The following is a 68,994-nucleotide window of genomic DNA, read 5'->3' on the forward strand; positions in this document are numbered from 1 at the left end:
AGTTACATGATAAAATAGTTACAATAAAGATTTTGATGTCATCAACTCCCTTTTCTATTTTGTGACAAGAAAATTGATTTATGTAGTTACATGATAAAATAGTTACAATAAAGATTTTGATGTCCCCAACTCCCTTTTCTATTTTAAAATGTTTGAGCTAAATCATATACAACCATTCAATTGCAGATGGATTATGACCTGATTACAATGATGGAGCATGGCAATCATGCTTCAGCCAATCTAGTTTTGATATGAAAGAGTGCTCTATTACACTCTTTTGTACACTTTTTGTTCTTATTTCCCATTTATTGTGCTGCTGGATGGTTGAGTTGGTCAAGCTTTTAATACTTATGAGTGATTCATATAAGTGACTCAAATAGAGCTGATTGGAAGTCAACAATCCATCTAGTCAATCCCACTTATTTGGGATAGGGCTTGTTGTGCTTCTTGTTGATGATGATGATGAGAAATTAGTTTGAGTATTGAAGTCTAGTTTGTGTGTTAGAATCTAGTTTGTTTTGTTTTTCTTTATATAATTGAACCTACCCAACGTTGGAAATGAGGCTTTGAATTACAAAGTAATTTTGGGTTACTGACTTGAGTGTGTGCTTCATGATTTTGTCCCTCTCCTGCAATTCCAATGCTCTATCTCAAAGTTTCCTCTCTTCTTTATCCAGTCCTCCATGGTAATGTAGTAATCATTATGATGTTCCTCATTGATCTTATTCTTGTCCCTGCATAATATCCTGAGGGCTGACTGTGGTAGCTTATGTCATAACATAATCACCTAAGCTTTAATTTTGTTTCTGATTTATGCTAAGTGTTTGGTTATGTTGTCAATATAATCTACAAAGAGTTGAAGCATTTTTAAATTGAAAGGGCTGGGGAATGCTATGGTTGAAGTGGGGGTGCGGACATGATAGGTGGGGTGGGGATTATATGTAACTTACTTGGGAGGGTGAGATGAGACTGGACCATGCACTGGAATGCCCTTGGTTATGAATTTGGAATGGTTGTTATTTCTTATTTAGGATTTTCAAGTTTAGAACCAACATGAATAGTAGTAATATACATGGGACACAGTTTGTTGCTATTTCTTTGTTGTTTCATCTTGCTATTGTTTGTCCACCAATTTTTTCGTGTTTAAACCTTCTACTACCAAGTAGCAGGATATTTAATAAGTATTCCCTCAAATGTTAGCCGGGTATCTCTGTCCAATTTGATTATAGCATGTGTTTGTTTTTTATCAAGTGAAGAAATCATTTGGCTGTTTTCAATGAATATTAAATTATATTCTAAATGCTACTCCTTACTATGTAGATGGTGAGCCCATGGACTCGCGCTCCTGTGTTAAGTCTTGGTACTGAAGAGAAAGAGTGGTTGCTTAGCCTTGCAGAGAGAGTGAAGACAAGAGTGGTTGGACAAGATCTAAGCTGTTGTGTTGTTGCAGATGCGATATTGAGATCTAGGGTGGGTTTATTCATTTTTGTGTCATTTTTCTTCTTCTTCTCTTATTGGTGTTTAGATTAACATGTAACATCATGTTGACTTGATTAATATGTATTGTATTTATTTTTCTTAAATTGTGTTCTTTGAACATTTAGCTTTTTTGAAATTTCTTTGCATTCATGTATTTGTATCGTCTTTAGGAATAAATGTAATATAATAGCAAATATACGGGTTTCTTTTAAAAAAAAAAAATAATCTAATTGGTGGCGGTAAACAAAAAACCGCCACTAAGTAGAGGAAAGCACAAACTCATCTAAACGCATTCTGTGGCGGTTTAATAGAAAATCGACACTAAAATGACATATACAGTGGCGATTTTGTGGTAGTCGACACTAAATTTGAATCATTTAGTGGCGGTTTTTGAGTATACCACTAGTAAAAATGACACAATTGGTGGTGGTTTTGATTTTACTGCCACTAAAAATGACACAATTTGTGGCGGTTTTTCTCTTACCGCCACTAAATAGACTTAATTCCATTATGCAAAACACAAGTAGTGGCGTTTTTATCCGCCACCGTATATATAATTAGTGGTGGTTTTATTTAAATGATACTATTTGCATGTTACACGCACGGTGCTAAAAACCGCCACCAATTAAATGGTGGTGGTTTTGGGCACTTTTAGTGGCTGAAAAAACCGCCACTAAAACTGATTTTTTTTTTGGTAATGATGAATGGACAATAAAATCTGTATACCTTAGACCTTTTTGCATAGCCAACAAAATACCTACTAATGGTCCTTGGGTTGAGTTTATTCTTTTGTGGGTTGTAGATTTTTACCTCAGACGGGCATCCCCAAACGCTTATGTGTCGTAAACTTCGGTTTCTAACCCTTGAACAAATCAAATGGTGTTTATGGGACAACCTTAGTTGGAACCCAGTTCAATATATACACTGCCGTCTTAAGTGCTTCAATCCACACAAACCTAGGAAACTTTGAACTACTAAGCATATTTTGCATCATGTCCATTAAGGTCCAATTCTTCTCTCTGCTACACCATTATGGTCTGGAGAATTAGACATGATATATTGGGCAACTATCCCATGCTCTTCAAGAAACTTTGCAAATGGATCAGGTGCTTGTCCATTTTCAGTGTATCCACCATAATATTCTCCATCTCTATCTGATCTCACGATTTTAATGTGCTTTCCACATTATTTCTTATTTCAAATTTAAATACTTTAAATGCATCTAATGTCTTATACTTATTATGAAGCATATAGAGATACATGTATCGTGTAATCATCTATAAAGGAGATTAAGTCAAACAATGTCTGTGTGTATGATTTCTAATAGTTTTGTACTCCTCTTGACACTCTTCTTTGACTTGTTGGGCCCCCCCAGACGAAACAAGCTATCCGCCACAGCCTTTCGGGGGCTAATAGGCCCACTGGGTCCACTCCCGTGCCGCTTCATGACAGCTGCTGATTTGGTATTCGCAATTAATGAAAAATAAATAAAACGGACGGTACTATTCCCAACAATTTCAGATTTATATGATAAAATGAAAATGAATTTGAAATAATGGAATGTTGCAAAGGTAAAAGTGCTGAAACATAAATCAAGTTTCTTGAAAAATTTGGAACATAAAAGGTCTTTTCTAAAATTAAGACAAAACTACTACTAAGAACTAATCTGTAGGTTGCAATAGTTTTCACAAACGATTGTATCTTGTTTCTTGAATAGATGCATTGTTCACTTCCTACTGGCTTTCTATGGTTGAAAAAACTTTGCAAGGAATTCAAAATATGAATTTTAATCCCAGAATCAATCTATCATGTGTTATGACTTACATCTATCATATTAAATTCATAATAGACATAAGAGATATAAATATTTTTCTTTTCTAGCCAGGCCTTAAACTTAGCTTAGTCATTTTTAGAAGAAGCATTTGGATTCCTTCTTAATGTCGATTGGGGTGGCATTTTACCATTTTCCTTCTATTTGCCTTGCCTTTTGATTTTTCCATGTGTGGCCAAATGAGCATTTTTCCTTAACTCCATAATCAATCGGCTTTCCTCTTGAACACACATGGTCATGAGTTCATTGATTGACCATTTTTCCTTATGTATGTTATAAGAAATTTTAAAGGGTTCATATGGCGGTGGAAGAGTGTTTAGAATAATGTACATAAAAAAGGACTAAGATATATCAACCTCTAAATTTTTGAGTTGAGCGACAATTGTCCCTCATCCTCATGACGTGTTCACGCACATCTTTTATACTAGTGAGTTGTAGGGATGTTAACTACATAATTAGGGTCATGGCATGTGCTTTTTCAGAAGACTCAAATTGTTCATCAATAGCCTTTAACAATTTTTTAGCTTTGGTATCTCTCTTGACAAAATCACGAATGCTAGGAGAAAGTTTGGTTTTTATGTACATAACATTATGGCGGTTGGACCGCTCCCAACGATCATAAAGATCATTTTCTTCCTTAGTGCTAGTATTAGTAACTGTAGGTAGTTCTTTTTTTCGGATGATATAGTCAATGTCCATCCACCATAATTGAAGGAGAATCAACTCCTTCCAAACCTTATAGTTAACACCCTTTAGTTCGGACATCACAATTAATATCAGACATATTCATAGGTAATGGAATCGCATAAATTAATTGTACACACTTATATCAATGACTTGAAGCAAATAAATATTAATTATAATTTATCAATGTAAATTAAGGAAGAACATGAATCAAACAATTTACCCAAAAAATCACATATGGGCCAAGTTTTCTAAAACAAATTCATGTCAATTTAATGATGAAACCAGCAAATTATGTTTATTTTCTCAATTCATGTGGGTAGATTAAGAAATATAATTTGTTGTATCATCTTAATTAATCAAATTAATAAAATAGAAGTTCCTGTAGGACAATTCTATTATATTATTATATTAATCACAATGAATATCATATACTTTATGTGATTTAGAGATTCTTAATATATAATTTAAATAATCAAAGATGTTGTGGTTAATTTTTAATTAGTCAAATTGTATTAATCAAAATCACATGACATTTTATTTTTTGTATGACTATATATATAAAAATTGTATGCATCAATAGAATCATATACTGAAATTGTAAACGATTAGATAATTATGCATAAATAATAAATGTCATAATTCTATCATGTATAAATGACATATATTGGTTCTAGTATGCAAATATCAGAAATATTAGATCCAAAATAAAAGTAAATTAAATTAAGTATTATTTGACATGCGTCTAATGGATATTATTACAGCCTATTTATCTGGCTCATTCGAGTGTGAAATATATATGAAAATCCCTGAAGGATTCAAAATGACTGAAGCATATAAAAATTCCTAGGAAATTTGTTCAATAAGGCTTCAAAGATTATCAAGGCATATATGGTAATCTCCTTAGTGGATATTTACTAAATGAAAAGCATAAAAATGATCCAATTTATTATTGTGCCTTTATTAAAGGATATGGATCTAATTTTAGTAAGTATATATGATGATGATTTAAATATCATCGAAACTCCTGAAGAGTTTCCAAAAGCAGTAGATTATTTTAAGAAAGTTGAAATGAAAATCTTGAAAAGACAATGTTTTGTCTTGATTTGTAAATTGAGCATTTGACGAATGAAATATTCGTTCATCAATCAACTTATATAGAGAATATTTTGAAGAAATTTTATCTAGATAAAATACATCCATTGAGTACTCCAATGGGTTTGAGATCGCTCAATATAAAGAAAGATTCACGACCCCAAGAAAATAGTGAAAAATTTCTTGATCATGAAGTACCATATCTTAGTGCAATTGGGGCATTAATGTATGATAATACACAATCGGATGTAGCATTCTATAAGTGTATTAACAAGATTTATATCTCCAATACGAAGACACCGAAATGTTATAAAACATATATTTCAGTATATTTGAGAAATTATTGACATGATATTATTTTATGAATGTGGATATCAACTACTAGTGAGATACAAGATATTTATTGATCACATAAAACTAGATCTCAAACATGCTATTTATTTCAAGTGAATGTTAGCTAATATTTGGTAAAATCAATGATACAAACATCATGAAGCATGCAATCCTACTAGAAGAAGGAATTCAACAATAATATGAAGATTATGCCATGCAAAGCTCAATTGAAGGGATGATACATCAAAGAAGAAGAACGAAGCATATTCACGAAATCCACTCTTGATCTCAATGAAATGGTGAAATATATGTTCAGAATCGTCAAGTGATAACGACAGGAAGAGGCGGCCTACCAAATGTGAGAAGTTGGTAATGATAATGGAATGTAGATCAAAGATACCAATGATGTACACGGGGGAGAAAAAGCGCACTCCCAACCAAGGTTGCCACGGGCGGAGGTTTAATAGGCAACAATACGATAAGATATGATACTCCCACTAAGATTCCCACAGGGGTTCAGAAGGTTAACGAGGTACATATCAGATGGACATCCAAGGGGAGTGTTATAAATAATATAATGGAGCATACCCCAAAGAGATGTACCAATGAAGATCCAATACCCGATCAAAGGAAACACAACACCATACACAAAGGAGCAAACATCAGCACCCTATCTGGGCGGCAACTATCTCAATATCAAGAATATCTTATGGGCAAGAATCATATATGTATTCCAATCGAGTAGATGTCTTACTATAAATTTGTAATGCACTCAAGAATGAATTAGTTCTGGTTGAACTCATCTTGTCTTTCTTCTTTGTATCTAATATATTTTCTCTTTATTTTATAACAAGTTCTTGTTTTTACTCATTATTGAAATAAGTGATAACAAGTAAATGATACAATCAGATTCCTAAAGGAGTATCATTAAGTGACAACTCATCAATACATATTAAACATATTTTAGAGGATTTCATTAACTAATAAAACAAATAAATGAATCACAACTATCTTCATTCATTTTTCTTTCATCATAATTCTCTTCTTAATTTAAGAATAAAAAGAGAGTGAATATGTTTTTTTTTTTTTTTTTGTCAAATATTTGAAGTTGTACTTAATCGGGTTTCAATAAATAAACAAAATAAATAATGAATGTACTTCTTCTTACCCATTTTTTTAAAATTTATTTTAATTTCTCTTCAACTGAATAGAAACTTTAATGATACAAAAAATATTTCTTTAATTTATAAATTGAAAACTTTAATGACATAAAAATCATATCATAAAAATAAAATATTTTAAATAAATTCCTTCTATAGAGAGGAAACTCCAATAAAAAATTGCAAAATCATGATCAATCAATTCCTATTAGGTAAGAATAATTAAAAGGAAAAAAATCATGATATAAAATTACGAATATATATATATATACACAGAAATTCATTGGAATATATTTAATAACCTTTATTTTCTAAAAATTTGCAAAAACCATCATAAGATACCCAAAAAAGCATGACTTTCTTGGATCAAAGTCGATATTAGAAAAAGGCTCTCATCAAATGTAAGAGATTAAACAAATAATAAGCATGAACAATCTAAATTAATGCAATAAAATAAATGCGGAAGCAAGTATTTTTTCATATACCTTATGTCATTGATCCCACTAGAGATTTTTTTGTAAAATATAACACAATGATATAAATGATTCTCCTAACCCTAGCAACCCTAGAATGATAGTGTGTGACTTAATGTATTTTCTAGGTTCAGGGACCTTTTATAATATATATTGGCTCACAATACGTTTTTTTATAAAAACCATTAATTGCCAATACAATTGAACACTTATTGAAAATTGAGTTTATGGTCATTTATGAGAAGTAACATTTTATAATAATCCATAACTAATGGTTATTTATTTATGACACTTAACTATGGTTCAGTTTCTAAACTATAATATTATCTCAATATTGGGATCATAACTTGTGAAATACGACAGAATTCGGATCAACTTATATTGAATAATTTTGTTTATCGGAAAATAACTATTTAATGCAAAGAAATGTATTTGTAGAAAAAAAAATTTATCTCGTAGTATTTAAAATAAGGCATTCTTCTAAAACTCCATACAAAGAATGGGGGAGGAGAACCATGCTAAGGGAGGCATGGCAGATATTTAAATGCAACTAAAATATTTAATGGGTACAGGTTTTGGTCAAGGCTGATATTAATATGTGTATCAGATCAAGAGTGATGATATCATTAAAAACTAATTTTGACCCCAAAAAAATACTAAAAACTAATAAATATTATATAAACAATAAACTTAATTTGAAAAGAAGAGGAAAGAAGTTAAGAGAGGGAGAAGGAACACTAATTTTTGCTTAGTTTTGCATGGCTTCGGATATAGATTGTATGAAATAATTATCATGTTCTAAGAAGAGTGAAATTTTTTAAAAATATAATAATCATCTCATACAGTCTAATGTCTAAGAATATGCATGTTGTCAGACGTGAGTCCCTCCGCGTAGAGGTAGAGTTGAGATAGAAACCACCTCCTATCGGCTTGTGGAAGATAAATTGTGACACTGTCTTTAATCGGAAATTGATTGATGCATCTAAAATCTGTTTAACCTTCTGATCCTTGATGATAAACCTGCAAAATGGGGTTAGACGTGGCCCGACCGCACGGTCGAGAGGCCACCACCAAAGGCTTAGTTAGCAATGGGACAGATCACAGAGTTCTTTTTAGTAGCAGAGCTTGAATTGAATATAGTAATGTGAGAAACAAACAATTCAGATACCTCAATTATGCGTGAACTATAGTATATATAGGGTTTACCTTTCATTCCCGACCGTTGGATTCGTTCACCTCTTTTCTTGGTGGCTGTTCGATCTATGGGTTTTTACCCTTTTTCCAGAGATGAAGGCAGATTACCTTTCTTAACACAATCATCCACTTCGTATAATGATAATTACGGTCTATAATTTGATCACGTATCCCGAATTTTTCAGGATCACGTTTATCCTCGTAACTGTAAAGTCCCTTTATCCTCGTGTTAGTTACTGATTTGAACTTTGGACTGACCCCAGCCGGATTTCTTGACCCGATTGTGGTCAAACCTGGCTCAGTGTATCTCATCCTTATCACTAATAATCGTAGCATCGGGGTGGTGGTTAGAGAGGTAGAGGGGAGGATTCAACTAGCCAAGTCCATCATGCATGACTTTGATCATAATGAAGCAAGGGAAACCATTGCCCTTAGATATGTGGTAGAAGAAGTGGCCTTGGTCAATGTACACTTGATAATACAATCAGATTGCTTACTAGTGGTGGACTTCATTAACAAAAGTGGTCCCCCTAAGTTTGCAGTCTGTAATTGATGACATTAGACACCTCATTTTATTGACTAATCTATCATATTTTTTGTTTTATTCCTAGAGTGGCTAATTCCTTAGGAAATGCTCTAGCAAGGATGGTTATGTCAGTGCAGTATTCGACCAAATGGTCGGCTTTCACTCCTTGGCTTGAAGAGTTTTGTGTTCCTGGAGATGAGTGAATGAATAGATTTCTTCTTCTTATCCCCCCTCAAAAAAAAAAAAAGAAAAAAAAAAAAAAAAGAGAAAGAGAGAGAGAGAGGAAAAGAAAAAAGAAATTAGTGATTGAAGGGGAAAATAGTGACTCTGGAACCCTTTTTATTTTGAGTGGAATCATGTAACTAATATTAAGAAGGAAAAATAGCATTAATTCTTTGGTCATATTTGCTTGGATAGTTGATTGAAAAGTTGATGGGATTCCTCAGAAGAGTTAACTTAATTCTGATACTTGTTTTGAAAACTCCATCACACTGTTTGGCTTTTTATGAACTCTGGCGGTCAAGGAAGGCTGCTCCTTTAGTGTCTTCATCCATCTTGTACGGATATATACAAGACATTGCTCACACTTTCTCTCTTGCTCTTGCTCTTCTCTTCCTCTCCCTCTTTGCTTTGCGTGTGTTTTTGAATGTGGTAGATTGATCTAAAGGAGAAGATCATGGCAGTTGGATTTGCAGTTACAAGCGAAGGCTCACATTATAATGGAAGGATGACCCTGTTTGTCATACTCTCCTGTATGGTTGCTGCTACGGGAGGACTCCTCTTTGGCTATGACATAGGAATTTCAGGTTCTTCTTACTCTAAAACTTCTCCATTTGTATGCTTAAAACTAGTTTTTCACTCTTCAACATCACTGATTAGTAGTTCTGAGAGATGGGTCGCAATCATTTTTTGTTTAAAAATGAAAATTTCAAACAGACTGGATTGACATTTGAAAGAAAATTTGAAGGTGGTGTTACATCTATGGATCCATTTCTGAGGAAGTTCTTCCCAAAGGTCTACACTAGGATGAAAGAAGACACAAGAATAAGCAACTACTGCAAATATGACAGTCAACTCTTAACCTCTTTCACATCTTCACTCTACATTGCGGGGCTTCTTGCTTCCTTGTTTGCCTCATCAGTCACAAGAGCCTTTGGGCGAAAGCCATCAATTCTGGCTGGCGGTGCTGCTTTCCTTGCCGGTTCAGCCCTTGGTGCTGCTGCTGTCAATATTTACATGCTTATTTTAGGGCGTCTGTTGCTTGGAATTGGAGTTGGTTTTTCAAACCAGGTGGGTAATTCCATTTTCAAAAATCAAACCCTACAAATAAGGCAAAATAGAGAATGACAAATCTTGATTAGAAGTAGTAAGTAGGGGTAGAGTCTCATCCATTACTTCATTTGGTTTCTGCAGTCAGTCCCTCTATATCTCTCAGAAATGGCTCCATCACAAAACAGAGGAGCATTCAATATTGGCTTCCAAGTCTGTGTTGGGATTGGAGTATTCTCAGCAACACTCATCAACTATGGAACTGAAAAGGTCAAAGGTGGATGGGGCTGGCGGCTCTCCCTTGCCATGGCTGCAATTCCTGCTTCAATCCTAGCTCTTGGAGCCCTTATCCTCCCTGAGACACCCAACAGCCTGATTCAACGCAACAATGATCACCCAAAAGCCAAGGCAATACTGCAACGAGTCCGAGGTACAATCGATGTTCAAAGAGAGCTAGATGACCTCATCAAAGCTGGTGAAATCTCCAGAACCATGGAGGAACACCCATTCAGAAAGGTCTTACAGGCTAAATACAGGCCGCAACTAGTTATGGCAATTGCAATTCCATTCTTCCAGCAGGTAACTGGAATAAATGTGATTTCTTTCTATGCACCATTGTTGTTCAGAACAATGGGGTTTGGAGAGAGTGCATCACTCATGTCTGCAGTTGTAATCTGTCTTGTGGGCACAAGTGCGACCTTCATATCGATGTTGGTAGTGGACAAGTTGGGTCGTCGGTTCTTGTTTATGGTTGGGGGAGTTCAAATGTTCATCTCACAAATGATCATCGGAGGTATAATGGCTGTTCAGCTAGGAGATCATGGTGGATTAAGCAAAGGATATGCTTATCTAGTATCACTCTTGATTTGTGTTTATGTTTCTGGTTTTGGTTGGTCATGGGGTCCCCTTGGTTGGTTAGTTCCAAGTGAGATTTTTCAACTGGAGATCAGATCAGTAGCGCAAAGCATTTTGGTGGCTGTGGGCTTTCTCTTCACATTCATCATTGCTCAAACCTTCCTTTCAATGCTCTGCCATTTCAAGTCTGGCATTTTCTTCTTCTTTGGAGGATGGGTGGCTGTGATGACTGGGTTTGTATATTTCTTACTTCCAGAAACCAAGAATTTGCCCCTTGAATTGATGGATCAAATTTGGCGTGACCACTGGTTCTGGAAGAGGATTGTCACTGAGAAGAGAGGGGAGAATAAGATAAACAGAGCACGAGATTGTGATAAGACGGGCCTTGTTTGTCTACATTTATGATATTGAATTAGATATCAGGAACTCTTATGTATCAAATTTGAAAAAACTGACAAGACCCTCTTGCTCTTTTATGACTACTCTCCGTACCATCAATAGATGGAAACTCAGAAGTGAAAAATGGTGTGTGTGTGTAATGAATCAGTTTATATTCTTCATTGTATTACAACATGCCAAGAAGGAAAATTCCACAGGTTGCAAACTTGATGCATGGCCATACTATAGTGATGTGCTTAAAACTTATGGGGAACTGCTATATTCGAATGAAAATCCCAACTTATGAACCACAGATATTCACATATAACAATGTACAAGGCTCCCTCCCATTTATTACAAAAGCACTTCTATTCCAAAATGAACCAGCGCATGGAAACTTTTATCCATATGGAATTAATCACATGATCAGTTATGAGTCCCAAGTTTTACTTATCCCTTTTTAACTGAACTAATCTCTATCATTTGAAATAGTGCAAAAAATTAATGATGAAAAACTTATAGATTACATATTTACATAGCAAAAATCAAGTGCAAAGTTCTTGATATTCCCATATGACTCACATGATCCATAAATACATAAGATGAAAGCCCTTTTGGGGAAGGGTTTACAGTCATTTCTTCACTATTCTTTGTTCTTTCGAATAGGAGTCTCCTCTTCAGTATTTGTTTTTTTATTACGAGTTGATGATCCAAAATATCTTTATTAACAACAAAATAGTTTTTCCTCTGTGTCTATACCAACTCACAGGCACATTTAATTGCAAAAATCAATATTTTCATAGAAGATCTGTGTCAGTTTTTCAACAAACAGAACAATCTTAAGATCTGTGACAAAATAATGTAACATGATGCCTAAGAGACAGCCCTAAACACATCACAACTTTTTATCCCACACGGATGCAGTATTAAGTTACTCAAAGCTCTTCGACGATGTTACTCCTTACAGCAAGCAAAATAGTACACCTTGAGTTAGCTTTCCTTATATCTGCACATTTTGAATAATCTGAATCTGAATTTTAGCAGAATTGTATGTCAGCATGTAGTCTTTGAAGCCTTCAAGACATATTAATGCTTCCTTCACTGCTTTCCTATGATGCATTGCAAGATTATTCTGAACTTTCCCAAAACTCCCCGTACAACCACTTGAGACCTGGGAAAATGCATATGGGGTATTCTGAATTTTTGTTCCTCTAAATCATCTGCCTGTTATGTTAACACTAAGTTTGTCATTGACGTAGAGAAGGTTTCCTGATGTTTCCTGGATCAGTTAGATCAGCAGAAATCTTCCAGTCACGTTGAAGAAGCTAATTTCCCAATTCGATCATAAGGATGGAGTTACAGAAGCCACAGAACCTTTTCAAAAGTGTTCCATTTAGCTAACATAATGGAGCCAAATTTGCATACTTAACGGGTTTAGAGAGCCATTTCTGCTACTGCTTCAACCACACCATCACCACCAAATTTTTGGGTATTTGCTGGCATCTTTTAAAATTCATTGAAGTTCCAAAAACAGAAACTATTGTGCATAACAAAGATGTTCTATTTATTTCTGCTTAGGTTATAGATTTTTACTCTGAGCTGCCAAACTCTCTGTGTGTGTTTTTTTTGGGCGTCAAGAAGTTTTGTCCATTGATGGAAATACAAAATATTATTTCTGAAATAGAAATATAGCCCAACAACATTAGTGTTATCACGAGGGCCTATGTTCCTCTAGGAGTCAATTTCAAATAAACAAAGCATTAACAGATTAGATCTGTTTCATGAACTTAAACAAGTCCTTTCAACAAGGAAATATAGAAAGACCAAAGAACTACTGAAAATTTCGGTAAAATTAGTTATTTTTATTAGAAACATATTTGCATTATATTTTAGATCAAGGATACACTTCATCAATTAAGCTTACGAATGCCAACCAGGGACAGAGTTTGAAACCAAACTGCAATCATACATCCAGGGGCAACACACTTGTAGGACAGTAGGTGATACCAGATTCAATGCCCATTGAGCATACCTCGAAGTCGCTGGCAGTAAATGTCTTAGCTTTAAATGTTACTTGTCTTCTTGTGTGTGCATATCCACAATATTCAACTTCATACACAGTTGTGTCCTCCATAAACGTAGAAACTGCGATGCCAACTCCTTCCCCTGCATTCCGGTATGAAATTCTTAAGTTGATTATGACCACTTAACTATGAATATTGTGGTTTAGTACACAAACAATATTAGGACACAGACATTGACATGTATAAGCAGATATACCCATGGAGGTTTCAGACTGAAAAAGAAGAGCTATTTGACTAACTGTAGCATCTATTTGCATATGAAGGCAAGAGAAGAATATGGAAATCCAGAATGGTACCATGTGTGACAAACAATAAGTTTTCGCAGGGATATTTATCTGCAAGCGCATGGATGACTTGTTTATATCGAGCCCTTGCATCCATCAAAGATTCTTCCCACTTCGGCAGCTACAAGTTCAGATGGACAACCTGAATGTCAGTAATATGCATATACACCAACCAGTCACATGGACGTATTCTATGTATGATTTTCTGTAGCTAGGGTACCATAAATAAAAAAATGAAGCAGCAAATTTAAGGGATTTGAGTCTCAGAACTTACATCTTGGTACAAATGTTCTACAGATTGGTCGACAGTCCCAGCTGGCAGCATTTCCTCAAGTTTTGAGATATCGAAACCCCAGTTACCATCTTTAGGAGTCAAATTAGAACTTATAGCTTCCTTACTTATTACCTCACATAAGCCGTACTCAACCGAGACCTAAACAGGGATCAAAGGGTTGAAAAACAAAACATATTATGTCAAAAAATGGCAGTTATTTGGAAGATCATCACCACACGACAAAGAATCAGAATTAGTCTTTGATTCAGCATATTTCATTACATGCCAAGGGGGCTCAAGAAGTTCAGTTAGTGATTGCAGAATGCATTAAATGAACTGTAATTGTCTAAACATCTGCCCCCTGGGAGATTTCTTTTCTACATCTTTCTAAATTCATTTTTTAACAACTGTAGTTAGACCAAGGGAACAAGCGTGGCTGCAAAAGCAAAGCCATTGGTAAAGCTCTGTATTTTCAATATTGGGTGCCTTGAAACTCAATATTGTAGTGAGGATCACTAAAGGACACTATTTTCATGGGAGTTGCTCAAGTTGGAGAAGTCTAACCAAATTATTGTGAATCAAGATGTACCATATGAAATTGCTAGTTTCAAGACCTGCAGTGTGATGCTGAATATTTGTTTCATTTCTCCCCACCAACCCTAGTGATACAAAACTGAATTGAATTTTACAGATCCAAAAGGTAAAATAAAAATGAAAGAAAATATTAGATGCTCTCAATGCACAGGCATGATCAGGTGGTCCCATGTGTTACGATCAGACAATCTGTCAGTTTCCATTATCACATCAATTACAGAGATCATTTAAGCAAAACTTAAGCTAAGTGAGACATCAAAACATGAAATTGTCCAGAAAAGATCAATTTTCTCTCCAATAACCAATGGTTTAAATCTGAAAACTCAAATAATTACCCCGCTACCGATTTGAAATCTCAAGAAACCCAAAATATTAACCTAAATTTACTAGATTACGTACTGCAAATTGCAAAAAGAACAATGAAATTTCTGATTAGATTCCATACTAATAAAGTTAATCTACCAGCAAACCTTGATTTTGGAGGGATCAATAGGAACATTTTCGCTGGTCATCTCGATATTGTCATCTTGAACAGCGCAAAGGGCAGAGGAAACTTCGAAAGCAGTCTGGATGCAACGGAGGAAAGGAGAGACAAACACTCTGTGGATAGGAAAGTCGAGACCCCTTAGTTTTCTTCCTGTACAAAAGGCTCTAATCCTACCGCTTTCAGTCAATGGAGGATCCCATGGACGCCGTGCCGTGATGATCCACATTGGCTCTGAACTATCCACCCGATCCCCATGTCTCATCACAATCACATGTTGATGAAATTGATTGTGTTCGTCCAACTGAAGCTCATTCTCTTTCTGCAACTCGTCTGGTCGCGTTTCTTGCATCGCCTGCATTTGTGTTTCAGAACAGAGAAGAAAATGTGTGTTATTGTGTGTGTGAAACATAGAAATGGGCAAATGGTCTTCGTTTTTTAAGGGTTGTGACGAAGAGGTCGCACGGAAGAGGAAGGGGAGTTGGCTTTTCAAATTCTGGTATCTGACGTGGCAATGGAGAGGTGCTGTCTATCACCGTGAAGCCAATAGCGAGGTCTAAATAAGTATCTAAAAGGGTGATTCGGTAATTGTAAGACAAAGGACACTTCATACCCGAACTGTCGATGACCCGATCAGCTAACAACCCAGCTAATCAGCGTCAGACCAACAACTGACAACGAAGCTAGCGAAGCCTTTCTATTTTCTATCGTGGTGAACAACGGCTACAACTTTCAAAAGCTGACTTGCATCGAACGATTTTTTTTTTTTTTAATTTGTTATCTCCCCCCCCCTTTAAAATGGTGTTTTTATGTATACTAGTAAAAACTGCTACGTGCAAATGCACGTGACGACTATACATGTAGGAAAAGAAGGGAAATGTCTTGAAAATTAACTTTTAGTTAAATTATATCTTCCTTACATTGGTACTTAGGTTTGCATACAGAGAGTCAAATTTTACTTCACTCCATAATAACTTCAGTTGAGATGTATCATTCTTTGCTCAATACTTGTCCATATGATCCTTTATATCTTCCAAGAAAGTTGCATCCTCTGACTTCAAGAAGTTATGGGTGGTGTAGTAGAAGCAGAAGGCTGCTGTGGTTCTCAAAGTTATATTAGTCATGTTCCTAGGAATGCAAAGAAAACAGACAAAGTATACCAAATTAGGAGTTCCAACAGTAATAGAGGAGAAACTCAACTGCAAGGTAGATGAAAAGAAAAAGAAAACAGTTGATTTGATTACACCTCCATAACCAACAGTCATCAAGAAAAGAATTTATCACATTTTACATATAGACCAAATTCAGCAAATAGGTGAGGCATCAATACATCATAAAGGTTTCAAATTCTAAGGGACCTCTGTTTTTTTGAGTAAAATGATACTGTGATAGGAGCACAAATAAACATAAACTTCTAAAAGAACTCAAGAAGGTTGCAGCAAATTGGTCGAGCCAAATCAATTACCAACAACAGCTTCATATTATTCCTAAAATCAACCAGCCAATGACAAGAAGAAATTTGGCAAGACTATCACAAGGCTTTCAAACTTCATATACAGGACTACAAGGTCAACATGGTGGTTTGTCGGAGGCACCGTGGTCTGCACGGTTTCTCATAGAAAGGTTTGGGAAAACACTTGTCGGCAGATGATGCTGCATACTCAACGACTCATATCTTGGATGACTTATAGTCTCCAAGACCATGTTAAGAAGCACACTGATGCAGCATTCCTCCTAAATACAAGATGATCAATCTTAAGGTAAACTCTCTAGACAACATCTCATACAGTACCATTCAACACTACTCTCCTATCTTTCATATAGCTCCAAACTCTCGTGTTGTCTGCATTAGAGAGTCTTGAATGGAGTTCAACTCCTCATTGAGTAATTAAATAGTGAGGTGAAAATGGAATGGAATAAGTTTCCTCCCCCATAGAGGAATGGGGACAATTCAAACGCCACCCTAGGGTTCACAAACCCTTGCTGTTGTGTTTTCAAATTACCCAAAATACTCTCAAAATACCCATTGCCGCCCTCTCACTTGCCATCCCACTCATGGAGTCAAACTTGGCCCAAATAGAACTATTTTGTTTTCCTTCAACCACCCCCTTCAAAGAGAGTCTGCAATAATTGATTGTTGCGTCTAGTGTGAAGCACAAGAAAATAACAATTGACCATCTTTAACAAGGTTGTGCCCCAAAAGATATACACACATCAACCAAATTGGCTTCTTCCTCTACTTTTCTCCTGCAAGTTAAATTCCCAGATAGTTACGAACGACATCTTATCGCCTTAACTTCTTTTCGCTCTCGTGATCGCCTTCACGGCTTCCCACTCTCTCACCCCAATCCCACTAAGTCCTGAATGAAATAATTCGGTGATTAAAGCTTTGGGGAGGGAAGGAGAGCAACATAATCTGACAATTTCAGGGGAACAAACACTAATCTGATAATTTCAATCATAACTTTCAGCCGAGACAAAGATTTTAAACAAGAAGTTAGTACAAGAAGATGATATGTATGAGTTCCAAACATCAAGCCAGTGTTGCAGGAAAAAAATTACCTGCTCTAGAAAAACCTGAGTAAGAAAAAGACTATGAAGTGGGGAGAAGCTTTATTTGATTAGCCTGCGATGCACTCATTTGTAACCTCGAAGCGAAAAAGCAGACATTGTGTTGCAGCAAAACAGTCTAAAGTTAATATAAGTATATAACTATGAAAAGACAAACCAACAAACTGAAGAGGAATCCTCACCTTGTTGCAGCAACAGATCATCTGCTCGACACCAAGGGTGAAAGCAAGCAGGCAGAGCATGCTCACGGGTCTGACCATCTTTGGAGATACCACTTCAAAGCCTCCGATGGTAGAATCGATGATAAGGACAAGATAGTCACTTTGTGAGAAGGCAAAGAACACAATATCATAATGATCGAATGATGGAAAGTTTTAGAGTTCCAAACGCACAAACCTTCATCTTCAACTTCCGCCAAGTGCAGCAGAGCAGCCAGGTATCAATTTCTCGCTCTGTGTTTAGCCCTTGATCTTGTGAAGCTAAATCTTCAAGTTCTCTTCAGACATTGTATCTTTAAGTTACCAGCGCTTTAGTCTGAATCTATTCCGGATATTCTAATGAACTAAGACTCTGATAGAACAGTAAAATCTTATGCTCGTAGAACTAACCAAGTAGAATCGTATGCTTCACCAGCCTTGTATTGTGTGGGATGTTTCCATTCTTTGGTTACAGAACATGTGTATTATAACCTCGATTTTGCCTGTTTCATAAATCAAGTTTATAACAAAAAAAAAAAAAAAAAAAAAAAACTTTCCCACTCCAAACATCCAAACAATATACACATTTAGCATTTATATGAAAAGTAAGAAAAAATTAATTTTTTAGAGAAATTTTCCACTCTCCTTTATTCCAACAAACAAATGCAGCCTAAGGAAGGGGGCAAAATTTATACTCTCTTTTCTTTTCTGCGCACGGATTTTTGTTTTTGTTTTTTGGTAACCTTTTCAGCATAAGCCCAAGTCTCCAGATTTCTGTTGGCGCAAAACGAGTCCTGATATATTTTACCACGTGCATAGAAAAACATATAATAATTATTGTTTTTTGGATAAAACATATAAAATTGTTGGATGATAAGAAAAAAGAAAAATCCATTTCTATTTTTTTTGGTAGGACTCCCTTCCTATTTTAAGTCATCATTATTTTCTATTTTTGTTTTTGGGTAGGAATCCGTTTCTATTTTAACTCATTATTATTATTAGCATTAGACATTTTATTTGATATCTCCTTTTTGGTCTCCTTTGGTGATCTCTGACGCTCTCATCGTCACTTCAGAGAAAGAAAACCAAACGGGAAGCGGAGTTATCGGGAACGTATACACTCTCTCCGTGAGCATTTCAGACAGAGTGTTAATTGCGAAAATCGATCAATAAGGGATTGCTGGGGAGGTTTTTCTGCTTGTGATTTCTAGTTCTTGCAATTCCAGTCAATTTGATCGAAGATGGAGGTAGTCGATAACCTGGCTCCGGAACGAAGGAAGGCTGAGTTCGATGTTGAAGCTATGAAGATCGTCTGGGCTGGTTCTGAGCAAGCACTTGAACTCTCTAACAGGATGTCTCGTCTAGTTGCTAGCGATCCCGTAAGAATTATTAGGAATATTTTGTTTTATATATACACATCATTATCTCTTCGATCTGTTTTCGTATTCATGTGAGGACTGATTGATCTTTGTTGTTTTCGATCTGTGTTGTTGCGTATCTCATATGCAGGTTTTCCGCAAGGATAACAGGCCTATGCTAAGTCGGAAAGAGTTATTTAAGAATACTCTGAGAAAGGGGGCATATGCGTGGAAGCGGATCATGGAGCTCCGTCTTACTGGTTTCATTCTCGCGCATTATATTTGCAGGCTAACATTATTTAAACTTCCAGTTTACAATTTTCAGTATTATTTTGAGTTGTTGAATGTTGCTTAAGAAAGATTGATTCTGATTATGTGGCAAAATCCTGTTGATTTGAATTTCTGAGCTTTATCTTTACAGAACAAGAGGCATCCAAATTGAGGTCTTGTATAGACGAACCTGGTTTCATGGACCTACACTGGGTCAGTAATCTGTGAATCCCAATATTTAATGTCAATTGAATTGTTTAGGTCTTTTTCCTTGCATTGAGCTGGATCTTTGAGTTGAATACTTCAATATCCTAATTTCCAGGAACCAATTCAATGTTTGAGGTGAATTTGAAGTTTAGGATAATAATTACTTCATGTCAATGTGCTATAGATTGCTGCATGTATCTCTGCATTACTTGGGAACTGTCACAAGAGTATATCTGGTCTAGCTTTGCTGTTTCTGCCTGGAGAATATGTTTGTAACTGTGCAGCAGTTTAGAAACCCAGAAACAGAGAATAGAGAAGAGAAGAATGAGAGAGACAATGGAGAGGAGAAAAGAATGAGGAGATGGGGGAAGAGAGATCTTGTGCAAGCAAGACTCCCCGTCTCCCACTTACTTTGTAGTATTTGGTCAAAGATCAATTTAGAAAGTGAATGTCGTCTACAAAAAGGACATTTTTTAAAAAGGAAAATATCCTAGATATGATCTTGCTTGCTAACCAAGCAAAAGGGAAAGGCACAAGCTAGTAATAGTAAATACAATAAGTACTTGAGATAGTAGGACTTTTAACATGTCTCCTCAAGCTAGAAAGTAAGAATCACCCTTGTGCAAGTTGCAAAACCTGTCCTTGAAGGTGGGTCCCAAGAAGGGCTTGGTAAAAATGTCGCCAAGCTGCTCTATGGTAGGTACAGACAGAGTGACAGTTTTCTTCTTGAGAACATCTCTAATAAAGTGGCAATCAACCTTGATGTGCTCAGTGTACAAATGGAAGATTGGGTTATAGGTCGTTGCTTGATTGTCACAAAACAACTGCATGGGTTAAGTAACTGGCAATCCTAATTTAAGGAATATCCACATAAATTCAGCAGTGGTTTGAGTCATAGCTTTGTATTCAGCTTCAACAGTGGACTGCTTTATGCTTTGCCAAGTGACAAGATTTGCACCTACAAAGGTGCAATATCCATAATAGACTATCGATCAGCATTGGCACTCTGCCCAATTAGCATCAGAAAAAGCAGTAATATCAGCATAGTGATGAGGGTGGTAGATGAGTTCCTTTCTAGGGGTTCCCCTTAAATATCTAAAAATGCAGCAAACCACCTCCCAATGTATTTCTTGGGAGAATTCATGAATTGGCTCACAACACCAACAAAAGATATGTTTGGTCTTGTCACGATAAGATAAATCAGCTTGCCTACAAGGTGCTTGTTGATGGAGATCATCAAAATCTTCATTTGTTGGTGGAGCCAAACTTTTGATGAGAATCCTTTGGAGTATCCATAGGTTTAGATGCAAGACCTTGTATCAATTAACAAATCAAGAGCATACTTTCTTTGGAACAAGTTAATCCCCTTCTTGGTTTGCAATACTTCAATTCCTATAAAGTTACTGAAGTAAGCCCAATGCCTTCATTTGAAAGTGATGGCGAAGATAAGTTTTAACTTCAACTATGCCAATCAAATCATTACTATATATGATAATATTATCTACATATACTAGAAGGACGACCACATTAGGACTCCGACGTTGAACAAAGACATAATGGTTAAGAGAAGCATTGTGAAAAACCATAGTAAAAATGGATTCTTGGTAGATTCTACGATGAAGATGTATTGCAACAACCAAGCTGCTACTTACATTGCTAGTAACCCTGTCTTTCATGAGCGCTCCAAGCACATGGAGGTGGATCGTCACCTTGTTAGAGATGTTGTGATGAAGAACCTGATCATCACCCCCTTTGCGTCCTCATTAGATTAGTGAGCAGATATGTTTGGGAAGGTCTATTTGCTTATAGCCTCCATTCCAATTGTACTAAGCTGAGCATGGGAGACTTGTATGCTCCAATTTGAGGGGGAGTGTTGAAGTCCAAAGGCATCACTGAGGGCAAAGTTGTCATTAGTGTCGTAGATTTATTTTCTATTTAGGTAGTTTCTTATAGTTTGTTCATGAAATAAAAAGTAACGGCAAGCGCTTGGTATAGTGTAGCTAACGGGTCGATCTCAGGAAAATATATCACTTTAGAATTTAATCTCTTAATGGTAACTCGAGAGTGCTTAAATTTTTAACTAACTAATTAAACTAAATTAGCAGATCTAAATAAGAGGTCCTAACACATACATCTAATGCGATCGAATTGAGACTAAAAATAAAATAGACATAACCTAACCATTCATCATCTAATAAATAAAAAAAACAAAAATAAAAAGCAGGAATAAAAGATACAAACAATAAATAAATAAACAAATAATAGGGAAGTGATCCGATTGTCAGCTCTGGATCGAGGGAAGGGGAGTATAACTAGGAGGACTTTGACCATGGACCCTTTGCCGTAACTTATAGTCCACCGATCGGGGAAACATTTATTAAAGAAAAAGAAAATGCAAAAAGTGAATAGCAAAACAAATAACAAAGCAATAAATGGAAAAAAAAAACCTTTAGCCAAAGAGAGGCACGACTATAGACATCTTTGACCAAGGACCCAGGGGATAGGAAAACAATAAATAAATACTGAAAAGTAAATCCTAATTTAAGAATATGGAGGAGTAGAAAAAAGCGGGAATGGAGGGGTGAGAGAAGATTACTGACGAAGGCTACTTACTTGCATCCTCAAATCTTGAATAATAAAAAAAACCTTGAACGATCGATTCGAATTTCAACCTACCCTAACAACCAGATTTGTAATGATCCAAATCTACAATCGCTAGACCCAGGGAAAAACAAATCCTCTTCGAAATTGAAGCTTGAAACTTGAAACTTGAAGCTTGAACTCAAAATCGAAATTGAAATTGCATTGATCGAAAGAAAGAAATTACACTTGTATAAAAGAAACTAAATAACTTGAATAATCATTGCATTACATAAAATATTTAACCTAAATATTAAATCTAAAAACTAGAACCCAACAAAGCAATCAAAGAACTAAAGAAAACTTAAATAAGCTAAAGAGAAAAGAAGTGTGGAAGACCTAAACAAACTAAAGAGAAAAAAGTGTAACCTAGGTCTAAGAGGAGAGAGGTTATGTATAAGGGATGGTGAATGAGGTAGAAATAAGGAAAGAAAAATAATAATAATGATAATTGAATAAATAGAGAAATAGGAGTTAAAAAGAATAAAGCAAAAAAAATTCGTTTGACAATGTAAGGGGGGACAGAGAGAGAATGAGTGGAAGAAAAGAAAAAAAAAGGTAATGTAGGAATGTGGAGAAGGAAGAGGGAGGAAAGAGAGGAAGAAAAAAAAGTTTTAACAAAAAAGAAGTGGGTTTATTAAGGAAATAATAAAGTAAAAGAAATAGAAAGGGGGTAGAGAGAAAAATAATTAGGGAAATAAATAAAATCTTATAAAATAAAATCTTCTAGAAAATCTATGGAAAAAAAAATAGAAAATCCTAATCTTTGACTATTTGTGGGTCCCATACATACACCAATATTTTTATCTTTTTTTTTTTAATAACAATAAAGTAAAATAAAATAAAAATCCTAATTAATCTCAGCCGTAGATCCAAATTGGCTTATTTATTTCTAAGATATTCTTGGAATTGACCCATAATCGCATCTCTAGCCCATCATGCTCCAAATCAGGCCCTTTTCGCACTTGAAAATTTTAATGGATCTCTTGATGTGTAAAATTGCATGTTTCATACCCAAAACTCCAAATATTTGTTCAAATCCTGAAAAGTCCTAAAATCTGCAAAAACAACATAAAACTTAATGTAGCTCCGCTCTAAGTGTGTAAAATGCATGCTTTATGCCCTAAGATTTCACACATAAATGTGCTCATCATAGTCCTTTATTCTTGTAAGTCTGCTGCAAAATATCTAGGGCGGTAGTGTCCTAGTTTGTGTTAAATTAGAATCCCTAGTTAAGTAAGTTTGTAATCTTTCTATTATAATAAGTTAGAGCCTGTGATTAGAAAAATAAGCCTAATTGCTGGAGTTCAATTTTCAAAAGTTTGCAACTCTCTTCTTCTTCTTCTTCTTTTTCTTCTCTCTTTGATTTCTTTTCTTCAATTAATTCCTGGATTCAATTAGGCAGACACAGGGATCAAACCTGTAGAATGACAGGGCCATAAAATCTTTTCAGTGTGCCTTGAGCTTCCATAATGAATTCTTTCAGGTTTTGAGGATATTGTGGATTATGATTCAGCTTTTTGCATAAATTAATGGCCATTTCCAATATATGTTTCAACTAATACGTATGAAAGTTGCATAAATTATTTTTTTGACAGAAATGATTTAGTGTTATCTCTCTTTATTGTAGGGAATGTTTATTCCTGCTATAAAAGGTCAGGGGACTGAGGAGCAGCAAAAGAAGTGGTTGCCATTGGCTTATAAGATGCAGATAATTGGCTGCTATGCACAAACAGAACTCGGTCATGGCTCCAACGTTCAAGGACTTGAAACCACTGCAACATTTGACCCCAAAACTGATGAGTTTATCATCCACAGTCCAACCTTAACTTCAAGCAAAGTAAGCTATAGTTGATGAGATATTCTGGTAGTTCTTTATGGATAATATCCATATAATAATTTAGGAATGCACTAAACAGAAAGTGTGTATGTTTGAAAATGGTGTGAGCGTATCATATATGTTTTGAGACCTTGTCTTGACAGGCTATTACATAAAGCAGCAGTTTGGCACTGTTGTTCATTGTTCGTATTTGAAATGGTGTGCTTTTTAATTACAAAGTCCTCAAAAGTGAAACCTTCCTTACTTTCCATGCTCATCTCTCTTGTGAGCAAGGAGTTGCCTAGGATTTACTAGGGGATGTTTTCTATTTACATTCCCATCTCTTTGAAAGAGCCACTAAACAACCATACTAGAAAGGTGGAGGTAGCTATCTGGACTGTTTACCCATTATTGAACCATGGGTTATTTTTTATATTATACAAGTAGATTTGTCATCAGCTACTGCTAGTGCTGCCCTTCATTTTCACATTCCTTTCTCGAATTATAATTGTGTATTTTGGTGAAACCTTTTCGAATAGTGGTGGCCTGGTGGACTTGGTAAAGTTTCAACACATGCTATGGTATATGCCCATCTCATGACAGATGGCCAGGACCATGGTGTGCATGGTAATGTTCTAGCCTCTATATTAAATTAAATTTTTTTTTTTGAAAATGTTTTAGCTGAAAAGGCTTATGTATGATCATTGTACTTTTCATTAAAAAATATCATTTTTATTTTAATTGACAGCTTTTATTGTACAAATTCGAAGCTTAGAGGATCACTCCCCTCTTCCTAATATCACTATTGGTGATATCGGGATGAAGTTTGGTAATGGAGCATACAATAGTATGGACAATGGTGTCTTGCGGTTTGACCATGTGCGCATCCCAAGGAATCAGATGATGATGAGGTTCTCTTTTTCTTGTTAACTTTGTACCTATTTTGATTTTCTTTCCCAAATTATTTCTTGTGTTTATTTCATGCAGGACCTGTTTCTATATATTTGTTGATGTAAAGTACATTTTTCTTTTTAACTGTCAATTTTTATAGTGTTTAGATTTGATACAGAATAATTGGTGCTACTTTATGTCATGTATACTTAGTGGAAAGCATCTCAATTTCTACTTCCTTTGTAGGAAAGCACTAATTTCTGGGGATGCTTGTTTTTTCAAAAGCTGCTAGATGCAGATAGTAATAGGCTGATGGCTCTCTATAATGAGTTCATATACATGATTCATCTTTGAAATGAACTATATGAACTTTTTTGGGGGAAATATTATTTTATTTGATATAGATGACACCTTAATTTTCTCTGAGATCCATTCATAGATATTTTACTTACCCAAGTTATAACGTGGATATTTCATTGTCAATAAGTACCAATGTGACTTCTTTCTCTATTTATTTTAGATTGGAACCCCAAAAAAATAAAAAAATAAAGAGAAGTTAAAAAAAAATTGAATAGGATGTAAGGGGAAAAGAATATAACTAATATTAAGTGCCTAATGATAGTTGAAGTTCTTCTCAAAGAAAAGTCACTGAAAATTTTCTTCTCGTTAGGATCGACATTATATTTTCTAAAACTTTTGTAGCATGGCAAGTTTTGTTGGAATTGTTGCTTGACCACCTAGATTTATAATAAAGTTTGCCCCCTTGTGTTTCCTTGTAAGTACTCCCATTGTCTTCTTTCTCATTCAATAAAATGACCTGGTATGCTAATCTAGTTTGGCCACCTGAACCCATTATACCTTGGAAGGAGGAATTAGAAAGGTGAAAAAGAATCCTAGCGATTCTCGTGGAGCAACAATGGTTGACTTAATACTAACTCCCCTGCTTACCACTTAAAAGGCAGCCAACTGTCCTGTAAGAATTGAGTGCACCTACTTTGTGTTATCTGTTGAGAATTGTCTCCTGAATTCTCTTGTTGAAGGCTTTCACCTTTTGGGAAATACTCAGATGTTTCTTTGAAAACAAGCACATGATCAGGTTGGCTACAACTTAGGTTGAGTTGGAGATGGATGACCTCATTCCTGATCAACCGCTGGTGTTAACCGAAGACATACAGACTAAAGAGAACCTGAAGAAGAGGTACTAAGCTCTCTCTGCAAAGTAGGGTGAAAAATGTTCTTGCTGCAGAAGGTCTCAGTGGTTTTGATGAAAAGATATACAAAGGCCATCCAGACTTTTTTGGCTTGTCTCATTGCTAACCTAATTTACCTTAGGAAATTTCTTCCTTGTGATCACAGCAATAGAGCTTCAAGGAAAGCAGATGAAATGGAATCCCAGGGTGGGGGAACAGTGGAAAAGCGGCAAATGGGCATGTAACGTGGGGGAATCTGCCAAACATTTTGGGACAAATCCGCTGTTTCCTCTATTGTGTGCCCCTACCTAGATGTTTAGGGGCTTTCTTGCTTGTTGTCTCTATTTCTGATCTTTGACCACCTGCCGGTTACTTTATATCTTTAAGAGGCTAGCATTTGGTTACTTGTAGATATGAAAATGGTGATGTTCATCGTCCCTTATGATTCAGTTGGGAATTGATTCGTGCTTGGATATCAGTTTTTCCCCACATGTTTGAGGTGGCTACCATGAAGGTTTGATGATGTGTTTGACCATACACAAAGACCACAGTTTCTTACCTTTCATAAGAAAACTTGGATTTGTTGTTATAGTGGAAACATGCAATGCTGACTGCTAAGTCAGCTGCAGGTGTGACAAGGACAAAGTTCTGCAGAAATGGTTAAATCAGAGTTTAGTTGCAAAATTTTTCCGTGTTCATTTTGGTTTGGTTACAAATTGAAATGTCTGGGATGTCTTTAGTTTTGAGAAATTTGTCAGTTCATTGAACCACAAGGGATTGTATTCTAGCACCTTCTCTCTCTCTCTCTCTCTCTCTCTCTCTCTCTCTCTCTCTCTCTCTCTCTCTCTCTCTCTCTCTCTCTTTCTCCCCTTTTCACATCGAATAACCTCTCTGCCCCCATTTATGGAAACATTACATTGCCCCTCATTGGTTCTTTTTTTTTTGAACGACTTTCTATATTTGAGGGGGGGGGGTATTACATATATATGCCACCGGTTGGGTTTGAACCCACACCTCTCCACTGAGAGTTGAGATTCTTAACTGTTCTACTAACCCTCCATTGACCCCCTCATTGGTTCATCCAGCCCATATACCCTTTGCCAGCAGATCTATTGCTTTAAATTAAAAAATACAACTAATGAAAATATTACACATATAGAAACCCTTGAAATGGGCTACAAATTGGATAAAGATGAAGCTTGGTTGTAATAAGTAAAATAACTGAAATACAACTGTAATGGCTGAAATAAATTACTATAGTTCAAGGTAAACACTAAATTGAAATTTACCACAGAAGCATCTGTTCATATTGTCTGCTGAAACACAATATTTTGTGCTTTTCAGCTGAAATGAAATTGATCTAGGATTTAGACGTATGTCTTATGAACAAGTGTAGTTGCCACTTCATCATTCTATATTGCCGGAAGAGGAGTTACCAGTCCACAAAATGTCTGGTCATTTTTTCTCTTTTGATTTTTAAAGATGTTTAGCGCAAGGTGGAAACTGATTTCCGTCTTATTTCAGGGTTTCTCAGGTTACAAGAGAAGGAAAATTTATGCAGTCTGATGTTCCCCGGCAGCTGCTTTATGGTACTATGGTGTATGTACGCCAAACAATTGTATCTGATGCTTCCATTGCTTTGTCACGAGCAGTTTGTATTGCTACAAGATACAGTGCTGTCCGAAGACAATTTGGTTCTCAAGATGGTGGGCCTGAGACCCAGGTAATCTGCAAGTAGCTTTGATTCCATTGCAAAATAACTTTTAAAGTGGTTGGGTTGTGTTAGATGATAATCTAGACTTAAGAAACAGAAGGCGTCTTTTCTCTCCATGGTTGGCAATAAGTAAGGTACCTCTCTTTCTAGATTTTTCATAGCTTTGTAAATTTATGCTAGCATCCACATCCGAATGACCTTATATAGTAGTGTTTTTGAAAAAAGTAAATTAAAAAAAGGGCCAATAGGAGAACCCTGTAGCCATTTGCAAATTTTCCTCGATGATAAAATACTATCTGTTGATTCATCTCCTTCCATCTTTGAAGGAAATATAGTTGATCTTTTATTCTGAACTCCTTGGTGTCAGGTCATTGACTACAAGACTCAGCAGAATAGGCTCTTCCCTCTATTAGCTTCTGCATATGCATTCAGGTTTGTTGGTGAGTGGTTGAAGTGGCTGTATACTGATGTAACCCAGAGATTGCAAGCCAATGATTTCTCTACTTTGCCCGAGGCTCATGCATGCACTGCTGGTTTGAAGTCTCTGACTACTACTGCGACTGCTGTATGTATATAAGCCATGTTAGATTTTCTGTTTTACTCCGCTAGTCCCTTGACTTCCCCGCCTAATTCGTATCATTACACAGTATGTATTAACCTCACATGCATTGATATACTTTCTTAGATTTTCAAAACCGTGTGCTTTTGGGGGGTGACTTAAAATTTGTTTGTATACTCTGTGCTGTCTATTTATTTATTTTGTATCAAATTCTTGTGACTGACTTCCTGTGAAACTTAGAACTTGCTTGCTAAATGCCCACAACATAAGATGAATAAAATTTAGCATGTTCAGTCCTTTTTCATAATCAACAGTTGGAGAGCCTTCTGTAATTTAAAATAGTCTATAGCAATTATTTCATCAGGTCATGGGGCTGAAGTCAAATAAACCTAGCCAGAGCTGACCTCTAGTTCACTTCTCAACTGCCTATCTTATAGGCATGATCAGTGAGCCTTTCATATGATCTGCCCATTTTAACCCCCCTCTCCCTCTCTATTTTCTTATTTTGACATACTACCTTGGCACCCTTCAAAAGATTTATGCTGTTGTTACCTCTAGTATATACAGACATGGGAGTTGGTCCACAGTTGAGTATGCTAAAACTGATAGAATAATGACCACGTTGTTTAACTTGGGCAATCACATATACTCCATGATGTTAATATAGGGTAATAAAAATACCTTGTTGCTATTATTAAACAAACCATCACTTACTACATATATATACAAATGTATATATGCATAAATTTTTTTTTTGAGGTAACAACTGAGGGATTACTGTTTGTTTCTTTCTGTGTACTACGTCTGCTGTACAGTGCCACTATTTTCTCTGTTTGACCATTGGCCTACTAAAATTTAGTTGTCACCCATTGGGGAAAGGAAACAATGAGAAGTTTTGAGGAGAGAAATTCTTTTAATATTTAATATTTGGGCTGGAAAAATTACTTTGAGATTTGCTTAACAATTTTTCTCTTAGTGCATTTAAGCCTCTCCTGTAGTCCTATATGTCATCTCCCACATTGGGATTGCTTGTCATATGTCACATTGTAGTTCGTGCTTATTTCTTATGGGAATTCTTAATGCCTATTGATCAAGCTGAGAGCTGCGTTCTGCTGCCATACGTTCAAATCTGTTCCAGGATCTCCTTGTCCTTGTGTAGCTAGTATTCACTAACAATTCTTCATAAAATGCTGCCTGATTTTTCTATCAGTAGGAGTTCAAATTGATTTTTTTTTTTTTTTTTTGGGGGGGGGGGGGGGGGGGGGGGTACATGGATTCTAACTTTATCTTGATTCCAAAATTAACCATGTCTAATGAAAAGCAAATCTTTTGTTGCTATCAGATGATAACTCCACATCGTGAGTACCTCTTCCTGGCAGTGCATTTTTATTTTCTTCTGAGAAATCTCCGCTTTGATTGCAGGATGGAATTGAAGAATGTCGTAAATTGTGTGGTGGGCATGGTTACCTATGTAGCAGTGGGCTCCCTGAGTTATTCGCTGTTTATATTCCTGCCTGCACATACGAAGGAGACAATGTTGTTTTACTTTTACAGGTTTGTTTATTTTTAATTGGAGGGGGGGGGGATGATGGGTGATAGAACTTGTGATAAATACATTGAGCACCCGGTTTATTACTCCATCCTTGTGCAAAAAAAGCTAATGAACATGACATTCAACTCTAAGCATCATGGGAACATCATGTATACGTGTGAACTCTGGTTCTATCAAAATTTTGACTTAGCTTGGTTTTTCCCCAAGTTGAAACGAAGACTCCAGGATTTAATAGGTTTACAATTTTCAAATGAGTTTTTGAATCTGAATATGAAATGGAAGGCTTTTAATGTCTTTTATAAAATGCTATGTAAGCTCTCTCTTAGTTGGAAGTTCAATTTTTGACTAAAAGGAGGGGTACACATGTAAGCGTATTGACATTTTATACTCTCTTGCTAGGCAGAATATTCTGGTTAAATTGTCTAACCTCTGTGCGGACAGCCTTATCATTTTTCTTGTGTGTGTGTGTGTGTTTCTGTACATGGTCTCAGACCCTGGTAACAGTAAGGTTGCTCTGTTGTGACCTAGTAGTTGCAGGTTTGAGAGAGGAAATGGCCTCTCTGCATAGAAGGGGTAAGGCTCCTTACATTTTGGCCATCTTCTGGCCTGCTGTGGTTGGATCCTGGTGCTGGGTATATGCCTTTTTTTCATCTCAGACCCTGGCAGTTACCTTGTTGACAGTCAGGTTACCAATTGACTAATCTTATTCGGTTTGTCACATGTATATTGTGGAAGTATTGAACAATGCCGATGACGTTTCTTACTAGTGATTATCTTGTAAAAATGTGCTGTCAATATGTTGAAAATGATTTTGTGTATAGGTTGCACGGTTTCTTATGAAGACCGTCTCTCAGCTGGGGGCTGGTAAAAAGCCTGTAGGTACAACATCTTACATGGGACAGTTGGAGCATCTTATGCAGTGCAAGTGTGATGTTCAAAGAGGTAACATACATTCTTCATTTTCTCGGACACTCAGGTCACAGCTACTCTATGTTGCTCATGAAGATTAAATTAGAATTTTTATTACCAGTGGGACAGTGCTGTACTTCGTCTTTAAATTCATTCACTCTCTATAGCCCCTAACCTCCATCTATTGAAAGGGGGGCAAAAAAAAACCCTATTATTTAAATCATTTATAGAAAAGTAACACCCTTAAAAAGTATTATGTTGAATATCCCTTTTTAATTGTGGAAGTTATATATAGATTGGAAATGTTGAGATTCACCACCATGAAGTAGTCTATATGTATGCACTAATGCACATTTATATTTTTGGTTGGTTAGATATTCAAAATTTGGGAGACAGAAAGTTATCTGATCCTGTGGCTTCTGAACCCATATACAGGAGCTCACAGAATTACTTGCCTGCCCCCCATGAATTTAAAAATCACATCCATGTTGATTGTCTCTGCATGCATACTTATTGATCCCTGCATTGGTGCAGAAAACTATACAACCAGTTAGTGTTCTCGTGCCCTAAATTAAAAGGATGTTGGCTGTTGATACAAACAATCTTCAACTATTAAGCTCATGGAGGGTATCTGCTTTTGCCTTATAAGTTATGGGTCATCAATCATTGTTTCTCATGTCATGTATTAATCTGTATTTTGAAGATCTTTCCCATTAATCCCCAATTTCCCATGAGTTGAATATGTTTCTTCATCAACTTTGAAGTTAAAACCATAGTGATTGAGTTGATCTAAACTCCAATCCTGCTAAACTATCATTAGAGATACCATGAATTCGTAAAACATATAAGTTGGAAACCCTTTGGATATTCCAGTATGGAGGATTGATATGATTCAGATCGAAGAAGCTAAAAGAACCTAGGGCAGACCTAAAAGATTCTGGGAGAAGTGAGAATGGCAATATGGCATGCACAGCTTTGGCCTTGTATCAAGTATAACCTCGAACGGAGCTGACTGGAATGTAATCATTCAATTAGCCCCATTTAGTTGGGACAAGGCTGAGCTGTTATTCTTAGATTGTTGTCTCCAAAGTAACATAAAGTTCTGAACATCTTCTGGTTTAATCTGTTATACTGATTTCTACCCTTTCTAATTCTTCGATTAAATTGTTATTAGAAACTTAAAGTTTTTTCCTCTGTTATTTGGACAAGTTTTTATTATGAATTTATGAGGTATGCTATCGCTGTTAAATGTTCTCATCATGTATCTTTTGCAATAGGCCCAGATGTTTTATAGTGGGAATACTCATGTAGTTCTATCCTTGAATTTGTGCTTTCAACCTTCCTAGTGACCCTGTTTCTTTGGTGATATCTTGATTGTCACATTTTTGCAGCTGAGGATTGGTTGAAGCCTAGTGTAATACTAAATGCATTTCAAGCAAGGTCAGCCAGGATGTCTGTTGCCTGTGCTCAAAATCTGAGCAAGTTTTCAAGCTCGGAAGAAGGTAGTTGTCTTTTCCCTCTTCTACATATAAATTTTGTGATGTCCCCCCCCCCCCCAGCGCAACCAAAAACAGGAAGGTTGGTATTGTCTAATAGGAGGGTATGGTTATGAAGTGGAAAAAACTAACTCTATCTCAAGATCAAGCCAATTGTATGCTGATTAGCCCTGATTCTTTGCATACTGGCTCCCACCAAGTTAAGCCAAGTCTGAGCGAGTCTAGCCAATTCTGGCCAAGTCCCACCGATTTCTGGCTTATTCTAAAACAACTGATTATGGATTGAATAAGACCAAGAGAGACTGATCCTTTACCCAATTCTGAGATTTGGAAATTTAAAGTTATCACATTTCTCTGGTTTTCTGCTGGTTTCTATTACTCGCCATTAGATCCCCTTGCACGTAAGGTAGTACCTCAGTTGAACTGTATATTTTTTTATGATTCACGCTTTTTCTTAAACTAATTATTTGGAGATGCGGTTCCCCATTTTAAGTGAGAGAAATTGGATGTTTCATAGAATCAAGTTTATGGATCAAAATTTTATCCACCCTGCCTTTGTCATTCATGAGTGACAGACAATGAGGATCTGTTAGACCCTGCTAAATAGTTCCTTCAGAGACCATAGACTAACAGTTGGGAAAAGATTGTGATACTTTAGTGGCTGGTATGTTTTCGGTTGCCTGATTGGCTAGTTCTATGGACCTATATTTGTCCATTGGGATGTCACCATTTATTGATGTGGCAAGTGAAGTTCCTTGGCTCAGAGTAAGGGGATGTTAGTGCCACATCGATCAGTTAATATGCAGTTGCAGGGCGTTGATCCAGGGAAGGGCCTTTCCACCCTAAAGCTCGGTGTTTGTGTTAGATGCCGTGAAATGGTATTAACACAGGTCGACTATGCAACTTCTTTTTGGGCACTGGTGGGTGGGGGAGGGATGGATGATGCAGAGAGTGCATATCCATGGCCAGAAGTGGCTGATTGGGATTGGGGCGGTGGTCCCACTTCCGTTGAGTAGCGTGCAGCTACTGGGTTTAATGCCACCAGCATCAAAGCTGTGTTGATTATTGAGGTGCTTTTTCCTGTTTAAATGTGATTTCTGCCAATATTCAATTATGCTTCCTTACATTTACTCCATTTATCAGGTTTTGCAGAACTCTCTGCTGACTTGGCAGAGGCAGCTGTTGCTCATTGTCAATTAATTGTTGTAACTAAGTAAGATTTCTTCCTTCCATATCAATTAATGGACACTGACTGCAACATCATGGTTCCTTGCAAAAAGAGGTTTGAGGTGTTGCAAAGGGGCCTGGCAACATCATGGCTGGAGAAACTGTGAATACCTGATGCTTCAATTCCTTTTTTTTTGCTTAATGTGCATATTATTTCAGAAACCTTGGTTCATGGTTTGTTAGTGATAATATGTCATTTATATTCTTTCTTTCAGATTCATTGAGAAGTTGCAACAAGACATACCTGGAAGGGGTGTGTTGGAACAGCTGAAGGCATTATGCAACATTTATGCCCTTTCACTGATTCACAAGTACCAGGGTGAATTCCTTGGGAATGGGTGCATCACTCCCAAGCAAGCCTCTCTTGTAAACGTGCAGCTTAGATCTTTGTACTCCCAGGTACGCATCATGTCTTATAAAGTTGTACAATTCCAAATGATGCTCCCATACTAAGCTCTATTTTGCATTAAACTAACAAAACTGCCTTTCTTTCTGTAGGTTCGTCCAAATGCCATTGCCCTGGTTGATGCATTTAACTATACTGACCATTACCTTGGCTCTGTTCTTGGCCGTTATGATGGAAATGTATATCCTAAGCTCTATGAAGAAGCTTGGAAAGATCCACTCAACGACTCTGTCGTTCCAGATGGCTACCATGAGTACATTAGGCCCTTGCTAAAGCAACAACTCCGGACAGCAAGACTCTAATGACCAAAATACATTGACTCTGGCTTTAGTTATATTACTAATTGCTGCAAAAATAAGGATTTAGGAACAACCCACCACCTGGCTTTTCAGTTGGACTTGAGGTGCAGTAAACTTGCAGAAATCAAACATATATTGGTGTAGCTCTACTCTTGTGATAAATTATTCTGATATTAGTCCATTATCCTTTTCTAATATTGATGGATATCTTATATGATTTGGAGGTTTATTGGCTGGACATATACAGATTGAAATTCGTATTTTTTGTTTTTTTTTCCCCTTAAATAAATTCGTATTTTTGTTAGGTGATGTGATTAGTTATTATGTAAGTGTATATATTTTTCCTATAGCCCAATCTGGTGAGTTCTGGTTATGATATACTTACTGCCTTGAAGTTGCTAATGGAAGGCAAGGGAAATTTTCAATACTTAAAATAGAAACTTTTATGATCATTTGTACTTTTTAGTTTATGTAAATTATATGTCTAATTCCATATCATTCGATATTTGGTTATCGAATTTCACTTTTTTTTTTTTTTAATCCACTTCCCTTTGATTTTAACAAGTAAATGAAGATTATGATTACATGTAAAATACATCTTTACTAAATATATTATTAAATTTATGTAACTTATGCAACCAGATGACGTCATGTTCACAAAAGTTTCTCTTTTTGTTGAAAAGGATTTTACACCAACATGATGTGTTATTATCTACAATGGATCATTATGTAATGGAGGAAGACAACGGAAACAACTCTCACCTAAGAAACCTAACTGGAAAACCCCATTCTCTCTCTAATTCTGGACTATAATACAATGTTTTTCATTACACGAGAACGGATAAATGCTCATCCAAGCATACTATGTCACAAGTTCATTTTTAGGGTTTAATGGTCATTTTTCCCAACTCTTCTGTCTAGGGCTCCTAGGCATAGGTGCAATGTATTGCATGTGGTGGCTGAACGACGTTTAAATTATTTGGCTAAACATTCCTAGAAATCTTATAATTAAATTTGGTAGGATTAAATCTGGATTGTCCATCATAAATGATTCATATTTAATTTAATAAATTTAATAGTTGAAGTGGTTCAACTACATTTAGGGGTTATAGGTAACGATCGCACACATCCGGCCATGCCCACGGCACAGAAACAGAAAAACAGATGGTAAACCGGTCAACCCGCGGTTTAGCAACCGGCAAACGGCAATTGACACACCCGGCCGAGAAGCCCAAATGGGAGCTTCGGCCGCAAAAATGCGGGCACAAGCGCGTGACGGTACTAGGGTATCGATATAACCCAAACCCCATCACCCCACCCGCACCCGCTCCCGCAACGACACCCGCTCCCAACGGCACCTCAATGTCATCTCTCGAGCCCTAGATAACCCCGATCCTCCGCCTCCCTCACTCTCACAACTCTCCCAAGTCTGCAACCTCCTCTCGCTCCCCCCTCCCAACCCCAAAGCGGCCCATTTTATACTCTGACTTTGTACATACCATACAAGATTATGTGCCAAGATGGGCCAGAGAAACGTGCCCATCTGTAGGTTACCATACAAGATTATGGCAATGATTCCGGCCAAATTGCCCATTTCCACGAAGTATAAAAATAGATTATGTCTCGTAATGGTTACCATACAACCCCTTAGAGTCCAGATCCTCTCCTATGACCGTACAATGCTCTCCAGACGGCTATAGACCACAAATTATAGGGGAGGCCCACGGAGTATTGGTGATGGGAAGTATTTTTAAAATTTTTATTATTATTATTTACTCGTGGGCCCGATATATTTGTGGTTATAAAGCCGTCGGGGGAGATGATCCACACTCCTACATTTTATGCCCTAAATTTGATGATTTAAATGGCTTACTCCTAAGGGAATGCATTGCACAAATAAATGGAATCTAACTTCTCTACTCTGAAGGGTAGAAGTCTGCGCTCTCCTCGCATATCTCCGCCACATATTAGGAGGATCTATCATTGAATTTTGACAAGAAAAATTAGAGATAAGTCGCCTTCTTAACATGTAGTGGAGAAAAATGAGAGAGGTAGAAACCTCTATCCTAACGAATAGAGGATCCGAACTTTATATTGTATTCTCTATCCAAATGGACAATGGACAATTCAATTTAATTTAGGCATTGTGGTCGATTTGGTCTCAATACCATTAATGAGTGCACAGTTTGTATGTCTAGACAAAGTCGTGATGTGATCCTCTCCTTGAACTGTCCCTACCCATGGGTGCATGTCAACTTAACCATCGGTTGCTCCATTGGACATGCACGTTTTCGCCATTGGAACACATAGGATTACCACACTGCCCTTAGGAGACAAAATGGCCCAACTATCCGGGAGTTTGAATAACCTTCCTGTTAGCAGAGAACAATGTGCTCCCTTGAGGGCTTCTCAACCACACAACAGATTGTGGTCCCCACCTCTAACTCATTTTGTTAATATTTAAAGTGGATCCCACATCTATTGTATGGGCGGGGAATTTTAAGGAGACACTAGGGGGGGGGGGGCGACTATTTTGTGGTACCATCCCCCCCTCCCCACAAAACCCCCCCCTTTCTCTGCTGCTGGGGGGGGGGCGGGCGGGGGTGGCGGGGGGGGAGTCGTGGGGGGGGGGGGGGGGGGGGGCGGCCCCCGCCCCCCCCCCCCCCCGCCCCGTGATGTGGTATGGTATGGGGTATGAAAAAAAAAAAAAAACCCCCTCTTTTTTTTTTTTTTTTAAAAAAAAAAAAAAAAAAAAAAAAAAAAAACAAAAAGAATATTTCTATCCAAGATCGCATAGATCGACTAAAAACACCTTAGTATGATAATGACACAAGATGATGATGAGCATACCTTTCTATGGTTCTATTGGAGACGAAGCGCAGCGGAATATCTTCTTTATGTCTCCCACTAGGAACAAACTTGAGGTGGAAGTTGATTCTATGATCAACTTGATGTTGGATCTTTTCCTCTAGACTCCTCCCTATTCACCGGCTTGATGGTATATCCTTTCGACTAGCGGATGTGATTGTGATTATGATTAGGGTTTAGAGGAGGGACCTAGCATCCTTTATATAGGCAAATCCGTTAGATCGTCCATCAAGATCTAACGGTTCCTATTAGCCCACACTAGCCAGTCCATATAAGAGTTCTAGTAACCGTATATTACCCATATCAGACCAATAAGAAACCAAATCAAAGTGTAACACAATCAATGAAGCCCACCTTATGTGGAATATTCAATTAATATTCTAACATTCTCCCACTTGGGCTATATTGATTGTGACACAGTCGAGTAAAACAAAACATCTCCTTTGTTTTAAGAAAACATTTGAAAAGATACATTGAAAACATTTTGACCTTTATGTGCACAACTTTATATTGGTCCGAGGATAATCCTAGAGCTCAATCCCTTCACATAGAGCCTTAAGTACCGAATCATGGCAGTGACTGCATCTTTTATGCAACACAGGACCATCCATGGTCACAAATACTCTTAACTTTACTGAAAATGGATGCAATATGGTAGTGTGGCAACTAATGACACTTTATAGAAATCCTCATGTGTCATTCTCGTTGTCAATCCAAATCTCTCACTTTATGGTTCCCACGAACCTGACTCAATGCCACGAGAGAATATACTTTATGGTTCCCACGAACCTGTGACTCAATGCCACAAAAGAATATACTTTACGGTTCCTACGAACCCGTGACTCAATGCCACGAAAGCATGTACATTATGGTTCGAACCTGTGACTCAATGCCACAAAAAATGAGATTATATGTACATTATGGTTCCCACGAACCCGTGTCATCTTTATAACTCGAGTTTTAACAGGCATGACACACCTTAAGGCTAATACATGAATGCCTTAGCTTTTGCTTAAAGTTAACACATACTTTAAGACTTTCATAACATGCAACATGATAATAATGTGAAGATTAATATGTCACCAAAGAACTTTATTGAATTCAAATAAATCATCAGTGCATACAAGAGACAAGTACAGATAGAATACCTTATTACACAATAGGGCAAAATTCTCAAACTCCCACTAAACAACCGCATCTAAGGTTCCTCCTAAACCCATAGTTACCGCATGTCTATCAAAGACGTCGGGCGGGGACCCTTAGTTAGGGGATCTATAACCATATTATCTGTACAAATATGCTCTCTGTGGTGTGACCTTCTTTAACCTTTTCTTTAATAGTCAAATACTTAATTTCCATGTGTTTAGACCCTGTGATACCCTTATTGTTGTTAACAAACAACACAACAGAATTGTTATCACGGTACAACTGGATAGATCTATCCACAATAAAAAAAAAGTCAACTGTCTAATGAGGTTCCTTAACCAAACAGCTTTTTCTTTAGTGGTCAAATACTCGACCATCATGTATTTAGACCCTATGATCACACATTTCTTGTTGTTAATAAACAACACAACTGAATTGTGATCATAGTACAACTGGATGGGTCTATCCAAAATGTTAAAATAGAACTGTCAATTATCTGATGAGATTCTTTAGTCAAACAATTTGAGTAACTGCCCCATAACATGTAGCAAACTCAACCTATATGATGAAATAAGTAAATTTACATTATTTCACACTTTTCACGATATTATCCCTCTGCCATCAAGGAAAACAACTTAAAATGGACTTCTTATTATCCGGACAATTAGCGAGGTCAAATATATATATATATATATATATATATATATATATATATATATACCTTAATGCTATAGGTCTGGAACAAGCTTGTAGATTATCTTATCATCAATTGTCCTCTTCAAGTATCTCAAGATAAGATACTTTCTTCAATTGTTCTCTCTCAGTATCCTTTATAGGACAACTGTAATAAGCTCAGTGTATCTCCCTTGAGAATCAAAACCATTCTCAAGTATGCAATCTAGCATACTGAACTTCTTTAAATATAAATTATATATGCCCTCTGAGAAAGATCCAATAAATAGCATGAACAATCCCTATGGATCTCAATGCCCAAGACAAAGATGCCTTACCAAGGTCTTTTATATCATAATTCTCAAATAACAATTGCTCGGTCTTTATGCAGTAGGCCAACGTCACTACTAGTGAGCAAAATATTATCAACATAAATAATGAGAAAGATAAAATTTCTCCCATGACCTTGCATATATATATATATTGATCTACAAGTTTCTCAACAAAATCGAATGAAGTCACAATATTATAAATCTTTAAACACCATAGTTGGAAGCTTACTTAAAACCACAAATTAGACTTCTTGAGTCTACACCAAGATGATTAAAATCATCAACCAGAAAATCCTCGGGCTAAATGACATGGACTTCTTTATTAAGGTTTTCAATTAGAAAGGCAATCTTCACATCTATTTGGTATAACTCTAAAAGAGTCCTTAGAAGAGATAGGTGAGAAAATTTCACTAGTCAACTTCCTCTTTATGAGTAAACTCTTTAGTTGCCGATCGGTTTTAAACCTTACAATCTTTCTTCATGAATATTTATTAGTCTTATACACCCACTTAAAATAAATGGGTTTAAAGCCTTTGGACAACTTAACAAGCTTCCCAAACATCATATTGTCTCATCAACTATATCATATATCTCGTTGCACCCAATCATAAATCTAATTAAAGACAACTTTTTAGTAATGGGTCAACCATAATGCCAATGTTATTTTCATGTTCATTATATCAAGTAGTCCGGGAACAAGCTATATTTCTTGGCTATATCAAACTCCAGAAAACTATTTAAGAATTCACAATATTGTTGTCTTAACAATGATGGTAAAACAAGATCTGAGTAAGAAACAAATTAACAATGAAAAACTTTTATGTTCCAACCGCAATACTTGATTATTCAACCTTAGATTTGGAGAACAACTCAAACGCAAAAATGGTTTAAGTTAGATTTATGAATAATTTGCAATGGAAAAGGGAGTAAAAAAGAACATATTTGGAAAGGAACATGATCAAGGATATAAGAGGTTGTTATCGGGGCTTCACCTTATAAAAAATAATTGGACAAAATAGTTTTCATACCATACGTTCACTATGTTCACAAATGTGTGATTAAGCCTTTCGGTTACACAATTTTGCTCGGGACTATCAAACATAGTGAGCAGACCAACTATATCCGAATCTTCCGAGTATTTGGCGAATGGGCCCTTAAGAGTCCAAAGCATCCTCATATCAGCCATAATACTTTCCCTTAAACTGTCCACCATCCTCTTATCAGCCATAATACTTTCCTCCCGTCAGATCTAACAATTTCTTAACTTCAGTCTAAAAAATTCTTGAAGATCTTAGAGATTTAGATTATTCTTTAATTGAATACAAAAACCATATTAAGAGTGGTCATCAACAAATAGTGGTCATCAACAAATATGATGAAATAATAATTTATACGCAAGGTGGCGGAATAAAGACCACTATCTAGACACCAGGACTGAATGGGACAAGAGAAAATCAAATCTTCAAACAAGAACCAAATAATCATAACTTTCATTTTTGCACTTAGTTAACCAGACCTTATACTCAATGCAACTTCTACTTACAACAATCATCTTTATTTATAAGGAAGTTTTCACAGGTCCCAAATTGTTAGTCTGACCGGACTCTTAGTCTTTACCCTGAACATTTTTATGAGTATTGATGCTCATAAGAACAAAGTTTCTTCTTGGAAAAAGGTATTGGTCTTTATAATTCCAAACTCAGTAGAGGATGCAAAGGGCATTGATGGATAATAGCAAGGGTAATAAAAGAAACATTAGGAATCATGAGTTTTATCTTAAAAAATAATCATCCTGATGAAATAATCCCTAACTCCTCCAAAACCATCACACCTTATGATAAAAAACTCTTACAAAAATATACTTATTTCAACACTAGATGAGACTTAGTATCTTTACGCTACTGCATTCAACAATTTCAAAACAGTGCATTCAGTGGGTAAACAATTCATCAAGTGTTCCTTGATGGACTTCTTAATGGGCAGTAAAAGAACATAACTACTTTTCACCTCTGCAAAAAATCAACTTTTGTCTTCTATACTCTTATGAGTCACATCCATCAGTTACTCAGTAACAAAGAATGTGTGGTTAACAACACATCATCTACAATTTCTTGAAGTTTGACTTTATAAGAATCTCAATAAAATCATATTGTTATACAGAAAATGTGACTAACGAGAAGAGCACACATATATCATCATGAAAACACCTTTGGACAGAATTCATGACATACAGTTGTGATACTCCCTCACTTTATTAGTACTTTAATATGTAACTTATTAGTACATCACTAGAAAGAGCACACATATATCATCATGAAAACACCTTTGGGCAGAATTCATGACATACAGTTGTGATACTCAATCACTTTATTAGCACTTTAATATGTAACTTATAAGTACATCACTAGAAAGAGCACACATATATCATCATGAAAACACCTTTGGGCAGAATTCATGACATACAGTTGTGATACTCAATCACTTTATTAGCACTTTAATATGTAACTTATAAGTACATCACTAGAAAGAGCACACATATATTATCATGAAAACACTTTTTGGCCGAATTCATGACATATAGTTGTGATACTCCATCACTTTATTAGCACTTTAATATGTAACTTATAAGTACATCGCTTTATTATCACAATATGGGTAACATATAACTTATAAGTGCATCACTTTAAAGAGTACACATATATCATCATGAAAACACCTTTTGGACAGAATTCATGACATACAGTTGTGATACTCCCTTATACGTCGGCGTCCATGAGAGTATTCCAACCTTCGAAAATTTTACCACCTTTGGGTGTATAAACTTCTTAGATTAATCAACTCCCAACCAAATGCTGTACATGTCTCCCTCTTAATGCTATCACATAATTACCACCTTTGGGCGTATAAAAATGCATTAACATCAAGAGACATCCCATTACTATATATGGCTGACATTCCATAAACCCAACCATGAATGCCACTTTGGCAGTCACTCACAATCAAGCTCATGAAATTCTCATATTGGGATATACTTTATGTTACCCACAAATAATGCTAATACATTGTTTGGAAGAAATCCGGATTACCAAAAGGCAATCGAAGCATGTATAAAATACATCATACATTTATATAAAATTCCAAATTACCAAAAGGCAATCAAACCCTTTATAAGGCATGCATGATATATATATTTTACAATTGTATAATATCATATAAAACATGCTCACAATACAAAGCCATTTGAAAAAAAATCCATATTAAAAAATTCACCCAACGGTGAAGTTACATATACAACATAAATATGTCATATCATGTTTCATACATATAGAAGTGGAATTTGGTCATGAAAATAATTCCATTGTGTCCGGAAGGGTCCAAAACATAAATCCCCAAAAGAATGCTTTAAAGTTCCTTACGGTTTAGCCAAAAATAAAAAAAAATACTAAATAAATAGCATTCCAATTATCGGCTCAACCAAAACATGATATATAATATTTCACATATATAGGGGTAGAATTGGGTCTTGAAAATGGTTCCATTGCGTTGAAATGATCCAAAATATAAAACCCCCAAAGAACGCTAAAGTTCCTTCCGGTTTAGCCAAAAATAAAAAAATACTAAATAAATAGCATTCCAATTATCGGCTCAACCAAAACATGATATACAATATTTCACATATATAGGGGTAGAATTGTGTCTTGAAAATGGTTCCATTGCGTTCGAAATAGTCCAAAATATATAACCCCAAGTGAACGCTTTAAAATTCCTTATGGTTTGGTCAGAAAGTAAAAAATACTAAAAAGATAGTATTCTGGAATTTCCCTTTTTTTTTTTTTTTTATTTATTTATTTTTTATTTTTAAAACCGGTTCGGCCAGCAATAAAACGGTTTAAACAAAACAGAATCATATTCGATTGAACCGAATCGAACCGAAATCAAATTGAAATTGAACCGTTAACTTGACCCAGCGAGTTGACTCGCGATACCCTCGGGTCGACTCGCTGAGTAAAAAAAACAAGTTGAATCAAAACCGGTCCAAACAGAAAAATGGTTCACCCGACCCAAACCAATTGGTCGAACCGTCGACTGGTCAACCGGGTCGACCCATTTGACCCGATAGGTTCAGATTCGAGTCACCCAGGCGGGTCATGGCCGGGTTGACCCGACCCATTCAAAATGCCACGTCAGCACTATTATTTAAAAAATCCAGAAAAACGTTGCCGGATTCCGGCAGCGATTGCCGGCGCGTCCGAAGTCCGATGGTGACCCATAATATATCAATTTCTTCGTTTTTCCGAGATCTACGCCGTGATAGTTTCAGATTTTCAAAATTCTTTCTAGAAAAAAAATAATTGACAAAAAACCCCACGGTTACGATGAAAAATCAGGAGAAAAAAAAATCACAAGTTTCATAGGTTCCATTCTAGAACCCTAAGTTCATCATTCAACAATCCTATGGGTCTTTAATCGATTCTATACAGGCTCTGATACCACATGTAAGAATATTCTATCCAAGATCGCATAGATCGACTAAAAACACCTTAGTATGATAATGACACAAGATGATGATGAGCATACCTTTCATGGTTCTATTGAAGACGAAACGCAGCGGAATATCTTCTTTATGTCTCCCACTAGGAACAAACTTGAGGTGGAAGTTGATTCTATGATCAACTTGATGTTGGATCTTCTCCTCTAGACTCCTCCCTATTCACTGGCTTGATGATATATCCTTTCTGACTAAGCAGATGTGATTGTGATTATGATTAGGGTTTAGAGGAGGGACCTAACATCCTTTATATAGGCAAATCCGTTAGATCGTCCATCAAGATCTAACGGTTCCTATTAGCCCACACTAGCCAGTACATATAAGAGTTCTAGTAACCGTATATTACCCATATCAGACCAATAAGAAACCAAATCAAAGTGTAACACAATCAATGAAGCTCACCTTATGTGGAATATTCAATTAATATAACCAACGCCGGAAAAATGGTTTTCATTATTTGTCAAAAACAAAATTAACAACATAAATCCTGATGGAATCGAACCATCATACCCTAGAAACTTTCTAGGTGCTCTTCCATTTGAACTAAGGATTTTCACCTACCAAAACCACATGTTGGATCAATCCAAAAGAGTCTCTATTATGAAAATAGCCATAAAATAAATATTTTTCTTCTATGACAAACAAAAGGTTAAACATAGAATCTATTTTTAGTCATAAAAGAAATATTATTCTTCCAATAGTAGAGAATAGTCATGACTTCCAACACCAAACCCAGTTAAGTTGCACTTTAATTTTCACATATCATAAATGATAAAACCAAAAAAAAAAAAAAAAAAAAAATGATAAAACCACATCTTTCATGCAACGCTTAAGATTTGGAAAGCAACTCATCGGCAATAGACATAAACAAATCAATATCTTAACCCAGGCTAAAAAACCATAATATTCTCCGGAGAGGTGATCCAGACTTGCCATTGGGTAGGCATGCGGCATGCTTTCATTGTAAGAACACACAGAATTATCCAACTGCCCTTAAGAAATGCATAGTGACATCTGTGTCCATGCTCTTTTGTGCAATGTGCCAATGTCGTTCCCACCTCTTGCGATCCACCAAAATTTGCAGGGCAACGTGGATTAGACAGCGACTAGGGAAGGGACATTTTGTCTACGTTAATGGGACTTTCTAGAATAGCCCAATTCCGAGGGGTACACTTCCCACAAAACTCTTTCCTCTCAGGGCGAACTCCTAGCTACGGAACGCCCCTTTCTCCACTGCTGATCAACAAGAACAAGAAGGATCAAGCCCTTCCAATTTTCACAGCTAGACCCATAGTCAGAGCGCTTGCAACTCAGGCATCAATCATGGTGAAGGCAATCAGAGTTCATGAGCTCGGTGGACCAGAGGCAAGTATCTCTCTCTATCTCTCTATTACTTTTGGCTTCTCAGGTTATAGTTCTTAGAGGCCTTTGTAGTGATTACTTAGAGATGAATTTCGTGTCGTTGTTGTAGTTTAATGGGTTTAAATATCAGAGATCAGTAACCGCTCTTCTCTGAGATGTATTTTGTAGCATTTTAAAAATGGACTACAACCACTCAATTTTAAGAACCCACTCCGTCGAGGGTTCAATTAATGACGGGAAATTGTCTGATAATGTTGGATATTTTAATTTATCATATCCACTGAAGCAGAATTGATTTTTGAGTTTGAAACGAGTTTGTTTACTTTGATGATTTGGGTAAGATACTATTTGTACGAATCCTTCAAATTCCCAAATGATTGAAGCTGTCTCTCTGATAAATTATCATCCTTTGTCCCATGGAAATGCGAGGTCATGGACCTCATGGTTATTTGAATTAAATCATTATACCTTGATGGTTCATTCATAAATAATCGTTATATTCTTTTTAGTCTGGACTGATCATATCTACCATATCCACTATTTTGGCATTTTGAAGTTTCAAATAGCCTATACCAGATCTTTGATATTCATAATCCTGAGTTTTCAATCCGTTCGGGTTCAAGTTGGAAAATATCACTTCGAATTCTGGGAGTTTTTGCAACAAGAATATCAAGAAGAAGAAGCCTTATCCCATGGATCATTGCCATCCAATAAGCTCTATTTGAGGCCATATTAGATACAAGGCCTAAGGCATGCATATCCTTTTTCACCACTCCTAAGCTTCTCTTAGGTTTGTCACTAGCTCTTTTAGTTCTTTCAATCTGGATTAAATCTCTTCTCTGTACAATGGCATTTAAAGGCCTCCGTTGAATGTGACTATGTCACCTCATTCAATTTTCTCATAGTTTTCATTTATCAAAGCTACTCTTAGACCAACTCTAGTTTGATCATTCCTTACCTTATCCTTCCTAGTATTGCCTTTCATTGATCTTAGCGCCCTCATTTTTGCTACAAATAGTTTATCTGTATGATACTTCTTAATAGCCCAACAATCTACACCATACATCATAGCAAAATACCTTCTAGCTTTGGACTTCCTAATTGATTTACTACATGTTTTCTTTTCTCTTTTTCTCTAGGGGAAGGGGTGGAGATTATTCAACGTTTTAATTTCTAAATTAGATACTTTGACTTCTTCATATGGAACTGACCTTTAAAATTTATTGATGATTATGGAAGTTAAACTTATCTTAGGCTTATTAACGGTTATAGGTCCTGAAGTGGGAGGATGTAGAAATCGGGGAGCCAAAGGAGGGTGAGATCCGTGTGAAGAATAAAGCAATTGGACTAAACTTTATAGATGTGTATTTCCGAAAAGGAGTTTACAAAGCTCCTACAATGCCTTTCATTCCAGGTTTGCTTCTCCTTTTAGTTAATTATGACTCGGAAAATACATTTGAGATATATATATCTCAGCACTTTTCACTATTGACGTGTTTCAGGTTTGATACTTTTCTTCTTCACTTGTATTTGTATTAATGTCCTTTCGGAAAGTTTGAACTTGCATAGTTTAAGTTGTATGTAGTACATGTGGGATGGTTCTTAGTGGGTTTACAAATAATCTCTTGAAAGTTCCACTGGAGAAATCTTGTGGGAAAGGAGGGAAGCTTCATCTAGACCTTTCTTATGGGGTGCAACATGACCGATGTTTTGATTTCTTTTCAATCATTTTATTTATGTGATAATAATTGTGGGCATCCACAAATATCTTCTTGTTTGATTATCATAGAAGGAAAAATAATAATTAAAGTTATTATTTTAGATGTTTGGGGTTGATAATAATGAGGGAGACACAGAAGATGCTATTTCACAGATAATAAAAGTGTGAGATGAAATAGGGAGGTGCATTTGGAATGTTTTGTGACAAACATATGCTTCTAAAGCTTAAAAATAAAGTTATATTGGATTGTCGTACGATCAATAATGACATATCACGTGTGATGAGAATATTGGGTAGTTAAGAAGTGTCATATTTCAAAAGCTATTTTGGCCTAGATGAGGATGTTAAGATGGATGTGCCCAAAAAAAAAACGGACAGGTGATTAAAGAATAAGAGTGAGCTAGAGTTGTCAGTTTGTCACAGCATCTGGGTGACAAGGTCCAAGGAGGGGGGTGGGGAAAGGAAGTCAATGCTATGCCAAACAAGGTGCTTAGGCGTTTCCTAGGCAAGAAGGTGGCACCAAGATGCTTAGAACCACCACAGTGCCTGGTCACCCAGGCAAGGCCTAGGCAATCCCTTAAAACCTATGGTTAGAAACTTAGAGCTGACGTGGAAGTTGAAAGAACTACGAAGGATAAAGTAAGGAATAATCATATTAAAGCTAACATGAGAGTTGCCTTGATCAATGACAAAGCTTCTAAAGAGTTGTTTGAGGTGTTATGGTCATGTTCAATGCTAATGCAGGTTCATTACCAAATTGGGCTTCTCTGCTTAGGGGCAAATCTAGGTTGGTTCTATACAGATTAGACATTTGATTTCATGGGTTTTCTATGTAATAGGTTACTTTGATGAGCCTAAAATGTGGATAATTAGGTTGCATGCGGGATTAGCTTTTTATTTTTATTTTCCTGTTTAAGTGTGATATTAGTCTACATCTTTCCTCCTGTTTAAGTATGTTATTCTGTATGACCTTGTTTGAGGTTAGATGATGCAATTTGTTCATAAGTGATCTAATGTAGGCATGGAGGCTGTTGGAGTGGTGACTGCTGTTGGCCCTGGATTAACTGGGAGGAAAGTTGGGGATGTTGTTGCTTACGCTGGTAGACCAATGGGTTCATATAGTGAAGAACAGATCCTTCCTGCCAATGTAGTGGTGCCTATCCCACCTTCTGTAGACCCCATTGTTGCTGCTTCTGTCATGCTTAAGGGTATGACGGCTCAGTTCCTTCTCCGCCAGTGCTTCAAGGTTGGTTTTGTTGATCTCATCATTTTTTAACTTCAAGTTTCATACTAGATTAGCCGTTCACCTAACTTCTGAAAACAAATCAGGGATTCATCCCATGTTTCAGATGAAATCTAAAATTTAAGTGGGTCCTAAAATTTCATTGATGACTCCATATTCCAATAACGTACTCACTATACCATGCATAATCTGATCTATATTATAGAAATGAACACGATAGCCTCTGAACCCATTACGTCCACCCCCTTCTCCCAAACCCCCCCCCCCCCAAGAGAAAAGGTCCTCAACATTCTGTTGTCTTTATTTTCTTTCATCTTTGACAGTATGACTTCCATTGGTACTGCAGGTTGAATCTGGCCACATGGTTCTTGTACATGCTGCAGCTGGTGGAGTTGGTTCTCTACTCTGCCAGTGGGCTAGGGCACTAGGTGCCACTGTTATTGGAACTGTGTCAACTGAGGAAAAGGCAGCTCAGGCCAAGGAAGATGGATGCCACCATGTCATTGTTTACAAGAAAGAGGATTTTGTTGAAGCTGTCAAAAACATCACATCAGGAGGAGGGGTCCATGTTGTCTATGACTCTGTGGGAAAAGATACATTCCAGGTATCTATCTGTCTTGTTATTTTCTTCTACATTTAGATCAATAATGATTCAATTTTTGTTTCCATATAAAAACCTTGCAAAGGAATAATTTCAAGTGAAAAGTGAAATTCTTTTAACTGATTTTACCAGGCAATTTTATGTTTTGTGGGTTTTGGCCCCCATGTAGATGTTATTAAGCAAAATGACATAAGAACAATACTGCTCCAACTTTCATGTGCAGAGCTGGGGGCATTCTTGATGAAATGTTTAATCTTTTGTGTATTCCAATATAGGTGGCAAGGCCCAATACTCTGACTTGCTCCCTCCCCTTCTTAAAGCACACATGCACTGTATGTATGATTAAAATTGTGGGCCACTCCACAAGTGGATCCATGTAAAGAAGACTCACAAGGCTTGACTGTTCAAGTTTCTGTATAACGTATTCTAGGGAATTGGCTGAGAAGTGATGCCAAAGTATAAGAAAATTACATGAGTGACTTTAGATTCCATTTATGTGGAGATCCATTGTTGTAACTGAGATAAAATTTTGAACTGAAATTTTTGTAAGGCACTTGCCCTGGCTTGTAGGGAGCATAAACTTCACGTGTGGGATGGTTTGGGGTACTCTACACAACTGATGCAACCATCCAAGTTTTCTACAAGGAAAAGTAGTTAAGGTTATCCACATACCTAAGAGTCCTAGTAATAGCTATTTGATTGCAGTGATAGGATTAGGATGAGCAGTAATGATGTAGAACAGCAGTTTAATCAGTAACCCTCAAATCGACCAATATTGGTTACTTGGCCCAATTGTGGTCGGATCTGGTTGCAAATCTGATCACAAGACCTTTTAGATATCTGTATTAGGTAGGCAAAATTAGAAGTGAATCTGATAGATTTAAAGATGTTGGATTGGGTTATAAAAATGTAAACTGGCTAAAAATTTAGAAACTTTCAGTTACAAGCAGCAGAAAACAGCAATTAAAGTGAAAATATAGCAAGTGTAAACAAAATAGAAGGGAATGAAAATAGTGGATAAAGTTGGCCTTGCTTTCCCTTTGAAGTCTGTAGGCATAATGGTTACCACACTAAGATGGATTTCGTAAGATGTTTCAGTTAAGCTGAGTCTAGTTTCTCAGCCTCCTGTAAATTCCTATTCTCCTATTCTCCTTTCTTTCTTTTTTATTTTTTATTTTTATTTTTTATATAAATATATATATTACTATATGAATAAAGATGAGGTTATAGTTGCTGTTACCACATACTTCAGATGCCAATGCAGGCTTGCTCGATTGGTAAGACCAACACCTCTTAGAGGTCATGGGTTTGACTCTTGCTGATTGCATATGTTATATCTCCATCCCCTATATATAAAAAGTGCCCTTGTTACCACATACTTCAGATTAAAGTGCCACTTGGAGTTTATTTAGGAGTTTTGACGTAGGTCAGGACCTACCCCAAGAGGATTCCCAAAACACGAACTCCAAAGGAAGTTCTAGGCTTGCTGCGCAGCAGCATATGAAGCCACAGTTCGATATCAAGGCTAGTTCGGAAATGTTAGCAATCCTACTCGAGCCCAGCTTGGCATATTTTTAGTTAAGAGTTATTAGTTTTTAAATTCTGCTTTTGAATTATTATTTGAGCAGTCTAAGTTGAGATAAAGAGTCTTTTAAGATTAGAAGTAGAAGTCAATAATAGAATTCTCATTGGATGTTGAGTATTATCAGGTTTTATTGTTAAGGCTATAAATAAATGACATATGCTTGCAACAAAAGACAGACTGAGAATACAATTAATAAAGAGTTTGTTGCAGCATGATATCAATGTGTAGTAGCTGCGCTCCAATGGTAAGGGATCTCCAGGTGTTGAGCAGGCAATCTAGGGTTTCAAATTGAGGGTTTTCTCCTTCAGCAGAGTTTTGGTCTGTCTACACTGCTCTATGCCTCTATCTCCATCCCTGCCCATTACTAGACTTGGTTACAGGTAAGTAACAAGTCAGCTTTTGTTCTACTTATCTTTCCTAAATTTAACTGCTGTTTCTTCACCCCTTACCCCATAGCTTAGAACTCCCCTTCTTGTAGATCTACAACCAACAACACTTGATCCCAACCTCAGCCCTGTTCACTTCCTTAAAACCCTAAAACCTTGTTGCCCTAAGTTACCAAACCCTAACCCTAAAATCTTTATTCTGAAACTGAGAACGACACATATTTAGATATTCTAAACCCTAGACCTATAACCCTAAATCAGAGCCTGCACTCCATTCAAGAAACCCAAAAACCCTAAACAGCACCTGAATCAATTGGCCGAGTTCTAGAAACCGAATTATTCTTCTCATCATCTACGGATCTTGGTTTGCTGGTTCTCATCCTATTTAGGCTACATCAAGTTTATAACCATGTTGGTTATTAGTGGAATAAGTCATGTGGGGTAGGTTAGTTATGATTCAGGTACGTCAACGTATGGGCTGCGAGTCCAAATCTAAAGGAAGAAGTTAGGCATTGGGAAGCTTCGCATATGCTATTAATTATTCAGGTGCTTGTAACGGGATTTTCAGAGTATTGTTGTTAATTAAGCTTTGGCTTTAGTATTGGAGGTGGGTTCCCTCGAAGAAACCATGTCTAGGTCAATATAGGAATAAGTCTCGATCCTGCGAACTTTCTTACTTAGCTCAGGGTAGCCAATGAGCAAATTTCGACTCGATGGGAAGGATTACTCGATCTAGCGTATGTGACCATAACAAAATGGTATCCGAGCCAGGCTCCACTGAACAACGGTTGAAATGCGTGGAGGCTGATCTGGGCAGGGTGGTTGTGGCACAAGATGCCAAATTTAAGGAGATGATGGATTCGATGTAGCAATTTCTTCCCGCAATGAATATGAGGTTGGAGAACGTGGCTGGTAGCAGAGAGCGTGGGGAATCATCTCATAATCAGTCACACCAATACTGAGGTCGCACCCTTGCCCCAACTTTGGGATTGACCAATTGAACCTTGGGCACCTATTTTTCCTAGAATGCTGTTGATAGATTTTCCCAAGTTCAGTGAGGAGGAGGATCCAATGAGTTGGATTTGTCATGCCAATCAATTCTTTGATTTTTGCTGAAGAAGAGAGAGTTCCATCTGCATCCTTCAATCTGGAAGGTGATGTGGAGGTAAGGGTGTCAATTCGGTACAGTACGGTAGAATTTCAAGCTCTCATGCCAAAATGTATCGTACCGAATTTATATGGTACGGTATGAAAACTGTATTTTTAGAACGGTTCGGTACGGTTTCGGTATAAAATCAGTACAAGAAAAATGACATGGTTCAGTATAATTTCGGTATTAAAAAAACCCATTCTTCTAATCTTCTAATTTGAATCAAGCTGTGGTTGAAAACTTCTCCTGTTATATAATGTGATGGAAAGCTGTATCTGTCACAATGTGTATATTGCAACACTTCACATGTTTGATGCTGCACAAGAGTTAAGAGTTCTAGTTTGTGGGTTGATGAAGCTGAACCACCTTGTTGGATAAGGTTTGGTTAGAGACTGATTCAACACAACATTTGAAATCGAATTTCGATGACTCCTTGTCTGATTTATCTAGTTTCGATGACTCACCTGCAATCTGTTCTCTAGAGATTGTTTAGGAGCCAATTGAGCAGCTTGTTCATTTATTGCAGTCTCTGAACTGTGTAGGGTGTTCAAATATAAAAGGGTTGTCATTCCTTTGAAGGCTCGTTGTTTACATTTGTCATCATTAAACCTATCTTTGTATGCAAATCTGAAGGAAGTAGACATTGCTTGTTTCAATCTGAACTTTCTTCATTTGAGGTCCATTTCTTCTTTTTCTCTTAACAATTGGGCCCAACCCAGGAGTAATGTCAAGACAGACTAAGCCTTAAATTGGTCCCAACCTAGGAGTAATGTCAAGATGGACTGAGCCTTAAATTGGGCCCAACCTAGGAGTAATGTCAAGATGGACTGAGCCTTATATTGGGCCCAATCCAACCAAGATATAAGGGTGTCAAATTTGGTACGGTTTCAGTATACACTAATTTGGAACGGTATTCGGTATATACCGACGGTACAGCATTTGACACCGAAACCTTACCGGATCAAATTTGAAAATGGTGCGGTTTAAATGGCGCTGATTGGTATGATAAAATGGTATCAGTGCACAATTGACACCCTCACGTGGAGATATGGTTTCAACCGAGATCCCCATCAAGATTGAGATCTCAAACCATGTTATCAACTTAAGTTTTCTTCAAAATATAAAATGTATTTGAGTTCTAATAAAATGTAAACTAGGGGCTTTAATGTCTCCAGCCTTCTAGAATGACTACTATATACAGAGTACAAGTTGATAAAATAGAAAAGAACACTAAACCTATATAGGCCTTGAATCCCTATACCTTAGCCTGTAGAATTGGAGCATTATGTTGTTACGCAAAGTACTTTTGCTCATGTCCTGTGCAACCTACTTGACACTGAAAATTAACATTGGTCCAGATCAATGGCCTCGTTTGGCCTTCTCCATTACTGCATCTACTCCATCTAGTACATAACGCAAAATGACAAAAGATACCATATGTTTAGTTATAAGACTGGGCCCTTGGATTGGGCAATTAAACCATTAATCTAAAAGCCTTATCTAAAACATTTTGGTGAACTACTAATGTTGCTCTGTTGGAGTTGCTTGAAGAATGGAGCTTGGATTCTCGCTCCCCTATGGTTGATGGCTTTGTACCCTCTTCCCACCTCCCCCCACCCAAAAAGAAGGATGCTACCCAAGAAAAGAAGAAAACTCTGGTTTTGCAGATCCCAATTTTCAGGGATGTTTACAATGGAGGTGGTCATAGCTACTATGCAATGGCTATCTATGGTTTAAATAATAGTATTAATAGTTGCTGTTTTCAATTATTATTGGCATTGACTTTGGTATCTTTTCTATAGAAGGCAATTGCACTTTTAAACTGAGTAGCAGATGTGATCAATCAGATTTACATTATTGAATGATTTTCTCAGAGCTTACCATTCTTATATGATGTTGTTCTTACTTGGTGGGTGCTGTTATCCAGGGTTCATTGGAGTGTTTAAAGACTCGGGGTTACATGGTGAGCTTTGGGCAGTCATCGGGGACACCAGATCCAGTTCCATTATCCGCTCTTGCAGCAAAATCCTTGTTCTTGACAAGGCCCTCACTCATGCAGTACACCGAAACCCGGGATGAAATGCTGAAAAATGCTGGAGAGTTATTTGGAAACGTGGATTCAGGTGTCTTGCGTGTTCGTGTCAACCACAAATACCCATTGGCCCAGGCAGCGCAGGCTCATGCAGACCTTGAGAGTCGAAAGACATCTGGTTCTGTAGTGTTGATACCAGATGGTGGAGAGCTGTAAACCACACTAATACAAACACATGATAAGCTGTTGCAATGAAACTTGTATGCTTTTATATGAAATCGGGGTTTGAATTGGTTTGCTGCCAACTTCCATTTGAAAAGCCAGATCTCGTGTATCTATTGCATATATGTACTTATGAACAGCTGCAATCTGATTAGTTGATTAAGTTGTCGATGTCAGCCTGTATACTTAGACCAGGAGAAAAGTCCCACATGGAATAAAGAAATCTCTGAGAGAGAGCTGATCTCAACAGAAACCCCCAAACCCCATACAGATACAGAATAGAGAAAGTAATCAAGGAATGGATCTATAACTTTGCAAATCTCTTTTCGAGATGCAAATTTGACAAGTTATGTTTTTGCCTGCAATCCACAATGTCATGTCAGGTTTTTGATGAGATTGCATTTTGGCACTCGAAGCAAGATTTGCCTCATTGTGGCATCATTCAGTGTAAACTTTCTGATCTATCCTTTGTGCAAGGATAGTGAGTGTAGCAAAACCTCTCCCTTAAGATTTTAAGGCTAATAAAATAATATGGTTCAGGTGTGACTGCTCAGTACCTTCTCTGCAGGTATCTCGGGGTGGGTTATGCTCATCTGGCAGTTTTTGAACTTCAGTTTCGATTAGATGGTCCAAGAGACCTCTGCGTATGTCTTTTTATCCCCCTCTGTTAATATGACTAACCCCACCAGCAAGCAGGTTGTACCTGGAAACCCAATCCTTGTTCATGCTGCAGGTGGTGGAGTTAAGTTTGATACCTGTTGTGCCAATGGGCTAATGCATTGGGTGCCACCGTTATTGGAACTGTGTCAGCTAAACAAAAGGCTGTTCAGGCCAAAGCAGATGGGTCTCACCTTGTCATAATTTATGTGGATGAGGATTTTGTTGAAGCTGTCGAGAAGATTTCATCAAGAAAAGGTATTTATGTTGTCATGATTGTGTGATAAATGACACATTTGAGGTATTTTATATTGCTGCTTTCTGCTTTCAAATGTGATTAACTAGAGTTCCATCATCAGATGATTTTTCCCAGAGCATTCCATGTCTTGTAAGATAGCACTATAACTTGGTAAATGATGTTAGGGATCATTGGCATGTGTAAGGTCTGGCGATTAACATGGTGAGCTTGGGGCAATCATCAAGTATACTAGATCGATTTCCATTGTCTGCTCTTGCAGCAAAATCCTTATTTTTGACAAGGCCTTCGCTGATGCAGTACAAGGGAACCTGAGATGAATTGCAAGAAACCATTGGAGAGGTACTTGCTAATGTGACATCGGGTGTCCTATGGATTCGTGTCAACTACAGATGCCCATTGGTGTAGGAAGCACAGGCTTATGCAGACCTTGAGAGCTGGAATGCATCTGGTCCTTGGTGTTGATATCCAATAATGCTGAGTTGTAAAAATACATGGCTTCACTAATATTTGGGTGATGTTAAATGAAAGTAAGGAAGATTTGATCTTTCTAAGTTCTTCTACATGAAATTCTGTTGATACCTAATGGTGCAGAGCTGTAACATATCATCCATAGACACTTCCATTTGGGTGATGTGCAATGGAAATATGGAGTAACAGAAAGACTTTGACTCATGTTGGTTTGACCCTTGGGAACACTCTCAAGAACAACATCAAGAACAAAGGTTAACAAGGGAGCACGACTTCGTAGGATGGCCTTGACAGGCGAGTGTGGCAGAAGTGGCAAATGATCTACAAAGTTAGAACAGAGAAGGGCGGCAAACAATAACAAATGAAAATCCAGTGATAAAAACTTTCCCAATGCTTTTATCAGACATCGATTTCTTCAAATGGAGAACTTCTCGGTCAAAATGGCTTATCGTGCAATAATGAAACAACGTTTCATGAATCACGAAGACCAATTCGCAAATTGGTGGAACCAAATATGGAAATTACCAATACACCTCAAATTTAAAGTTTTCTTTTAGCGTGTCTTAAATGCAGGGTTACCGGTTCAGGCAAAATTAGCTACATGGTCGCAAACTCAATCTCAATGTGCAATATGTGAAAAGGAATAAGAGACAATTTGGCATATTTTGATATCATGCGAATGGGGAAAAATAGTTCACGCAGTAGGACCACTGGGGCTACGAACAGAAAACTAGATTGACACATCTATTCTGAGTTGGTGTCACAACATGAGTTCACAATTAACCAAGGGCAAATCAAGATGGTTTATGTCTATCTTCATAATAGCATGCTACTTCATATGGAAAGAAAGGAATGAAAGGGTGTTCAATAATAAAAGACCATCCCCTTGTGGTGATTGGGAACATTAAGAGATGGACCAAGGAGCTTCAAATACAAAAGGAGGATGACACTTTGCCTTTACCCATTCAAATAAATTGCGTTAATTTTAATGATAGTGTAGATGAAAATTTGTGCACAATGATATCAAAATCTAACAAAAACATTTTAATTTGTGTAGGGATATATAACCAACACCTAGGTGAAGCAGGCTGGAGCTTTGGACTATGCAAAGATGGACATCTAATGTCTATCAATTTTGGTAAAGGACAATAGAAGGGGATCTTGGAGAACACGCTTTTTGGAATACAAAAGGGGATGGAAGAAGCGGAAGAAAATGGATTACAGATACTAGAAATTTGGACAAACAAATCCGAAATTGCAAATCTCTTACCTTGGCCATCAAGAGAAAAATGGTCTCTTGGGGAACTACCTAGGTTAATGGTATTGGCAAGATTAACAAAACTGGTGAAATATGAGAAGATCCCAAATCCAATGCTCCAGGTTTATTTTGAAAAGTATGCGAATATAGCAACTACTTTACACGATAACTATAATAGAACAATATTTAGTATGTGTAAGTGTTCTCAGCTTTGACTTATGAAATGTTTTTTCTTCTACCAAAAAAAAAATTCATTCCTTTAGCCTAGTCCCAAAGAAATTTGAACTCTTGATATCATACTATGAGATGTTGTCAACTAAGCTCCCCTTAGGGTTGTAAATCTCATTTCTAAACTTCCTCCAACGACCTTGGCACTGGTATTAGATGATTGAAAACATCATACACGTACAACAGAGACAAAAATTTAACTGGTTCCCACCTTCTCAAAGGCTGAGAAAGGCTACATCCACGGATGGATCTCCCAATTCATTTTGTTCTTCTTGGGAGAGGAATGCCTTATTTATGGTAGAGATATATAGCCTTAATACTATACTTTTTTTATGAGAAAGAAAATAAAAAGCCTTAGAAACAGTTACATAATAGAGTTTGTGGTTCCAACCTTACATTAGGGCTATTAGCTATTTCCTTAGCTAGATTAACATAATTTTCCTGGAGCATGGGGCCATCGAACAGAGAATACTTAACTTGTTTTGTTGCTTCGGCCACTACTACTAGGTTATTAATGTTACTAATTTGCCAAGGTCTAGTGGGTTTAGGCAAGAAAGTTAACAGATCAGAATTGTTGCTCCATATTTCCTTAATTGCAATCTTCATCTCTTTAGCGTTGTCCAATCCTGCCTGGATTGCTACTTGTTAAAGCAACTAGGGGGGGTGAATAGGTTGCAATTAGTAGATTTGCCTAATTTTTCAGTTTAATTGCAAATACAAGATAAATTATAAATTTAAATGAAATTAAGATAATGCAATCAACCACAAGACAATAATTTTTATAATGGTTTGACTTTGCAAGTCTATATCCACTCCTCTGTTGGCTTCAAAAGAGTATTCCACTAGTAATTCTCTTTCAATACAGTGGGTAGAAATCAAACCGTTACAATCTATGTTCAATAGGGCAAGAGCACCCTTTACAATCTTTGTTCCAAATAGGGAAATAACACGTTCTATAATCTTTGTTTTAAATGGGGCAAGAGCACCCTCTATCAATTCTAATCAATCTAGACTAGAATTAAACAACAACACAATATAAGAAATGGAGGATGTTACTTAACAAGAGGCATGACACTTTACCCCTTGTGTGAGTGTGATGCAATGAGAATGAATACTCAATGAAGAATGAATGCACCACCGATGAAGCATTAATAGCCTTCAATCACTTCAAGCTTTACTCCAACAAGCTTGCTTGAAAACTTTGGAATGTTCTTCAAAGTTGAGTGATGTTGGAAGGCAAGTAATCAATGTTTCTTTACAAATTGAGAGCTTGAGAGTTGTAGGGTAGTAATGACTCAAATGGGCAAGGTAGAAGCTAAGATCTAACCATGCGAGTCTCTAACAGTTGACATGCTTTAAGATATACACCAGCCCTCCTCTGGGTAGGTCTAGTCACTTTGATTCGGCAAGGACTGGTTACCTCTGTAGGGATCCTAGGTAAAATGGAAAGTCCAAACCTGGCTCTCAAACCATGGCTAGGGTTAAGTCAACACTGTCTCACCACGACCATTGGCATGAGTACTGGCGCATGTTGGGGTTTCTAATCCAATGCAAGTCATAATGGTAACATACTACATGAAGTCCAAATACATCCCCTATGGCACCAACCAACTCGGTTCAGTATCTTTCGCAACCTAGGAATGAGAACCCTCACGGACTGGCTACCGCTATTGGACTCCATTCCATAATCCTATGGTCATCCACATATTGTTGGGGCGGAATGCTCTCATGACTCCTCACGACACCCGGTCAGTTCCTTGGACGTCCATGAGCCCAACCCTAACATATGCAACCCTACCATTTATATGACCAATAGGGGCCCAACCCCACACCCCCCCCCCCCCGGCGGGCCCCCCCCCCCCAAACCCCGCCCCGAAGCCGGGGCGGGGGGGGGAGAAATATGTTTTGATTGTTGCTTTGGAGGTGGGTCTGTGCCTCCTTTCTTTCTTCTTTGAAAATCTTAGGAAGATGTCTTTGTGGGCCATCTCAGTAGAGGATATGGTGTTTGACCCAAAACCCATGGATATTGATGATGGTGTTTCCTTATGGAAACCTTACTTGATTTGGTGTTGAACTATTTTATTTGTGAAGAAGAACTTGGTTGGTGGACCTAAAGCTTAGTTGGACCTGGTTTGAAGACATCCCTCCATACTAGGTAAGTAGTATGATGTGTTGAAAGAAGCCCATCCAAAAATATTGAAGTTTAGCCCATTAAATCCCTATTTTTGAACAAGCTGTCCAGGCAGTGGCATTTTGGTAAATATCTGTTTTGAAGGTTTTCAAAAGCTTTATTTCTTTTAATTTCGTGGTAAACTATTCCCACCATGTTTCTAAACCTCTAGATAGTGTGGGATCGACCTTTGAACTTCCTCTTTGGCAACCAATCAACCAACGGGGTCAGTTTGGTCGGTTTGAAAAGAAGAAGGCAAAAAGGGGAAGGTAAAGTAAGCCTGGAGAAGTGGAAGAGAAAAGAGAGACGAGGGGTAAAAGGTGGAAAGAACATCTACGACTGAAGAGAAGGGAACACAGAAGATAATTGCAGAGGAACCAAACAGACGAAGCCATAGGGAGATCGAAGACCCAAAAGCTTAAGATACTCCCAACCACCTATCTAATGTGAAGGAATATAAGACTCCCTGTGTCATGATGAGGAGTGATCCGTTGGAACAAGGAACCCATCTAAACAGGACCAAAAGAGAAATGCCCAAGGGAAATCCCAGTGGGAAAGGGAGTAACCCAAGAGAGAATCCTACAATGAGAAAATAGTAGATCCTAACCACAAAAAAAAGAGAAACACTGGGGGGAGAATAATAGGGAACCAGAGAGGAAAACCAGAGAGGAACAATCTAAAAACTATGTACAGGAAACCCAACATAGATGGATTGTAGGGGAAGACGTTCCCGGGAATTGTGAACCAAAGATACAGTTTTGTATGGTATCAATATTAGGCAACTATGGGAGAAAAAAAGGAAAAAAGGAAAAAAGAAAGTGAGAAAAAAAGGTTACAAAATGAACATAAAGATCCGAAAAACAGACCAGTAACAAAGGATAAAGGTGGAGATGGAAGAAGAGAGAGAAAAAGAAAGAGAAGAAAAGAAAGCAAAGACGAACCAAAAGAAAGAAAGGAAAAGGGAAGGAAAAAAAGAAGAGAGAAAAAAGGAAAACAGAGCAAGAGAGAAACCAAATAAAACCAAGAGAGGAAAGACCAGCAGGGGGAGGAAAGAGAAAGAGAAGAAAAGGAAGGGGAAAAAAAGGAGGGGGAAAAGGGGAAAAAGCAGCAAAGAAAGGGGATGATGAAAGGAGGAAGGGAAGGAAGGGAAGAAGAAAATTTTATTGGGATTATAAGGAAGAATTCACCATCTAAGATGAAGAACATCCCATTTGTTGGTGGTTACCAGATTGTTGTACTCCTAAGGAGAGAGAAAGAATCCCGATTGTTTAATGGATGGATCCCACAAGGGAAGATTGGGTAATAAATTTTGTTAATTCTAGGGTTTGTTACCCCCTGTCTAGACTTATAAGGAAGGACTAAGATCACCAAAGGATGAAAGGATGATAAAAAGGAGGAGTGGAAAGGAGAAGGGGGGGGAGGGAAAAGAAAAAGAAGGGGAGAAGGAGGTTGATTTGAATGTTTGACTGACTTATACATTGAACATGAGGTGTGCAAAAAAAGCATAATAGTTTGGATGCAAGTTAGAGGACTCTACTAAATACAGGAAGGACATGCATTATTTATATGCAATTACATATACAGATGATGTTGTTCTATTTACTATCTGATCATGTAACGCGAATTGTATAAAGCATGTGAATCTTATTGTACACTGGGGGTATTACTGATGTACTATCTCAGATAGAAACGTCATGGTATGATAAAGAGTGATTGTAGGTGATGTGATGGAAGGGGTATTCATTGGGATATCTGGGGGAAGAAGGGGGAATGGGAACAGGGATGCCAAGACTATATGAAGATGACATACTTAGGGAGTCTAGAATGATGGCTAGGTACCCCACATGCTATTACCCTGGCAGGGGAAGAAGGGGGACGTGACAATGGTGACGGACTATGTTCATCCAAAGGGAACCAGCGTGGAGACTCGGTGGTCCACTATTGGTCATGTAATGGTAGGGTTGCATATGTTAGGGTTGGGCTCATGGACGTCCAAGGAGGGAGGGTGTGCGAGGAGTCATGAGAGCATCCGCCCCAAAATATGTGGATGACCATAGGGTTAAGGAGTGGAGTCCAACAGAGGAGGGTGAGGATACACTCTAGGTGCGAAGGATACGAACGAGTTGGTTGGTGCCATAGGGGAAGTACTGGACTCATATAGTATGTTACCATTATGACTTGCATTGGATAGAAACCCGACATGGCAATACTCATTGCCAATGGTCGTGGTGAGAGAGTGTTGACTTAACCCCTAGCCATGGTTTGAGAGCCAGGTGTGGACTTACCCGCCAGGATCCTACAGAGGTAACAGCTTGCGGATGAGTGATGAGACTTACCCAAAGGAGGGGGTGTATATCTAAAGCATGTCAGCCATTAGAGACTTGCATAGTTAGATCTTAGTAGCATCATATGCATATCATCCATATCATTATATGTGATCGGGATTGTATGACATATATATGAGAATTGCTTGTTCCAGAGTGTGGAACTCATTCCTTTCATTGTATGTATTATATAAACGACGAGATGGTTGCACAAGGAAGTTGGAGATGATTGATGAAAGAGCCTGCTGAAGCGATGTGGAAAAAGGGATACATGAATGGAGCAGAAGCCTGAAGATGAAGACTATTTAGTACATTTGCTGGAACGATATTACTGATCTGATCTTCCTTTCGGTCGGATATTTATGAAGTATTTGGACTGAACTTTTTATTAATTATTGACTATTCTTGCTCTGATTACAGGTATTTGTATTATTATTATTGATAGACTAAAACCATGGATCTGTGATGGTTCGCACCCACGGGTCGTCAGGCGGGTAACCGGGCCTGGGGGGCGGGGTGTGACATCACGGGTCATCCGGCTTCTAATCCCCTACCGAAAGGGTAGTAGCATGTGGGGTACCTAGCCATGCAACTCTAGACTCTACCTAGGTATGTCATCCAAGAGTTATGATAGTACTAGAGACATCAGCGAGCATGTGTCCCATACACAGCTCGATATCCCAAGTGAGATATCCCAATGGAATACCCCTTCCATCAGAACCACAAACCAATTAACATCAACATATCACATTCATGATCAACAAAGTCTAAGTAAAGACAGTACAAACAGCAAGCATATCACAAGATCAACATGCTAAACAAGGTTACAGCAGTCTATGAAAAGAAAGAACAGTAATAACAAACATTGGACTAGCATGTTCAAGTCATTACATAAGAATAGGATTGTATGTCCTTACTTGTAATTATGCAGAAATCCATCTAACTTGCAATCCAGAAACTATTATAAGACTTTTATTCAAAACAGAGAACACCTATATACATGGTTACAATAAGGTATAAGTCGAATGAATCAAATCAGATCAAAACCAAAAGTCATTTGGTCACTGGAAACCAACTGGTCGCTTGGGCCAGTTGCTTAGATTGAGCGACCGCCACTAGTGACCGCCCAAAAAACAGAGAGTTTCAATCCGAAACTCAGGCTTCTGATCATCCGTTTTCAATCCGAATTTTGAATGATCATAGTCCGAATCTCAAATCTATTACTCCCATAATCACAGGTGATACTAAACCTAAATAAAGACATCAAATTGGTTATCTAGAAACCTCCCTCTTGATTAGATCAACCCTTTTCACAAAAGCAAGGTTTCATTTTCGGATCTGATCTCACCAAGATTAACAAAAAGGTAGGCAGTGCAGTAGAAGGATCAAGAACAACCAAAGGGAAACACTAATCTACTTTTATCATAGCAAGTGGTGAAGCATGAGTGAACAAGGAATCACTTACCTCAACCAGATCAACTATGAATGACAGTAGAACCTTATGGGACTCTAACAGCACTTCAGATCTGCCCAAGAGTCTCACAGCCAACCTCAAAAACAGTAATTCCGAATAAAATATTCGTAAAATAGGCGAGGGTTACTATTTATAGGAGTCAGGGGGAAAAATAGGGCAAAATCCCGCAATCAGGACCAGGCGGTCGCTCAAGGCGGTTGCTTGGTTTAATCAACCGCCACTAGCAACCGCCCCCAAGTATAATGCTATACAAGGGTGCTTTGCTCAGGGAGTTGATGCCCAAGGACAACCTAACCCTAATGAAGACATGGGGAAGGTCTTACCTTCAATCCGGACATCTCCAGAAATATGCAAGTCTTTAGTGTAGACATGCTTTAAGATATAACACCAGCCCTCCTCTGGGTAGATCTAGTCACTCTGATCCCTCACGAACTGATTACCTCTGTTGGGATCTCGGGCAAGGGGTTCAATCCTTGTCAATCAACCATGGCTGGGGTTTAGGTCCACACTCTCTCACTACGACCATTGGCATGAGTATTGATGCATGTCGGGGTTTCTAATCCAATGCAAAGTCTTACAATGACATACTACAAGTAGTCTAGATACTTCCCCTATGGCACCAACCAATTTAATTCAGTATCCTTTCCTACCTAGGAATGAGAATCCTCATGAAGTGGCTACCTCTATTGGATTCCATTCTCTAACCCTATGGTCATCCACATATTGTTGGGGCGGATGCTCTCATGTCCTCTTATGACTCCCAGCCGCTCCTTGGACGCCCATGAGCCCAACCCTAATATATGCAACCTTACCAATGCATGATCAATAGTGGACCACTGAATGTTCACACGGATTGGGTACTGCTGTAGGATGAGACGAAGTCACATCATCGTCATCACGGGTCACTCAGCCTCAATACCCCTACTAAAAAGGTAGTAGCATGTATGGTACCTAGCTATGCAATCTGACCTCCTAGGTATGTCATCCAGCAATCATGATAGTGCTGGACATTAGTAAGCGTGTCCCATGCTACAACCCCTGATATCCCAAGCAATGAATACCAATAAGGATTCCTCAACAATAATTACATCACATCATCAACCATCATCATGTAATTAAGCATTCAACATTTCATAGCAATTGGAATGCGTCTAACCACAATTCACAATACATGACTAACCATAACTCATATGAACATACTTTTACAGCAAGTTGCAAGATTACAAATGCATCCAAAGTTATAGTAAATCATCATAGTTCAAGTCAGTATATATATGTAAAAATGTATCCCTTACCTATCAAAGTTGGAAAGACTAGTAAAAGTGCAGTCAAACCTCTCTAATAACAGTTCCAGTATACCTCAGAGATTACCTAAAGATAGGTTACAAAGTTACATTATGATTGAGAGTCAAAACATAGCAACAATTGGACTAACTAGGCTTCTGTGACCTAGCCGGTTGCTTATGGCAGTTGGTTGGGCCAATCAACTGCCTGAGCGACCGCCCCTGATTTGGGCAGAAACTCAAGTCTGAAATTCTGACTTTTGATCTCCCAAATTTAATCCAATTTTGGGATGATCTAAATCCGAATCTCGACCTTACTAAGTTAAGAACCTAGATACAATCTAGAACCCACAACAAATAATGGTTTCGTAGTCACATCATCTCCTTGAATTAAATCAATTCTTTATTAGGATGCAAGGATCCGTTTTTGGATATGATCCAATCAAGATCATTGATGGTCAACCATCTACAAAATTATGGGGAAAGAATCCACACTACTTTAAGAGAAGAAAGTATATAAAGAGGGTGTGAGATCATCTTACTTCCAATTGACTCACTAAAAGGATTACAGATCGAAGCTTCTCCGCGAATCACTCGCTCTTCACCTTCCAACACATGCTCTTTGACTCCCAATCGTCCACAGCAGCCTCCACGAATATAATATTAAGTAAATAAGGTGTGGTTGGCTATATATAGAGGTATGGAGCAAAATAGGGTTTAATTCCCGTAAGCAAACCTGGTCGATCGCTTAGGGCGGTTGGTTGGTCAATCAACCGCCCCTAGTACTTTTCAGTATTTGGGTGCTTTGCTCAACCGGTTGATCCCCAACGCAAACCTAACCCTAATCAACATGTGGGGGTGTCCTTACATTGATCCCGGACATCTTCATCTCAACTTGACTCCGACTAGTGATCCACTTTCCTAATCCATCAGGGTTTCCAACAGATCTCCTTCAAGTTCCAAAAATGATAGGTTCTTCATTAGCAGAATCCAGATACATGGACTCATGAGGGTATGGATCATGGACTTCAATTCGAATTGTCCAACTTATTTCGGTTGGACCTTCGGGTACTCGGACCTGCAATACGGATCCCGGGTTAGAAATATTTGGGGTTGTTACAGCTATTATATATTCCCATGCACCAACCTGTGCTCCCTATCCGTTCATGAGATATCCATACACATAGTAACATCGGATGATTAGCATTATGCATACATAAAGTGGGTCTAAATCGATTAGCAGTTACAGATGCATGAGGATTTTGTTGTTGGGTTCTCGGTTCACTGATTGGTGCTGAAATTCTTAAATATGAAATCCATTTAGAGATTTGCCCTAACACAATAATGGGATTGGGTTGATTTTTGGTGCAAAGGGTGTGATTTCTTTCTTTCCATATAAAGTGACAGTTAATTGTAAATACAAAAAGAAACCAAGTTTTTGATTGCTTATCCATTTGGTTGTTGGCATGAAATGCTTGGCACATATGTAGTATAGATTGGTGTGTCAAACTCTCTGTCCTCAATCCAAGTGGTCTTGCTGCATGAACCTCTTTGTCCAGCTGCATGATAGAAAGACATGCCAAGTTGTTTCTCTTTCTTGGTTACATAGTAAGCATTCCTTTGCCTGTTGAGTCCATTGAGATAAAGCATCTCGGAGTGGTAGTCTTGCATTCAATAGTCTACATAAAAAGACTTTAAACTTGGGATGAATTGGAATTTTCTATAGGTATTTCCACCACTTTGGAAACTCATTTCTCATCCTCGAAAATTTTTGTCTCTCTAAGGCACGCGCTGCTAATTTGTAGTGAAGTTGCCCTTTGAAGATAGTAGAGAGGACCAAGTGTCAGATTGGTTAGAGATTGAAATGGGGATAGAAATGAGAGATATAGAGTTTTCAAAGGTATCAAATAACTCCCTATTCAGCTCTTGGAGATCCTCTACCACATGAGTTATTGTCGCATTTCAAGGCCAAATGGAGGAGTCTTGTTGTACTAGAATGAGGTTCTTTATTTGTCCCCTATTTTTTGGATCACCATATTCCTTAGAGTGGGTAGAATGTTGTCAATGCTATTCCAAATTAGTGAACCTCTTTTACGCATGACTTTTGGATCAAAAGGAGATGTTCCACTAAAGTAATGAACCCACAATACCTTTACCCACATAGCTTTTGGGTTCGTTATCATTCTCCACCCTTGCCTTAGTAGTAAGGTAATATTGTGATCTTCCATCTTCTTAAATCCTAGCCCTCTCAATTCCTTTGGTGAACAACATTTGTCCCATGGTATTAGGGTGATTGATTTGATCTTTTCTACACCACCATTTCAAAATCTATGACATAGTGAATTCATCTTTCAACATATTTCCTTGGGCCATTTGATATAGGGCCACAGATTATAAGTGTTGATTGCATCAATACCCCCCCCCCTTCCTGCATATGTTAGATTCGATGCTTTCCATGTAGCTAGCTTCCGAGTCATTCTCTCCAAAATTAATTTAAAAATTTGTGATTTATTTTGCCATAGAACAAATTGGATCCCAAGTAGGTGGCCTCTTTCTTTATCTCGGGGACGCCTAACACTTCCTTAATTTGATTTCTTTTTTATTGTTGGACATTTCGGCTAAAAAAGAGCCCACTTTTATGGAAATTGATTTCTGTCCCATCAGGTTAGAGAACAGTTCCAATACTGTCTTCATTGCCAGTATGTCCTCCATTTCAGCTTCTGGAGAAAAGAAAAGTGTCATCTGTAAAAAAGAGGTGAGAAATTTTCTGGGAGTCTCTGTCATTCCTTAAAAGAGATTGAGAACCCTGTACTCATTTAAAAGTCTTGATAACACTTTCATTACCAACAAAAAGAGATAAGGGCTCGAAGGACACCCTTGTTGTAATCCCCTGGATCCAGAGAACCACAAAAAAGGGGCACTGTTGATTTTGATAAAGAGCGAGGCCAAAGAAATGAGGGATTGGATGAAATGGCACCAATGATTATCAAATCTTAAAAATTGAAAGAGCTTTACAATGATTCCCCACTCTATCCAATTATAGGCTTTAGACATGTCTAGCTTAAGAGCTAGGTAGCCTTTTTTACACCAAGTCTTCTTCATAAAATGGAAGATCATGAGGTGTCATGATGTTATCAGTGATTTGTCTATTAACAACAAACGCTCCCTAAAAGAGAGAAATTACAGAGGGCAGGAAGGATTTAAGGCGCCTTGCTAGGATTTTAACAATAATTTTGTAGCTAACATTGCAGAGACTTATTGGTCCAAAGTTAGAGGCCATGCAACCATCATCTTTTTTGGATATAAGACACAGGAGAGTGTGATTTACCACAGGTGGTAACCTTGCAGTAAGGAAGAAAAAATTAACAATGCTAACAACAACTTGACTCACCATTTCCCAATGCTTCTGGTAAAAGAGAGCATTGAAGCCATCAAACTCTGGTGTTTTGTGGGAGCCAATAGAAAACATGACATTTTTAACCTCTGTAAGATCCGGGTAGGTAGATAACCCTTGTGTATGGTCTCCCGGGGTGGGAAGAGGCTTGCAATAAAGTCCAGATCTAATGGGTTAGAAGAGCAGTATAGGTTTTGCATGAAGTTGCCAAAAACCTCTACTATTTCTCTAGGGTGTGAGACCCGAACACCATTATGTTCAATGAATTTCATTTTCTATTGTGGTGATGAATTTTAGTTTCTAAGTGATAAAATCTTGTGTTCTTGTCCCCATCAGAAATATAAGACCCCCTCAACTTTTGAAACTGAAGGCCTCCTCAACATCTAGTGCCCAAGAAAGAGAGATTAGTTTCTGAGATATACGAGTTCGATCAGGATTAGAGTCCTAATAAAGGTTCTTTATCTCACTGGCAAGCCTGTGATATAGGGAGTCCACATTCCCAAAAATATTTTTATTCCACTTTTGAAGAAACCTTGATAGATTAGCTAACTTACCTTGTAGGGAAGTCTCCCTATCCTCCTCCAAGCTTGGTAAACATCAATTGAAAATTTAGGATGAAGGAGCCAAGCATTTTAGAAATGAAAGAGTTTCCTTCCTCCAAGTGAAGGGTGGTCAATTTGAAGAAGAATAGGATTGTGGTTTGAGCCCAAAGCAGGTAGTTTAGACACCATTGGGTTTCGGTGTAGACTAAGCCGAGATGGTGAGGCAAAGATTCTATCCAATTTTTCCTTAACAAGAATGGGAGGTTTTTGTTTCTTAGTCCAAGTAAAGTAGGTTCTGGGGCTAGAGAGTTCAAAGAGGTTGGCGTTCCTGATTAGGGATTGAAAGCAAGGTAAAGCTGGTGAGGGTTTAAATTGCGAGCCAATCTTGTCATCTGCATGGATAAGTTCATTGAAATCACCCATAATAATGAAAGGTTCCGATATGAAGAGGATTAAGGAGGTTAATTGTTCCCAGAAGATTTTTTGCTCCGTGTAGGAAGGTGGGGCATAGAAGAAAATGAGGGTCGAAGTGTTAGGTGAGGCCATTTGAGCAAAATGAAAGAATCTTCACCCTGCACAAGCTCAATATCCAAGTCACTCCGTCCCATTGCCCAAAGATCACCTTTTTTTAGTCCTTTGGTTCCCGAGCTATCCACATGGCCAAAGAGTAATAACCATGAAAATATTTTTTTTTCTTACTTTCCATTAGATTTGCATGGTTCTTACATTTGGTTTCACAAAAGCAAAAGCTCAGTTGTGTTTGATTC

At 37.4% G+C, this 68,994-nt stretch overlaps 4 protein-coding genes across 4 annotated transcripts; 3 read left to right on the forward strand and 1 right to left on the reverse strand.

Annotated features, from left to right (window-relative positions):
* Positions 1-9,184: 9,184 nt before the first annotated feature.
* On the forward strand, positions 9,185-11,634 carry LOC149029414 (hexose carrier protein HEX6-like). The gene is made up of 3 exons (XM_089150753.1): positions 9,185-9,581; positions 9,743-10,065; positions 10,189-11,634. The coding sequence occupies exons 1-3, from the start codon at positions 9,452-9,454 to the stop codon at positions 11,302-11,304; spliced, it is 1,569 nt and encodes a 522-aa protein (XP_089006879.1). The 5' UTR covers positions 9,185-9,451; the 3' UTR covers positions 11,305-11,634.
* Positions 11,635-12,779: 1,145 nt separating this feature from the next.
* LOC149029415 (uncharacterized) lies at positions 12,780-15,459 on the reverse strand. Its single transcript, XM_089150763.1, has 4 exons — positions 14,984-15,459; positions 13,920-14,078; positions 13,658-13,766; positions 12,780-13,443 (listed from the first exon to the last, which is right to left on the reverse strand). The coding sequence occupies exons 1-4, from the start codon at positions 15,407-15,409 to the stop codon at positions 13,241-13,243; spliced, it is 897 nt and encodes a 298-aa protein (XP_089006889.1). The 5' UTR covers positions 15,410-15,459; the 3' UTR covers positions 12,780-13,240.
* A 3,314-nt stretch (positions 15,460-18,773) lies between these two features.
* Positions 18,774-34,687, forward strand: LOC149029416 (peroxisomal acyl-coenzyme A oxidase 1-like). Its single transcript, XM_089141853.1, has 14 exons — positions 18,774-19,144; positions 19,275-19,383; positions 19,545-19,606; positions 23,871-24,080; positions 24,599-24,686; positions 24,808-24,970; positions 27,665-27,863; positions 28,222-28,419; positions 29,836-29,967; positions 30,787-30,907; positions 32,266-32,376; positions 33,514-33,583; positions 33,813-33,996; positions 34,096-34,687. The coding sequence occupies exons 1-14, from the start codon at positions 19,007-19,009 to the stop codon at positions 34,303-34,305; spliced, it is 1,995 nt and encodes a 664-aa protein (XP_088997979.1). The 5' UTR covers positions 18,774-19,006; the 3' UTR covers positions 34,306-34,687.
* A 10,148-nt stretch (positions 34,688-44,835) lies between these two features.
* On the forward strand, positions 44,836-54,711 carry LOC149029417 (uncharacterized). Its single transcript, XM_089141857.1, has 5 exons — positions 44,836-45,234; positions 46,504-46,645; positions 47,971-48,197; positions 48,541-48,798; positions 53,844-54,711. Exons 1-5 carry the CDS (start codon positions 45,004-45,006, stop codon positions 54,162-54,164), a joined length of 1,179 nt encoding a protein of 392 aa, XP_088997983.1. The 5' UTR covers positions 44,836-45,003; the 3' UTR covers positions 54,165-54,711.
* Positions 54,712-68,994: the final 14,283 nt, after the last annotated feature.

This window comes from Hakea prostrata, chromosome 1 (assembly GCF_041222555.1).
Source record: "Hakea prostrata isolate BN-2017 chromosome 1, UWA_Hpros_2, whole genome shotgun sequence".
In the NCBI taxonomy this organism is placed as follows: domain Eukaryota; kingdom Viridiplantae; phylum Streptophyta; class Magnoliopsida; order Proteales; family Proteaceae; genus Hakea; species Hakea prostrata.

Bases quoted from the DNA above. Each gene is read 5' to 3' on its own strand.
- LOC149029417 (XM_089141857.1), top strand. From the start codon at position 45,004: ATGGGACTTTCTAGAATAGCCCAATTCCGAGGGGTACACTTCCCACAA. The intron at 45,235-46,503 runs GCAAGTATCTCT...TAACGGTTATAG, and splicing joins ATGAGCTCGGTGGACCAGAG to GTCCTGAAGTGGGAGGATGT. The intron at 48,198-48,540 runs GTTGGTTTTGTT...TTGGTACTGCAG, and splicing joins TTCTCCGCCAGTGCTTCAAG to GTTGAATCTGGCCACATGGT.
- LOC149029416 (XM_089141853.1), top strand. From the start codon at position 19,007: ATGGAGGTAGTCGATAACCTGGCTCCGGAACGAAGGAAGGCTGAGTTC. The intron at 27,864-28,221 runs GTAATCTGCAAG...CCTTGGTGTCAG, and splicing joins ATGGTGGGCCTGAGACCCAG to GTCATTGACTACAAGACTCA. The intron at 33,997-34,095 runs GTACGCATCATG...TTCTTTCTGTAG, and splicing joins TTAGATCTTTGTACTCCCAG to GTTCGTCCAAATGCCATTGC.
- LOC149029414 (XM_089150753.1), top strand. From the start codon at position 9,452: ATGGCAGTTGGATTTGCAGTTACAAGCGAAGGCTCACATTATAATGGA. The intron at 9,582-9,742 runs GTTCTTCTTACT...GAAAATTTGAAG, and splicing joins CTATGACATAGGAATTTCAG to GTGGTGTTACATCTATGGAT. The intron at 10,066-10,188 runs GTGGGTAATTCC...TGGTTTCTGCAG, and splicing joins GAGTTGGTTTTTCAAACCAG to TCAGTCCCTCTATATCTCTC.
- LOC149029415 (XM_089150763.1), bottom strand. From the start codon at position 15,409: ATGTTTCACACACACAATAACACACATTTTCTTCTCTGTTCTGAAACA. The intron at 14,079-14,983 runs GTTTGCTGGTAG...ATCCCTGTTTAG, and splicing joins TTGATCCCTCCAAAATCAAG to GTCTCGGTTGAGTACGGCTT. The intron at 13,444-13,657 runs GTACCATTCTGG...ACCGGAATGCAG, and splicing joins CTTATTGTTTGTCACACATG to GGGAAGGAGTTGGCATCGCA.